Source organism: Mercurialis annua, linkage group LG7, assembly GCF_937616625.2.
Source record: "Mercurialis annua linkage group LG7, ddMerAnnu1.2, whole genome shotgun sequence".
Lineage (NCBI taxonomy): Eukaryota > Viridiplantae > Streptophyta > Magnoliopsida > Malpighiales > Euphorbiaceae > Mercurialis > Mercurialis annua.
The window spans coordinates 13,332,239-13,403,954 of record NC_065576.1 but is presented as its reverse complement, the minus strand read 5'-3'; the positions used below and the strand labels follow the sequence as shown (position 1 = coordinate 13,403,954).

Below are 71,716 nucleotides of genomic sequence, written 5' to 3'. Positions count from 1 at the left end.
GCTGGTATGGAAATGGGCCTTGTCCCCCCTCTGTTTCAGTAGTTGTATGCATATTGGAGTGTCGTGAACGTTGCTGTCAATTAATGACTCGTACGTCTTCCAACGCGTGTCGAACATTTTGACCAGCCTATCAAAAATTGCCTCAATCATTGATGTGATCGGAAGCCCCCTTATATTCTTCAGGGTCGCATTGAAACTGAAGAATATAAGAGGGGCTTCCGATCACATCAATGATTGAGGCAATTTTTGATAGGCTGGTCAAAATATTCGACACGCGTTGGAAGACGTATGAGTCATTGATTGACACCAACGTTCACTACACGTTCACTACACTCCAATATGCATCCAACTACAAAAACAGAGGGGGGACAAGGCCCGTTTCCATACCAGCCAGATATACGACCGTTCTACGATGACTTGCAAAGTGGAAACTAGGAAGAACCACTCTTGGAGAGGAGGAAATACTCATACGATAAACCTTCAGAAAAAGAAATGCACATGCGGTAAATTCCAGCAATTTAAGTTGCCCTGCTCTCATGCTATGGCCGTTTGTGCGAACGAGAAGCTGAACCCTCATGACTTGTGCATTGGCATTATCAGACCAAGTTTGCTTTACAATATTGCTGGAACACTCCATTTAAAGTATTATGTGCCCGTACATACTTGAGAGAATCCGACGAATCGCACTTCATTCCAAACCCTGAATGGCGTAGAAAAAGGGGGCATCCGGTCAACCAGCGCTATAGAAACGAGATGGATCAAAAATACAGAGAAGATTAGAGTCCTAACTGGTGTAGCAGATGTTGTAACAGGGGTCACAATGCAAATGACTGTACCAATCCAATTCAAAATGAGTAGCTTCCACATTATTGTGTAATAAATTGGAAGTAGTTATGACTGTTATTGTAATTTTTTTAAATGATAATCTTCTTATGAATGTTATTGTAAAATATTCTTCTTATGAATGTCATATTTAATTTTTCTAAAGAATGTTATTGTAATGTATTCTTATGAATGTTATTGTAATTTTTTATAATTATAAAGTTGAGTTTTTATGTCTTTGTTAGTTCAGCTATGGCTGAACGCCACGACTACTACACTCCTGGGCCACAGGTGCCAGATGTTCTTACCATGTAGACAATCACAGGTCCTCGATTATTTGGAATAACCAAGTGACATAATGTTTTATTTTTGGCACAATAGTTCAGATTTATTGTTTTTGTTACATCTAATTTTTATAAAATTGTTATTGTTTCTCAGGACGACGAGTCTTCTCTAGGGTCACGATCGAGCGCCAGAGTGACTCCGTTTCACGAGATACATTCTCGCATCAGGGAGGGGTCATTCAGACGGGCATGTCTGGTTTTATCGCGATGCGCCAGTTTTCGGTTAACTTGTGCCTGATCACTGCTCTTATTGAGAGGTGGAGTCCGGAGACACACACATTTATGTTTCCAGAGGGCGAGTGTACTATCACGTTGCAGGACGTGGCCATCCTGACAGGGCTCCCCGTGGATGTCACGCCAGTTACCGGACCTCGTATCCAGGATTGGAGCACTGTATCTGTTCCTCTTTTAGGGAGGCAGCTTGAGGTTTACCGTCCCCGTACACCTCGGTCCTCGTGGGTTACTACTGCTTGGTTGTCTGAACAGTTCGCTGAGTGGAAGGATTTGCCGAGGGGTGCTACAGAGGAGCAGATTGACCATGCAGTTCGAGCGTATCTTTAGGCTGCTTTACAGGGTCTTTGCTTTCCGGATTTAAACAGCGGCCACTTGGGCGCGAGGATCCTACCGCATCTGGCGAATTTAGGTCGTTTGCACGAGATCAGCTAGGGATCGGCAGTTCTAGCCTACTTGTACCACGAGCTATGCCTCTGCGCTAGAGCTTCGACGAACAGACACAAAATTGGGGGCGCTGTGTGGATTCTACAGCTCTGGGCTTTCGAGCGTCTTAGGCCATTGCATCCCTGTTTGGCGGACTTTAGCGTCACGGGAGGGAAGGGGGGGTTACCTTTTGTGACAGGTACATTTTTCGTCTAAAGTTATCTCTATTTGGTTTGGTCACTGTACTTGTAATATAATTTAAAAATGTCTGCAGATGGGGGGGTCCCAGACAGCGGGAGCGGGGGACACGGCGGGTTCCCAGACACTCTGTTCGTCACTTCAGACTTGTATTGGACAGGCTGCGTTACGACGATGTAAGTTTTATTATTCTTTTAATTGAACTAATTTAAGGATAAATGTTAATTAACTTTTTAGTTTACGTACGCAGATTGTGTGGCAGCCATACTCCTACGACGTTATCCAGTCCATCCCCCAGATCTACCTAACAGTGTAACATATTTGGCGTGCCCGAGTGCCACTGATCTACTTCCACATCGTCGAGTGGCACCAGCCGGACAGAGTTCTTCAGCAGTTTGGCTTACTGCAGCCTATTCCCCTAACTGCCATGTAGGATCGGCGCCTTCATAACATTCAGTATCAGGGGAACTACAACTTCGAGGAACTGCTCACTGATTATGTCCAGATTTGGAACAACAGAACGAATTACGTTGTTCAGGGCTACCAGCTCCAGCATCCACCTCACTACCATTCAGAGTATATGGAGTGGTTCCGGAGCCGCAGCCGGCGTTGGATTACCCAAGAGGGCGCAGCGGCCGGACAGAGTGTACGTACTTATTTTTTTATTAAATTTGTCTTACTAATGTATACACTAACAGTTTATTTTTTCGATTTAAACAGCGCGATACTTTCGAGATGATCGCCCTGCAAAGAGACGCGCGTGCTTCTAAGATTGGGACTACCGCACGCAGTTCCCAATTGGCTTACGGAGAGGATCGTCGTGACGTCACACTGCCCCCACAAGAGCCAACAGTTCCGTCGTACGTACTTCCTCCTCTTCCTCCCCCTGACGATCGATCTGGATCACATCAGGGTAGCGCGTAGACGGCAGCCTAGAGTCCCCCAGCCTCGCCAGAGCCCGAACGCCCCTATCCCCCCCACCGGTATACTACCACTTCGATCCTACAGCCACTTCAGACAGACGGAGGGAGTACTATGGGCCGACTCAGTATTACGGTTCTACGTCCGCTTCTGCATCACAGCCTCCATGGCCACAGGTTTCAGGTCATTTATTAGTTTATTGCTTTTCTAACCTCGTATTTAATTATATAATCTAAATATTACGTTTTCTACTTTGTGTTTCAAGGACCCCAGGTATCATCGTATCTGTTCCCGCCTTCGTCGATGCCGTTTTTTGAGCCGTCATATGGACAGACGACATATACGACTCCTCTGGGAACGCCGCCGTCTCAGTTCCACCAGGCCACACCATCATCGTCTCAGTTCCATCAGGCCACACCACCGCTGTTTGCTGCATCAAATCAGTATTACCGTCCTGCGGTTTCTACGGATGATCAGCAATTCACTCCTTTAGATCAGTGTTACCGTCCCACGCTGCCTCCGGATGATCAACTGTCGACGTCACATTCACAGCCATCTTCTACTCACCAGGCTCAGGATCCATCACAACTTCACTTTTCACTGTCAGAGTCTTGGTTGTTTAGTCTGGACCTCGGTTCAGAGGCATACGACGAGCTTTTTTCACGACCCGATATCACACCTCCATCTTTTAGACTCCTACCGCCCACACATGAGGAGACCGGTATGGCGCCACCAGGAGCAGACGTTGAGCTTTCAGCTCAAGACGAGGACGACGACGACCACAGCGAGGGCCCTCCGGTACCCAGACAGTTTCACTCAATTACAGAGAGCTCGAGGCACCGACGGGAGACTCACGGTTTGAGGATACAAAGACCTAGGAATCCTAGATATCAGGATTAGATTTTATATTTTAGTTCATTTATCGATTTTTGTATTTTAGTAGATGTATTTTTACTATATTTTGTATTTTATAATTGTTTGTTAAAATTATTATATTTTATAAGCGTTTGTTAAAATCATTAGTTAAATCAAACAAGTATTTAAATCGCTTGTTAAAGTTGTTTCTTATTATATCGTTTGATAAAGTTATTTTAAAATTGTTGTTAGCTTATAGCATTTATTAATTTTTTTTGAATAATATTTAAACTATTTCTTTTTAAGTTCAACAATGATTGGGCACTTTAGTGCCCAATCATTGCATCTCCCCAATGATTGGGGAGACAAAACTGCTTCCCAATCATTAGGGAGAAGCACGTTCCGCATTTCTAGAATGCGGAACGTGCTTAATCAGCTGATTAATATTTAATCAGCTGATTAAGTAGTTCCGCATTCTAGGAATGCGGAACACCACATGTTCCGCAATTCTAGAATGCGGAACATGTGGGTGCAGGCACTCTTTTGGAATTAATTCCAAAAGAGGCACAAGACCGGCAAATATCAAAAACCCGCTAATATGAAGGTTCTTTTCTTCTTTCAAAACCAAAAAAAAAAAATCCTTTGTCAACCGTGAGGAAAATAAATTGATGAATAAGTGAAAATTGAAGAAGATAGCCATTATTTTTCTAGAAGCTCATAAAAAAATTCACCTGAAAAAGAAAATCCAAAATGTCCATGAGCCCTTGTTAAAAGGAAGAGAGCATATGTTAGACTTGCCAGAGACTAAAATTTGCAGAGCCGCCAAAATCTGCGTATACAGTTCTAGATAACCCAAACACAAGTTATCTCCGACAGAATGGTTGGTCTGATATTCAAGTATGAGCAGACGCTGCTTCTTTATCTTCAACATAAAATGGAATGGGTTTGGTTGGAGCGGGCAAACGGCCGATGCTATCAACTTTATCTTTTAGCTTTGGTGGAGGCCTGGCTGCTTTTGGCAATAATCTGCCCTTCTTTTCAAACCACTCCGGCTTCAGCAGTGCCCGCAGACCCAGCTCGTTGTAATGCACTCGTCTCACAGTCCCACCGGCAGCTTCAACTGCTTGTTTCGCACTTACAGTCACTCTTGATACCTACAAACTTCCAGTTGTAAGCACAAGATTGCTTTACATGCAAAAAAAATTTGAGTACAATTACAAGCCTAAGAGCTTGCAAGTGAAATGTTTTATCAATTTCAACCCGATTTTGTTTTAGCAATTTGCATCAAAAGCTACTGCAGAATACGTCGAAAGGATCACAAAAACACAGCATAGTACAGAAATATAGCAAAATGTAGATCAGTAACAAAGAAGCACATACATTGTGTCTATAAGTTTGATGTAATTTTCAGAAGCACTTTCTCATATCATATACATACGATCTTTACTAGATGTGCACGTTAACCTTTTTAGTATACTCATGTTGTATTTTCAACACTTCCAATAAAAGGAAGAAAATATATCTTCTTGCCCATAAATGCATAAATGAGAAACAGGTCATGAAAGAGAGGTTTTTAAGTGTATATCGATAATATAGGACAGCTTGGGAAAACTATCCTGCGCGGGTTAACTTGCAGAAACTAATGGTTTGATAGGCTAAAATCTACGACTAAACATGAGATTTCAGATCTGAATTATGAGGAAAAAAGTAAAGAAAAGATTAAAAAGATTCTTTTAAGTTTTAAGAATCAACACCTAATAGGTTTTAAGCAATCGCACCTAAAAAAACTCCAACGCAATTGCACCTAGAGTTTGTATGAGTTGAGTCAACACAATTGAGATAGCATCATAAAGCAGAAAATTTATTATTCTCGAACTTTATATAAATAAAGCAGCAAAATATACTAGTATTTATAGATTCACAATAAACCTCAATACTACTAAAATTAATAATCCTAAACAAGGAACATTAAACTAATACTAACTAGAAAATCCTAAGCCAATTAGAACTTCTAAATAATATTTTAAATAAAATAAAAGACTCCTAAATTACTACTTGCTCATCAAAGATAGAATAGAATAGAAGTCACAGAAATACCATTTGAGTGTTAAAATTGCAAATACTAGACAAAATTCTAAGTTTCCAAATTCTTTGAGTTTTATTTGACTACTTCCTTGTCTAAACGAATCTAAGGATGAGAACAGAACTTTACCCATCAATAATATCAGAAAATTGCGACAAATTAAATCTTGTAGAAACTATACAAAGCAACATTATCGCAAAAGATAAAGAAGTATTATCGCTATTACTGTGAGTGGGTATCAACGCAGTGAAGCAGTAACTTCCATATATATATAGGACCGTCACAATGACAATAATAACATTACCCAAATCAGTAGGAAATGTGATTATATAAATTCTAGATATGAGAACACGCAAATGATAGCTTAGATTGTAGCTAGTAAAAGTGGAATTCAAAAATACAAATCTAACTGAACATAAGCAGAAATTGTCAGATGATATTTACCTCCAGATGAATAGGCCATTTAATTTGTTCAGCACCGCGTCCCATCAATCTTACTCCATTTTCTATCTGTTTTCCTATGGCTCCAGTATCCTATCACAAAATCTGCAAAGATCAACATAATCCAAAAGCCACTGTTGAAGGTGATTCATTTGAAAATTATAGAAGGATGATTGTTTACCTTGAGAGTTTTCATCGTGATCAATTCGTGCGAATCTATCTTCCCTTCATTTATGAGCTTAGCAATCTTCCCCAACCCGACTGGCTGCCAAGTACAAGCAGATATCAAAAAGCAAACCGAAAGTAGTGGAATAGATTAAAGACTACCGATAAGAAGGTTAAACAGGAAAATCTCTATTAAGTCTTCAATATAAAGAACGCATCTTTTATTTTAAGTTTTCCTAATATTGAATGAATTGAATGCTATGCTCTGTACATCTTAGCAATTTAAGGTGACTAAACTACAGTTACATACAGCCTTATTGTCTGCACTAGTGCTTTCTTCACCCTCATCCTTCTTTAAATACATTTTAGTTTTTCACACGTCTAATTCCGTACCATCTTCTTCATATATTGCATATAACATACATCAGCAGCAAGAAGCTACTCCTTTTCTTTAAATGCCGTCAAACAACCAGTGAGGTGAGCGCTCATGTATTGGCTAGTCCAGACGGAAAGCTTAGATTTCTATTCTACTATAAAATTGAAATGTAACACCAGCTAGTGAATGAAGTCGAGATGCGTGTCATACTGTCACTATGAGTATCAGGTAAGTAGATGGAGCTTGGAATTTTCTGAGCCAAAAAAGGTATTGAGAAAAAGATCCATAACCAAATTATACTATTGTCATTTTGACCATAATTGAATCAAACTACAACATTCACACTGCCACTCCCACCGTTTCCACTAATTTAAATATTTAGTTCATGCCTTGATTATTAGCCGGGATGCTACTAATATTGGATTAATGTTTAATCTGCAAAATTAAATACATTTTCCTCAAACAAAATCTTTTACATCTTAATTCTAACATCCATGTCGAAAAGATCCTTATTCAGTTCACTTTGGTTAACTACAATTAACACATTGCACCAAAACATGATAATCTAAAATAGAAGTATAACACAAAGCAGCAAACACAATTACCTGAAAAGTGAGGCTAAAAGGGTTCTTAAACCCTCTCTTCGGCATACGACGTCGCATCGGAGTCTGGCCACCTTCAAATCCAAACTTCATAGTGCCTCTAGCTTTCTGCCCTTTATGACCTCTCCCTGCAGTTTTTCCTTTGCCAGAACCAATCCCACGTCCTTTCCTTGTCTTAAGCTTTCTGGGTATTTTCTCTCGCAGATCATTTAAAGCCAACAAGCTGTAACTCCGAGTACCCATCAATCCAAACGCTTTAATTGAGCTGAATTCATTAGGGTTTTGCAGAGTAAGTGAGTGAAGAAGCTGTGAAATGGGTTTTGGGTTGATTGTAGATTGGAGAGCTGAGGTTGATGAAATAAGTGAACAAATTAATCTTCTTCTCAACATTTTTTGATTAGGGTTTTTTTTGGATTCAATTTTTCAATTTTAGATCATGTAATTCAATTCTAGGGTTTCAAGTGACAGTAGAACAACACGAGACAGGAGCATTTTACGAATAACAGTAATTTCTTTTTAAATTTTTAAAATTATTGTTTTTAATAATCCCTATTGTTTTATTTGAAAGGCCTAATGCCTCAAATAACCCCGACCTTTTAGCCTCTTTTCAATTCTACTCTGACGTTAACAACTGGTCAATTTTATCATAGTTTATATTTTCTCGTTTCAATTGTACCCTAATTTTTTAATTTTTCACAATTTTTTTTATTTAAATGATGAAATCATTTAATTAACTAAGTTTAAAGATATTCATTCAAAAAAGTACAAATAAGTCTTTTATTTTTAAAAACTAATTAAAAACCATAATCAAATTAAAACTAATTTAAATTCTTAATTAATTTAACTAAATCTAAATAAATTTTCAACATATACAATTAATATATGCTAGATATGGAGAACGTTTTTTTAATTTTTTTCCAAACAAAAAAAACGTCAATTTAATATTTCAGGGTACTATTGAAACACAAGAATGCAAAATAGGGTAAAATTAACAAATTTTCAACGTCAAGATAAGATTGAATATGGGCTAAAAGATTGGGGTTTTTTGACGCATTAGGACTATTTTAAATAAGACAAAAGGGCTGAAAAACTATCCACCTTTCATTTTTTTTTTCAATAGCACCCTGACCTTATAATTTTTTCAATAGCACCCTATTTCGTATTTTCAGTTTCAATAGCACCATAAAGCATCAAATTGAACTTTTTCATTGGGTTAATATTCAAAACATCCTTCATATATATCATAAGTTCTAAATATTCTACAATGTTTTAAATTATACATAAACGCCCTCTAATTCACAAAATAAAAAAAATGAATAAATATTTAATTAAATTAAAATTGTGGCCGAATCCGGAGACGAGCTGCTGGTCTTGCCCCATGGAAGACCAGCGGTTGCGGGTCTTCCCCTGTCACGACCCGATTTCCGCCTAGAAACTCGTGTCGAGACCGGCGCTAGAGAATGGGATGGTTGTTCCGAAACCCGTAGAAGCCAAGGAAAAACAGTAAAAACTTTTCTCGTTTTGAAAACATAAAAGGTTTCAATCTCTTTTTGCAAGTATTTGAAAACCTTTAGACAAACGTGTAATCAAAACCGTGCGATTTTATTTCTGAACTCAGGGTAGTACGTGTACGCTGCATGTATCCTAACACAACCCTGTCCGAAAACAATGACAGCGGTGCAAACCAGTTATCACATCAAGTAACCGGTTTAAGCATGTTAAGTAATTAATAACAAAACTTTTATCAAAACCAGATTTCTTATAAACAACTGGCAAAAGCCCCTTTTATAAAAACATGCTTTTGTCCCAAAATGATACTGACAGTAGTTTCACATCAGAGTTTAAGCATTTACAAATGAACTACTGTTCAGAGCTAGAACTATTCTGCAGCTCTAGAGTGACCTTTATTTAATTACAACTTCCAGAGAAAGAACCGGAAGTCTTGTCACATCAATTATCATTTACCTGTGAAAGGGAAATCAACGGGGGTCAAATATGAGTGAATTCACATAGTTACTCAAACATATTAATAAAAGCAGAAATCGCATGTAAACGCACTTTGTGCAGCCAAATAACTGATCCAAATGAAACCCTAAGAGAAACCTCATTTGGTTAACTATGGTTAATACCACAGTTCATGCTAACTTGTTTAACACAGGATGAACTGTGAACTCACGTTATCACAGTCATCTTATTTCTGTGTAAGGTTTGCTGGGCCGTAAATTGAATTACTGGCTCCCCAGAATAACCTGTTAGGTCTAGGCCGCTTTGCAAGCATCTGGCCAAAGAACCCAACTAGTATGCAATGCAATGATTTATTAATACCGGTGATCACACAGTCCTATTGTTGCCCAATAGATAGCACGTTCCAGTGGATCTATATATTGGTTTCAAATTGACTCTATGCAATGCAATTTCAAACACATTTTTAGTTGTAAATGTTTTGACATCAATATTCAAAAGTAAATATGCGAACTCACAAAACCGTTATCCACAAAACAGTTCTCGGTCACCCTCTACTCTCCTGGTCCGATGACGTGCTTGCTCGTCGGATCTAGTTAGAAAACAATTATTAAACACAATTGAAATATGAATTCTAACTCTAAAGAATAGACTATATTGACATTACTAGATATATAACATATCTAATCTATACTCATTCTTGATCTCAACTCATAGTTCTCTAACTATTAATCACTTTCATTAATAGAGAACCTAATTAAAACGTCTTTAAGTTTTAATTAATCGAAATCCCTTAATCGTCCAAGTTCTTTTTAGTCCTTATTGAACGTACCGTTCAAAATTTTCCAAACCTCGTCGATTCGGAACTCGAGGTGTGAAAGCACGTCGGAAACGCGCGCTGGTGCGAGGCCCTGTGCGCCCGCACAGGGCCCTGTGCGCCCGCACAGGGCCCTGTGCGCCCGCACAGGACACTGTGCGCCCGCACAGTGTCCCTGTGCGTCCGCACAAGTACTGTGCGGTCGCACAATCTCAAAGAGACTGTGCGTGCGCACAGTGGCTGTGCTTCACGCACAGCCACGGGAACTCCGTTCCCGGGCCGATTTCCGTCGAGCTATACCCATTTTTCGATCCAAAACGCATATACAAACACCAATCTATCCATTTTCACTATCGGAATGTAAAATCATTACGTATTCGTTCGATTCGATACGGTAACAGTTATATATTCGAATATAATCCATTTTCTATAAAACCAAATTCAAAATAACGGTTATAACTTCGATTAATAATGGATTACCGAAGAAATTTGAGTTAGAAACGAGAAATCAGATCGAAATCGTCGAACCTACCGTCGCCATCGCAATCGCCGTTCTCTGAACTCCAAAACTTAATGTTTTGTTTTTCTGTTTCAAATATAGTTTGGTTAAATTCCAAACTAGTCCTTCGGTATTCACGCGTTACTTTAACCCAAATTCTTAAATATTCGTCCGTAACTAAAACGGACAATGAACTCCGAAATTTATGAAATTTTAACCATGAATTCCATAATTCGTAATTAGAATAAAAACTTAATTTTTATTCTCACGTGACCCATATTTTATTTTTAGTAAATCATTAAAGATTTATTAGGGTTAAATTAGACCCACTTAATAAAATATCTATCTCCAAATTCTATAAAATTTTAGGGGTAACTTTCTAAAAATATTCCGTGAATATTGACTCCAAAAATATTCACACAGGACTTATAAATTATCCTATTTTAATTTATAAGCATTTCTTAATTCCCGTTATTTAAAATATAGATATCCAAATTTTATATTTTAACTTCTATGGCTATTTTATATTTCCGGAGATACTATAAATTAAATTTATTCTTAAATTTAATTTACGTTCTCCCGGTCCTATAAATTATTCCTTTCGTGGAATAATTTAATCCTTTAATTTTACGGGGTATTACATCCCCCATGGAAGACCAGCGGCGGCTGTTCTTCCTCCATGGAAGACCAGCAGATCTTGTCTTCCATGGCGGAAGACCAGATCTGCTGGTCTTCCCTAAGGAACACCAGCCAACTGGTCTTCCAAGGAAAACGAGCTGCTCGTCTTCCTCCGGAGCAGGTTCAGTTTTTTTTAAAATTAAATTATTAATATTTATTTATTTATTTATTTGGATTTATTTGAAAGGTGTTTATGTTAAGAGACTTATTTGAATTTGTCCAAGTAGAAAAAAATATAAAATGACCCTTAAATTTAATTGTTTTAAAAAGTTTAATCCTTATCATAATAAAATCATCTTTTAAAAAAAAAATAGGGTGCTATTGAAATCGAAAAAATACGAAATAGGTTGCATCATTTTTATTTTTCATAAAATACACATATGTAAAATCAGAACAATCATAAATAAAAGTAATAAAGTATCGTTTACCATGTCTAGTCAAGGTACCATCAAGTTCACATATGTCAGAATGTAGTATATCTAAAGATTCAGATTCTCTATTTACTAATTTATGTGAGTTTTTTATTATTTTCGATTGAATATAAAATTCACATTTTTCAAACTCGGTTTGGTTCATTTTAGGAATTAGTCCTAATGTGATCATGTTGTTAATTAATCTTTTATTAACATGACAAAATCTAGCATATGCCAAACATTAAAATCATAAACCATGTAAGCAGAAGCATCAACTTTATTGATAATATCAACATTCATCTTAAACATACCCTCACAAGTATTAACCCTTTCCCACAAAAATACCATTTTTGGTAATAGTGTACAAATCACCTCCAATAGTCTGAAAACACCCAGTCTTATTGAGAAGATGCAGACACCATATTCTTCCTCATCATAAGAGTGTGCACCACATCCTTCAAAATTAGTGTCTTCCCTGAAGTAAACTTAAGTTTGACACTTTCAATACCAGCAATAATCGTGGTGTGAGTATCACCCAGCAGCACTTTCTTATCATTAACAGCAATGTATATTTTAAACATAGCACGATCATGGCAAACATGGAGATTACTGCAACTGTGTCTACCCACCACCCACTTGATATACCAATAAGGTTGATTTCAGCCATCATTTCAGTTATCATAGCCGTAAAAGGGTTTTCCGGTCAAGTTAGCCTGTGGAGCAGTACTTCACCTCTTCCTACACTTGCGTGCCATATGACTTGGTTTTCCATAATTAAAACAAAAAGATAGTGCCAAGTCATTTCGGATAGGTGGTTGCTTTTTCACATTATGGTTCCTTGAAGGATTACAATTTTGGTTCAATTTATTGCGATTCACATTTAGGTTTGAATTCAAATTGCGATTCTGATTGGTAAATTTTTTGCCATTTGGTTTAAGATTCGCCGAATTGAATTTTCTAGTGTTATTGGAAACGACAAGCACCTTATCTCTCTGAAGCTGTTTTCTCGTCTCTTCCTCAATCCGAAGGAGAGTGATCAACTTTCCAGCAAACACTCCTTGGTTTTGTGCGTGAGAGAATTCTTAAAGTCCCTCCACGAAGGAGTAATTTGTCAATCAAAACAGCAATTTGAAATTGTTCGTCAAGAACCTTAACTTTTTAGATAATCTCGTGAACGATTTTCTACACCTTATGGGACTGTGCCTCGACAGATTATCGTCAGTCATCTGATATTTGAGGTAGCGACTGACAGTATAATTTTTTGTTCCAGCCTCCTCAATATCATATTTTTCTATAGCGCCTCCCAATTTTTTTTTACAGTCTTATCATTGTTGTAATAATCATATAGATCATCACAGAGTGCATTAAGAATAAATTTTTTGCACAGATAGTCATTTGTCATCCATTGTTGTAGTTCAGCATTTTGTTTCTCCTTTTCTTCATCAACGACAGGCATATCCATAGATAAAACAGTGACCACTTTTCATGGTCAGAAAAAATTCAGTCTTTTGTTTCCAATGCAAACCTTCAAACCGGAATGGTTTGTTGGTATCAACAACGCAGGTAGCGTAGCAGTGACCTCATCGGAATTCGTAGCAGCAATTGTAAAGTGATACGACTAAAAATTGTTAAAACAGTTGCTTAAACTATACTGGAAATTGATGCGGCTGAGTCGCAGACTAGGTGCTTTCTTTTAGACGTTTTGTGGCACAACTCATTGGTGCAAAGCTGACTATCAACCATGGTGTTCCTAGGATAAAACAGTCGGACAACTGTTACCGCTGCACTATAATAACAGTTCTAAAATACGTTTTTGTACTGCTCGTTCTTTACTCTGTATATTTTTTATGTATCTTTACAAATGAAAATGAGAGTAGTATTTATAGAGAAAAGATGGAAGAGCTGTTATACAAAATATTAATACAGACAAAAACGTTTTGCATATTCATTGTAGTCAAAAGGCATTGGAATTCCAGCATCCAGATCATGGAGTTCAAACTTCAATTGTTGGAATTGCAATTGCACTTGATGGAATTCCAGAGCTGTTGATGGAATTCCATCAGTTTTGGATTTCCATCAGTCATGCAAGAAAGAAACTGTTACATAATTTCATTACTTATGCGAGATTAAAATTGAAACATAATAAATGAAAATGTAATATTTCAAATTCAATATATTTCCAACACTATATAATAACTAAAACGAAACTCTCGCGATGCTTCGGTTAAAATATTATATTAATGATATTTTATGAAATATGATATCCAAAATTCATGCAAATGAAATTTTGTAAAAACAAAATTCAATGCCCTTATCACCACTTCTAGTTAATATAAATGTAAAATAAATAATTGGCTTAGTAATCTATATATATATATATATATATATATATATATATATATATATATATATATATATATATATATATATATATATATATATATATATATATATATTATATATATATATATATATATATATATATATATATATTATAGTATAAAAGTGAACCTTTTGGCTAAATATATTATTTAATCCCTAAACTTTATCACTTTATTCCATACGATTTCTAAACTAATTTTTTGTTCTATTGAGCCTATTAACTATTTTCATTGTTTTATTGAACACCTAAATTTTATCATTTTTTTTATGACCTTTCAACTAATTTCGTGTTCCATTAGACCTTTTAACTATTTTTTTGGTTATATTTAACCCGTTAACTATTCTTTTTGCCTATTGCACATTTAAATTTTTAATTTTTACCCATTTAACCTCCTAAAAAATATAACTTTTCAAACCATATTATATTTAGAATAAATGCTTAAAAACATATAAATTTATTATATTTAACCCCTTAACTATTCTTTTTGCCTATTGCAACTTTTTCAGCCATATTATATTTAGAATAAATGCTTAAAAGCATATAAATAATTTATATACAATCATAGTATAAAGGGCTTAATACATTATTTAACCCCTAAACTTTACCACTTTATTCCATACGACCTCTAAACTAATTTTTTGTTCTATTGAGTCTTTTAACTATTTCTTTCGTTGTTACACTTGAGGGTATTATATTAGTTAAATATTTTTTTCTTAATTTTAAAGAATCCATATTAGACTTCTTATTTACAGTAGACCCATCATACTCCTTGAATTAGTGCCATATGTTTTTTAAAAATTTAGCTGGAAAATTTATTTTTTTACCATATTAAATTAAATAGAAAATTTACTTCTCCAAGAAACAATGTAGCCTCCAAGGAATATTTCTTTTTTATGCAAAATTATTTAAATTCTTTTTTACTTCTTAAAGAAGCAGTGTAAGCAAATTACTTGGAGGCTATTCATCTCCTTCCCTATATATAAAAAGAAGCTTAAAGGGTTAAAAAGCACATAAAAATATTTTGAGATACAAATCGGTGAATAGAGTGAATTTAACTAAAAGACGACATGCTTTCTCAAGATATCAAATTAAATAATGTTATTTTGTTGATTGGAATTTCTAAACATTCATCACGTTTTTGGTTCGTTGGCTTTAAATTTATCGTGTGTAAAAATGCGTGAACATAAAATTGATCGTGTATAAAATCATAAAGTTGCAACCTTAATTTAATTGAACGAACTATTTTTTTATCCTCATGTTATGTTTAATTTTTATGTGACTTATTAATTTAGTTCATTTGGCGAAAAGGAAATACATTATAGGGTATTGATATTCGGCTGACAACAATGCAAAGAATAATTTGAATTAGATTCAAGATTTTGAATAGAAAAAACAAAAATAATAATTAATGATTTAATTTAAAGTGTCAAGACCATCTCTATAATAAAATAAATCCTCTTAAACAATGCATCAAATAAATTTTCTATGCAAATTTTTAATAAATTATTAATTTTTAAAATGTATCAAATTTATGAACTTTAAAATATGAATCATTGAATTTAGCTAAAAACAAGTTGACATCTTTTACTAATTTTTTTAATTATCAATTTGTTTATATTAACCTAAATCTGTAAGACATCTAAAATTTACAGTTTAAAAATTTATAACAGTACAAAACTAAAAATAATTGAATTGCACAACGCATTGATATTTAGTTAATTATTTGAAATGTTTTACTACAACATCATAAGGCTTTTAAATAATTTTTTTATATTATTAATTATTTTACTACAAAACTTGTGGACACTTAATATATTTTACAAAATTTAACTTTTATACAGTCAATATCAATTTTAATATTAAAATAAACTTAAAACGTGCGTACATTCAATTTTAAATATCAAAACGACCATGATTTTTTTAAACAATTATGTATATAATTTATATTTTTAAATTTAAATTTATATTTTAAATTAAACTGATCCACCCCGAAGCGAAGTAAGGGTACCTCACTAGTAACTAAATAAATGTAAGAGTGGTTATATTAATTTGAATGATTATACTAAAAAAATGATAGTGATATATATTTCGAGTTTTGTCCATCATCTTTACTTTGTTATAATGATGACTTTCTATGCATTCAGTTGTTCTTTTTAAATAAACAAGCAATATATTATACAATAGCGATATCATACTGATTCCTGCATTTTTATGCCGCTTGGTGAAATTGGTTCTTTCCTTTCTAGAAGCACACTGCTATGGGTTTATATACAAGAGTGTCTACTAGACCAAGGAAATTTCAATTTTGTGTCTGTTGGATATTTAGTTCTAAATTTGTTTCTGGTCCCACCCATTCCGCAATGTATCATTCTTTTGCTGCATTCCGCAATGTAGCATTGCGGAATGCAGCTTATATAAGGTGGGAATCACAATAAACAAAAATAAATAGAATATTATTTAAAGCGTTTTTTTATATTTCGGTTTTGTTATATTTCAGAGTTTTTAGCAGAGTTGTAATATTTTACGAAGTGTTATATTTTGGAGCTAAACGGGCCTATATTTACATAATGGTGGTAATATTTTTTAGAGGACTACAAAAGGTGCGTCCATCTAAATTTTTTAGTTATTTTATATTTAAATAATTTTATTATTAGTAAAATGTTAGGAATTATTATAGTGTAGAACAAAGTTAGAATTTTAATTATTTATTATAGTTTTAAAAAAATGTTTGTGCTAATTATTTTTAAAAACTATAAATGATTAGCTTCATTTAATTTTTTCGGTAATTATAGTTTTAAATTATTTTATTGTTAATTAAATGCAGGGTACTATATTTATTGAAATACTATAGTTTAGGAAAATGCTAAATTCTTAGTATAAATGATTAGTTCATTTAATATTACTAAGGATACTATATTAAAAAAATTAGTATTTTAAAAGTATGTTACAAAATTAGTAGAAATTAATAACCTGTAATTTGAATTGGTAGAAATGCTATAAATTTGAGAATCGCATTTTTAGAATAACGGAGATATATTTTTTTTCACTGTACCTCTAGCAATGACGACCGTAAACATATCTTTTCTGATATGGTGCAATGGCCGTATGGTAAGCTTCCCGTGTGGAGTAGAATACACTACAAGAAATACTAGAACTAGCAGAAAATATTTTTACTGCTAAAAGTGCTAAAATTGTTACTGTTGACATATTAATAAAACGTTGGCTTAAGTAATTGGTAACAAAATTTGCTGTAAAATGTTGATATAACTTAACTAATGGCAGCAACTTTATAAATTAATGCTGCAAAATGTTTATTAGCAGCAAAAAAAAAATTAGCTGCAAAAGAATTTGTTGCCAAATACAGAATTCCTTATAGTGATACCAGGGGATTCCTCGAGTGAAAATTACAAAAATCTACTTCCGGCTTCCAACAATTGAAAGGGGTCTAATACGCTCCTACTCGTTGTTTACCGTGGAGAACAATGAGCACCTATTTGGAATTCTAAACGAGGCTCTGAGGTTCCCGACTCCAAATGTTTTGGGATTGTACGTGGAGAACAATGAGCACCTATTTGGAATTCTAAACGAGGCTCTGAGGTTCCCGACTCCAAATGTTTTGGGATTGTACGTGGAGTACCGGATTGTGGTTCGTAATGACATTTCACTGGATCAGTTGATTTTAAGTGATTCTAGCGGGTCGAAGAAGAGTAGTGACGAAGTGGAAGAAGAGGATTTCTATAGGAGCGACGAAGAGGATGTCAGGAACATCGGCATCGGCGAATACTATTCATAGTACTAGTCGCAACTTTCTAAGCACGTTGGACGTGTAGATTTACGAGAAAATACACGGTATCGGTCGCAACTCCTAAGCATCAGAGTCTGCCCACCTTCAAAGCCAAACTTCATAGCGCCTCTAGCTTTCTGCCCTTTATGACCTGTCCCAACATTTTTTCCTTTTCCAGAAAGAACCAATCCCACGTCCTTTCCTTGTTGTCTTAAGCTTTCTAGGTATTTTCTCTCTTAAATCATTTAACGCCAACAAGCTGTAATTTCGAGTACCCATCAACCCAAACGCTTTATTTGAGCTGAATTCATTAGGGTTTTGCAGATTAAGTGAGTGAAGAAGCTGTGAAATAGGTTTCAGGTTGATTGTAGATTGGAGAGTTGAGGTTGATGAAATAATTAAAGAAATTAATCTTCTTCTCAACATTTTTTGATTAGGGTTAGTTTTTATTTCATGTAATTCAACTCTAGGGTTTCAAGCAACAGTAGTATAACAACAAGAGACATGAACACTCTACGAATAACCGTATTTTCTTCTAATTGTTTTTAGTTTTTATAAAATTATTGTTTTAATCCTTATTATTTTACTTTAAATAATATATTATTACACTTACAGATGTAATTCTGATTTCACTTATATTGTATCCATATTACTCCAAATCATTTAATTGAACAAAAGATCGATTTACCCCTCCTACTTGACATGAAAAACCAAAATGGATAAATATATAAAGGCTAACGGCCTGAAAAAACCTCCACCTTTTAGCCATTTTTCGTTTGCTTTTTAGCGTTGTAAAATCACCGATTTCACCCAAATCTGCATCTTTTATTTTCAATTGCACCCTCAAATATTAAATTGAGCTCTTTTCACTTAAAAAAGTTCAAATCAACGATGTGTATTTTAACATATAGTCTAAGTAGCGCTTATTGTTGTATTTAAAACAAAAAATTATTTTTCTCAAAAAATTTGAAATCCAATAATAAGTTTTTATTCAATACAAATAAATATTATTATGTTATAAATATTTTATTTTAATTTAATTATAACACTAAGCACTATATAGAATATATGTTAAAATGTGAAGTATTGAAAAAGAAATCAATTTGATGTTTAAGGGTGCAATTAAAACTAAAAGGTGTGAATTTTGATATTTGAGGATGCAATTAAAAGTGAAAGGTACGGATTTAGGTGAAATCGGCGAGTTTACAAATGTCAGGGTGTAAATAAAAAGAGGCTAAAAGGTGAAGGTTTTTTCAAACCTTTAGCCACATATAAATATTAAAATTATAAATGATAATAGTATTTTATCAAGTATAAATCTAAAAAATAGTGATAGAAGTTTTATTTTTAAGTTATAATTTTTGTATTATGAATATATATATATAAATATATATATATAATCTTAGTTAGAAAATTTTGATTTACGCCGAAAATGCCTAATTTGGACATTTTACTTTCAGAAATTTATACGAAATTCCTTAGGATTATTGATTTGGCCGTGAAAATATATGTTTTTATCCGCCGCATTGGAATTATGTGCATATCTATTTTGACATAAATATCCTTTTGATCTTATTCGTATATATTTATTTATAAATGTCATAATAATTATCCACTTTTCTATATAAATAAAAATGCATAATAATTATGTTGAAACTTCAACGGATTACATTTCGCACGTTGAATTATCATGCGACTCTTAATTTCAATGTAATCTTAGCCTATTCTTGTATTATCTAAATACCAATTAAGATTTACTTTAGATTTAACACGAGTCACGGCGAGTTTCCGACGATTCACACGTCATATTTTAATAACTGACGTCATAAAAGTACGAAGTATTATATGTCATGTTTTTCGTGTTTAATTTTCTAATTGTCCCAAATTTCTTACAATGTAGACGGTTTCATATACGATTTAATGAAGATTGATAAATTCAAAAAAAAAAGAATAAAGAAGTAAATAGCGAACATATTATAATAATAAAGTAAAATCCCTTATTTATAATATAAAATGGGGCATAATTAATTTGATAGCATAGCTTCTTTAAATTGAACTTGAGACAATCATGTTGAAGAAATTTAAGCTCATCAGTCGAGACAATCATGTTTTAAGAAGCTAAGCTCATTAGATTCTTTGTAGGAGGATGGAGGATACACCTGAAACCAACAAGTTGCCTTCATTTTTCTAATTTCTTTACAACATTCTTTTCGCACCAACCAACCATCATTAGATTTAATTGCCTGTGAAATAGTTTCAGTGCACCGCTGAATTTTGGTCAGAGGTTCCCAACACTTAGGGTAGAGTTTTGTCTTCTCTGCTTGGATAAGACCTGCCATTGCTACGACAATAAATAAAATTGCAACTTTTTTTGATGTTGATACTGCCATGGTATTTGACAAAATTTTGGAAACTTTTTTGTTTTTATTGCATATTGTTTTTACAAAACAAATGACAGGTCTATTTATTATAATTATATCAATTTTTTATTTTTTATTTATAATTTATAATTAATATTAAATTAGTTAAAAAAATTGTGAAAGTAAATATAATATATTCAGTTATTAAAATTTTTTTTTTCATACTGAATTTATTCTTCTTTTGGTTTTATAATAAACATAATTAAATAATTAACTTAATTTTATTAATAATATCTTTAAAAATAATAAGATAGAAATTTAAATAATAATATATTGACTTAATATAGTATTTTAATTTTATAGTTCAATCAAACTAAAAGATAGGCATTCCTACTAATTTGGAGACAATTTAGTTATTTTTTGCATATTAAAAACTAAATTGGAGATAATTTAGCTATCTATTCTAATTAGGACTTTAATTACAATAGTGATTAATTAAATAACCAATTAGTTAATGACTATAAAACCTTTATTTATTAGTAAACTGAAAAGGATTATTCAGTAAATTTGTCTGTCCCCTCCACATCCGTACTTTTATATATAGTATAGATTTATTTGATGAAAGGTTCTATTTATAGTTATTTCATTGATATTTGTATTACTCTAGCTACCATATTTAGCTACTGAAAAGTAGGAATATTGAATCCTCATATAGAAATTTAGAATTTTATATATACTATTTTTAAACTGTTTAAGTTTTAGAATCGAACAATTGGTTTGTGTTGTTTATTAAATGTTTTTTTATCACTTGTTTCGGTGTTTATGACTTTATAAAATCGTCAATTTTACTTTATTTTAATTTTAACTTTCAATAGCACCTTAAATTTAAAAAATTAGACGATTTTATTACCATGATGATGAAAATATTCAAACAAAAAAAAATTAAGGGTTATATAATTTTTTTTACTTGGGCAAATTTAAATAGGATGTCACGGCCCAAATTCGTGGGACAAGACCGACGCTAAGGAATGGGAGTACTGCCTCCAAAACCCGTAGCATGACTAAAAATCACTAAAACGTTTTCGATAAACAAACATCAAACATATCACAAAAGATGCATACATAGCTAGGGTAAAGGTAATGTAGTACCAAAACCCATTGCAAGACTTATGGAAAACATACAAACACATAACCTGTAAGAAAACCACTGATCGGGGGTAACCGAGGCTCCAACCTAATTCTATCAGTTCATAATATTCAACATTTAAATAATAAATGTTAGGCCATCTCCGAGTCTCCAACATGGCATAAATAATAAAACCAAAGTTATCAATAATATGCCCAAGCAATAATAAATCCAGTCGGACCAATCCGACAACAAGCTATAATAATAAAAAGTTATAGTTACTACTACGGTCTAAGAAAAGAAATCGGTTTGACAGCTTTATTAAAATAAAATAAAAATTCCGAGGAAAATAAAGAAATCAGACATAAGCTGACTCGCTCAAAATCATAAACATGGAATTTTTTTTGGAAAAACAACGGGTCAGATATACTGAGATGAGTTCATACCACTATTTACATTTATTAAGTGGAAAACCTTTAAAAGAGTTAAAACATTTTATATAAGCATTAAGAATGATAGTTGGAACCCTAAACCACAAATACTCTAATAATAATCAAAAGGCCTACACCGAGTTACCACCGACAACACTTAATCCATATCCAGAGTTCCGAGAGCTGAGCTACACCGAGTTACTCTCCGGGTTCCGAGAGCTATGCTCACACCGAGTTATCCCAATTCACAACATACCTTTACCCATATCAATGTTGGTACGCACGCATTCCTAATGGTGCTCATTAGGTAGCATGTTCCAACTAGAAGAGATAATGATAAAAACAGTTCGAAATATATGTATACAGTATATATATAGCAAAATAACAATATATGTAATAAAGCAGTAAATAGTAAGTACAAACTCACTGTTTGCTAATCCATGTGATAACCTGGCAAGCAATCTAATCCTAGTTCGTCTCCGAAACACGAAAGGTCGACGAGTGTAATATCCCGTATTTTTAAATTAATTTTTTTATTATAATTTTTGCATTCCATCAAATTTTAGATAATTTATTGTTATTATTATAATATATTTTTATTAAATCTTATTTTACTCTTTCGTGATTTGTTTCAGACTTGATTTGTATTATATAATTAAAAAAAAAGATAAAACGAATAAATCAAATTTTGCATGTAACCCATGCATTCCTTTTATTATTCACACATATGACCCATTTAATTTTGTAGTTGGACAAATGAGGAGCCCATCATGCTTGGCTTTGTATTTTCATATTTGATCAGATTCAAATTTTTGTAACAATAGAATTTTCACGTTTTTCTCTTTTCATTCCTTAAATATTTAAGATACATTTTAAAACCTATTTTTTTACCCCAATTCTATCACCACACTTCATACAATCCCTAGCCACCATCTCCTCCGTTTTTCCTCTGAGAAATTCACTCCCAAATCCTCCTCCAAACTCAGCTGTTCATCGGTAAATTTCTTGAGCCTTATTTCAGTTTTGGCTAAAAACGACATCACCATATTTTGTTCCGTTCTTAATCGTTATAGCATTATTTTCAGTTCCGTTTCGTCTTAGACGGAGTAGACTCACGCCTCTACAAATCCCATCTTTAGTTTCTCCAAACGGTATGTTATTAATCTTGTTTCAATCGCCGTCGTCTCATCGCTTTAGATTGTTATTAACTATGAATGTTTCAATTGGTTGCTGCCTAATTTCCTTTTTTTCTTTTAACTAAGAGTTTGATTGCTTAAGTGATGTTAGTCTCTTAATTTTGGGTAGTAAATCGTTTAAGCTCTTAGTTAAGATTCCTGCCCTTCGTTTTCCTTGGTTCTCTGTTATTCGTTTTTGAGTTTCTATCGAAACCATTAATTGTTGATCTTATTCATGCTTGTTAGGGAACTCAGCGTGGTCATTAGATTTGTTAGGATAATGAAGATTTATTGAGTTGGCTTGGAATTTGTTGTCTGGGTTGCTAAGGAAATCACGATGCAATGATAAATGGTTAGCTTAAGTTTTGGTTCTGTTACAGCAAATATTAAGTTGGATTTGTATGTTCATGATGATGATAACGTGGCGATGAATGATTGGATACTTTTGAATTGTTTTGGCTAAATGATGACTTTGTTCACTGAATTCTTATGTTTTAAATCTATTGATTCCTAAGCTTATCTTTCAACTGTTTTAATTGATTTTTGATTTTAATTTACGAAATTGGTTTCGACTTATTAATTAGTGATTTAAGTAATATTATTATTTATAATTTAAAATTACTTTGGGCATTAATATTTTTAAATTTAAATTCATATTAACTTTATTATAGTTTATATATGATTTTATTATTTGACTACATGGAATGGGAATTGAGGATTTCATTTAATTTGAAATTTTGTCAAATTAATTATATTATTTCTAAGGCATAAAAATAATATTTGAATATTTAAAAATTAAATTAATAATTATTATCAATTATTATTTAATTGTTAAATTGATATTTTTGGGTTAGAATGCCTTTGGAATTAAATTTATAATTTAGCTTTATTTGTTATTTAATTAATTGAGATAATTTCCGGTAATATTTAATTACTTGAGTTTCAAGCTATTGAGTTCTATTTTGATATTAATTAATATTTTTATTTAATATTAATTATAAACTGTGGTTTATAAATTCTGGAATATCAGTTGGGTCGGTTTGGACTTGGGTCACCGACATGTGGGTTTAGCTTGGTAGTTTTGAAACTCGGCTAACCCACTATTTGAGGAATTGATTTTATTTATCAATTAAATATTATTTTAATAATATTCTCGGATTGGATTTAAGTGCGAACTCAATAGTCTTGAATTAATTACGGCATTATAATTTATTTGAGAATTGTGTTTCTCTGTGATTTATCTGGTTATTTAATTGTGCTAGTCCTACATGGTGTCTAGTGATCTTAGAGTTAGGGGTCGTACGGATTTTAACCTATTTATTATTTTAGACCCGTCGATTGCTCGTGCTTCGGAGTCTACGCAGGGTTAGCTGTTTGCCAAGATCACGTGGATAAGCAAGCAGTGAGTTTGTAGTGCTATTTACCGCTTTATTAAGTACCGCATCGTATTTTAATATTATAAATGTTTGTGAACTATTTTTACGGATTATGGATCTGGATTGAAACGAGCTACTCGATAGGCTTGTATCGAGACTGTGTGCACCAGTGAGTACTCTGGGAAACGGCAGACTAAAGTCTTGCTTACGCTGGTATATATTTATGACGAGGATTTGTTCCAGTCCACTCTGGATTTATCAGTATGCTATGTCATACTTACGCTGGGATCATTTCAATACTGTTTTCCATAATCATATTATATTAGTATAAAAATATTTTGATTTAAGGGTTTTAAACTTAATAAATGTAAATAGTATTGCGAACTCATCTCAGTATATCTGACCCCGTTGTTTTCCCAAATTTTCCAGGTTTATGATTTTAAAGCTGGTCCACTCCGATTCTTTTGATTCCTCGGAGGTTTTTATGTTATTAAACTAGTTTCTATTTTCGAACTCTTAGACCGCAGTAGAACTAGTTTATTTATTACATTTGATTATTACACTTTGGGATTGTCGATATATTCGATTATTTATATTGGCATGATTACTCTGGATTACGATATTGTTATATATAAGGCATGATGTTGAACATTTAAGATATTTAAGTTATTTATATTAGAACTGTAATATAAATTGCTAGACCTAGGTTGGAGTCTCGGTTGCCCCCGAGCAATTTCTGCAGGTTTAAATATTTATTTGATTTCCGCGAGGCTTGCTACGGGTTTTGGTACAACCATACCCATACCCTAGCGCCGGTCACGATTCATGAAATTGGATCGTGACAACGAGTCTAAACAATATAAATGATTATTAAAATGGACCATAACTCTAGAGAGTACTAGACACCACATTGTACTAGCATAAATAACAAGTTAAGATAAAGCTACACAGAGTAAACACAAAACTCAGATAATTAATAAAACGTAAACAAACCAAGTCTATTGAGTTACCGCTTTAAAATCCATTTAGAAAATATTATTTAAATAGATATTAAATAATGGGTGACGCTATTTCCAGAGTTAAAATTACTAGGGAAAGAGCAGTTTTTTAAATTTAACAGATTTACCCCTAATCAAATCTGAATCTATTCTTTCCTTCCTATTCTATTTTCCTCCAAAAATACCTAACTAATTAAATTAGAGTGGTTCTATCTTTTCTTGCAAATATTTTTCAAATCACTCTCTGTCTCTGCTACCCATTTCTTAAAATTGATTGATTTTTTCCATAGAAATTTAAGTCTGCCGAAATCATTAATCCAAATTGCCCATCACGAGTCTGGTGTTAACAACTTGTTTCCAATTCATTCTATGTTTCCATATATTTATGAAACATTGAATAAACTTTAATAATTCTAGAAAACCACGAAATGATTGAACACAAAACTAACAAAAAACGCAACACAAAACTAATAAAAAACGCAACACCAAAATAAAAGAATGTCTCAGATTTAGAGATGGATAGCATATAAACAGAGGCTCAAAAAAGGTTGCAGAAAAGAAATGTTAATTATTCTATTTAAATTAGTTAGGTTATTTTTGAAGAAGAAGAAAAAAATTAAAGAAAAACAAGTTGACTCATATTAAAATAAGGATGATATTGTCAAATTAAAAAATATTGCTCTTTCCCTAGTAATTTTAGCTCTGGAAATATCGCCACCCTAAATAATAACCCAATTCAATTTCTAAATAGTGGGTTAGCCGAGTTACCGATAACTACCAAGCTAACCTCACATGTCGGTCGACCCAAATTTAACCCAACTCAAAATCCATCGGAAGAAGACTGCACGATCGTGCACCAGTGTGCTGCACGCTCGTGCAGTGTGATGTACGGTCGTGCAGCTTCAGAGTTGCACGTTCGTGCAGCCTAGCTGCACGTTCATGCAACTCTGAAGCTGCACGCTTGTGCAGCCCACTGGCTGTACGACGTGCAGCCTCGGGGTCACTCCCCGGACTGATTTGCACGTGCTCGAATCCATTTTTCCGCTCCAAATACTAACACGCAATTCAAACAATCCAATTTCACAATTTCAACGTTAAAACGATACGAATTTAATTGATTCGATACGGTCAACGTTATAACTTTAATTATATTACTAGTAACCGAATTCAAATTAACGGTTGTGTCACGACCCAATTTCATGGATCGCGTCCGGCGCTAGGGTATGGGTATGGTCGTACCAAAACCCGTAGCAAGCCTCGCGGATAATCTTAAATACAATTAAACCTGCAAGAGAAACCACTGCTCGGGGGCAACCGAGACTCCACCCTAAGTCTAGCAGTTTATATAATACTTATATAATAACTTAAATGTCTAAAATGATCGGCTAGAATCCGAGACTTAAATCATGCCTTATATAAATCAAATCCAATGTATAACATGCCAACAACGATAATAAATAGTCGGGCCACTCCGACAAACCAAAGTATAAGATAATCATAAATGACGTACTAGTTCTACCGCGGTCTAAGAATATAAAACAGTTGACTAGCTTATTAAACAAAAGAACCTCCGAAGGAATCAAGAAATCGGAGATCGACCAACTCTCTCAAATCATTAGCCTGGAAAAATTGGGAAAACAACGGGGTCAGATATACTGAGATGAGTTCATAATGCTATTTACATTTATTAAGTTTAAAACCCTTAAAACAAATCCTTTTATACTAATATATATTCGATTATGGAAAACAGTATTGAAATGAAATCCCAAAGTATTTAACCCAAAGTAGATGGGAACAAATCCTCATCGATTCCCAAAGTAGGTCAGACATTAGTCAGCCAATCCCAAAGTACTTACCGGTGCACACAGTCTCGATACAAGCCTATCGAGTAGCTCGTTTCAATCCAGATCCATAATCCTTAAAACAGTTCACAAACATTTGATATACTAAAATAATGTGCGGTACTTAATAAAGCGGTAAATAACACTACAAACTCACTGCTTGCTTATCCACGTGATAATCTTGGCAAACAGCTAAACCTGCGTAGACTCCGAAGCACGAGCAGTCGACGGGTCTAAAACAAGGTATAAGTTAAAATCACATCAACCCCTAACTCTAAGAATACTAGACACCACATAGGACTAGTATCTCAAACAACAACCAAGGTACAAGCCAAAGTAAATGCCACAACATAACATTCATACATATACAATCTCATTTCCAAAGTAATTCCAAAGTATAACAACAAGTTAAGCATAATTGAGTTCCCCTTTAAAAACATAATCCGGAAGCTTAAATAACTTGAAGATCTTAAAATCAAGTGAAATCCCAAAGTAGTGAATTAGCCTTCAAGCTTAATCTCACATGTCGGATGACCCAAGTCTATCCCGACCCAAAGATACCAAAGTAAACCAAAGTATGAATCCGGAACCTTTAAATCAAAACATTGCTCATTGAAAACATGGAACTCAATCATAGCTTAACAACAACAATTCATTTATAAATCAATCTCGAAACTAGCCACAAATGGCCATATCACCCAAAGTAGACACCAATGTGTCAAGATCACAATATTGAGTTTTAAAAGAATCCTATTATGCATTTACATCAATTAATTCAGATCTGAAATAGGCAATTCATGTCAACCCTTTTCGTGGCACAACTTTGCCATTTTTACGCGTAATTGTCAAATGATGAAACCAACGATTCTTAAGCATAGTAAACTTGTTATACACTTCCAAAGCACCTTAGAATCACTTATGGGCAGCCACTTAGGTTTTGAACAACGATCAAGTCAAAACAAGTTGAATACATGCATTACGAATCCAACAACCAAACCTTAAATCTATCAAACAAGCCAAACAATCATCAAGTTGAATTCATTAACCTACAACAGCCCTAAGTATGGATTTCCAGCAATATAACATCACCTAAAAACAGTAATTAATCATGCCAAGATCAACCCAAAGACCTAGCATTCAATCCTAACAATTTACATTGTAAGTCTAGGGTATAACTCAATCGCAACAGACACTAGAGTCATCCTAACATTACAATTCAGATTCAACATCATAAAGACAGTAGGTAATTCATAATAACAACACACCAACGAATCTAGAACACGATAAATACGATATGGCGTAAGAATGGTACATACCCGATGTGAGACAATGGAATGAATCAAAGAACAAAAGAGATCACTAGAGGTGATATTCAATTACCCAAGTCGCTGGAAATCAGAGATAAACAAGTAAGGAATCGATTACAAAGCAAGGAACATGAATAAACCACGAACGGAGTGTGAGAATTACTTACCAATTGCTAAAAATTGAGAGGAATGGAACCAAGGATCAATCTCAGAGTGTTTTTATGATTAGGGTTCGGCTAGGGTTTGTAAAAAGTGAATGAAAGCGTTCTAAATCAGATAAGGGGTCTATTTATAGACCCCGAGCCGAAACTGACAGGTAGGACGCGATGGAGGGCGCGTCGCGAGGCGCGACGGCCCATCGCGCCCTAAAACAACATTTTAAAGGGAGGGCGCGACGCGAGGCGCGCCCGCCTCGCGTCGCGCCCTCCAACACGCCTAGCAGAAGGCGCGATGCGAGGCGCGGCGGCCTCGTCGCGCCTTCCGTCGCGCCTTGGAGAAAAACAGAAGGCGCGATGCGAGGCGCGCCGGCCTCGTAGCGCCTTCCGTCGCGCCTTCACTCTGAGGCCCGGATTGGGCCTGAAATAAGGCCCCGAACTCACGGACCCGCTTCCAAACTCCAACATGCACTTGCACGGGGCTAACGGACAACCAAAACGATCAATATGGCGACGGAAAATCAAATAAAAACATGGGATATTACAGGTTGTTACCTCAAATACGTGCGGATTATCGAATAAATCGGAGTCGAAATGCGAAAATCGGATGAAAAATAGCTTGACCTAATTTTGCGCATTATATGCGCGCCTCTGCTTGCTAAGAAAACAGATGTTTCATTTGAAATTAAAACAAATGGATTGGTTTGTCCCAAATTCATTCAGCTAACATGTATATATAGAAATGGCAGAAACAAATGGATTGGTTATCCCAAATTCATTCAGCTAACATGTATATATAGAAATGGAGAAAGTGATATTTAGTACTAGCTCAATCATACATTTTAACGCAACTTTTTAATTAGTCGTTTTTGGTATAAAACCCAACTTGTAGTAATCCGGAAGTCGAATGTCGATCCCACGAGGACAAAAGGTTTAAAGTGAACAAGATATTACTTTGATTTTCAATTCAGAAAGCAAACAAACAATTGGATTGGTAATTATCAATATAAAGAACTAAATTAAACTAATAACCAACAACGCAAATTGCAATGAACAAACTAAATTAATAACGATTGTAAACAATAAAATAAAACGTCTAGGGGTCGGAACTAGACCTAAATGTTCAAGACTACGTGATATACAAATTTGGTATGAACGAGGACCGAATCGCTTCTAAAGCGCTACTCCCGCTCTCTCGAGCCTCAAAGAGCAAAAAAAACCGCATTTAATCACGTAACAACATCTAGTTCACTCTCGTGATCCTAAACATGGAAGTCAACAAAATGCAATTAATCAATCGATTCTAAGGTCGCCTATTCTCTAATCCGCTCTCGTGGCATCAAATCCTAGGCTCCTAATCTTGTTGATACATTCAACTAGCCACCTCTCGGTGTACTAAGCAAACTAACAACAAACCTAGGGTAGCTAATCCTAGGTGGGCATTAAGCATCAAGACTAGCACAAGTTACATAACCAAATAAGCATAACTCATAAAGCTAAAACATTCAAGATCTCATTCCAACCCCCAAACATGGGGGATTTAGCTACTCATGGATAAAACAACAACAACACTAATTAAATGAGCAATAAACATCAACAAGTAAATATTAGTTACCCTTGTAGCACTAGTAAGCAAGAACATGAAATAGACAATATAAATCTTCAATAATAAAACTTCAATCTCTATTAAAAAGCTTCAAACATTCAACAATGGAGGAATCTTCAATCCCAAAGATGATTACTAGTCTAAAAGAAGGAAAGTAAGAGAATATTCAAAAGCTCATAAATGTTGCCTACCCTAAAATGAGATAAAGTGGTGTTTATAGGTGTTACAAAAGAGGAAACAAAAGACACCCACTAAAAGAGTGTTGGGCCAAAAATGAAAGAGAGCCTTGAGTCTTGTCCTTGTCCTGAGATTCAAAATCTGAGCCATCTCCCTTACGGCTCGATCGAGCCATTCATTTAGGAGGGAGGGCTCGATCGAGCCGGTGCTCTTGAGAAATCCCTGGACTCATTTCTTCAAGGGGCTCGATCGAGCCCCTCTTATTAAGTGAAGGGCTCGATCGAGCCCTTCTTATTTTTAGCCATATCTTGCTCGTTTCTTCGCTTTTCGACTCGCTTATTTTCCGATACTTGAATTCTTCCTTCTTTATGCCTAAAACACTTCGCATTGCTCCGCTTTCCCTGGAACGATAACACATACAATAAGCGCACAAACACGGGGGAAAAACTTATCAAAGTGTAACAAAAGCATGCAAAATTGACTCTTAAAGATAGGTGTAATTTGCACCTATCAGTCGTCTGTAGCTCAAACGGGGACTAATTCCAATCCGTGAAACTTTATCCAAAAATCCAATAAAATATGAAACGAATAAAAATATAATTTTTATTCGTATCCGACTTATATTTTATTTTTAATAAATCTCGGAAGATTTATTGGGTCCAAATCAGTCCCACTTGACTAAAATCTCTATGTCCAAATTTCATGACAATTTGACGGTAGCTTTGTCAAATTATTTCGCAAATATTAACAACAAAATTATTCTCTCGGGACTTAAGAATTATTTTATTCGAATTTGTACTAACTAATAACCTTTAATTAGTTTATAAATAAAACTAATTAAATTAAAAGTTTAGGGATTAAAATGAATATTTTTCATTTCTTTCCCATCACTCCTAACCGCTTCTCATCCTTTTTTTTAATATTATATATATATATATATAGGGTTAATTACATATAAAATCACCACCTTTACACGAATTTTCATAAATAACACGACCTTTAAAACGTGTCAATTCAGGGCATCACCTTTCATTTCTTTTCAAAAACAACATGGGCACGTTTTTTGATAAAATTTTGCTGACTTGGACACCCGATGAGAGTGCCACGTGTCACGCCACGTCAACAAAAATGCCACTAAAAATGTGTCCGTGTTATTTTTGAAAAGAAATGAAAGGTGGTGCCCTGAATTGCCACGTTTTAAAGGTTGTGTTATTTTTGCAATTTCGTGTAAAGGTGGTGATTTTATATGTAATTAACCCATATGTATATATATATATATATACACACACACACACACACACACACACACACACACACACACACACACACACACACACACACACACATTAACTTATATCACTTACTTAAACATCGAAACTTCCGAGTTTCGACATTTTAATTTCGAGATTGTGTCTGAAACATTAAACTCTCCGTTTAGAGATGTATGTTGATATATTAATTATCAATATATTGTTATATACGACGCCCATTCGTATTCTTTATTCTATTAGTCCCGTTCATATCCTTTTAATTAAATTTAAATTCCCGATTTAAATTTTAAACTCTTATTATTACGATATACCCTTAGGGATACTTATAAATTAAATTTACACTTAAATTTAATTTACGTATTTCCGGCTAATTAAATCTTGACGAGTGGCTTATAAAAATACGGGATATTACTTTAAAACAAGGAGTACAAGATGTATGTGATACGATGAAAATGAATACAGGAAGTGTAGTAGAAGATGATCAAGAAGTATGATAGAAACAAGACTAAAGGATAAGGAAAGAGTTTCGCAAGATTATAGTACCGACACTAGTAATCCTAGTGGATATTTAGGAATAAGAAATTGAAAGAAGATCATAGGAAATATACCTACGATATAGATGGAATAAAGCATTGTGAATGATATAGAAAGATGAACCTGAAGCTACATGATAGCAATAAGAAATGGTTTGGAAACCAAGAACCAAACCAAGATCAAATGTTGAAAAAAGAAGTAGATGGAGAATAGTTAGATTATGATGATGGATGCTAAAGGCATATTGATGATCGACAGATAAACAAGGTATGAAGATGCTAAAAGAGCAAGACGGATATAGACAAGACGAAATAGAAGAAAATAAGAGATGAACATTAAACCTAAGGGTTAGTACTAAAGTTAATATTGAATTCCCAAAGGACGAATCACAATTAAGCAAAAAATGAGTAGTTCAATAAGAGAAGGAAAAGGTAATATCAAAAAAGATTGATGTGGAAGATTGTAAGATGCGAATACGATGGCAATAAGGACTCAAATGTAGTAATGATCAAAAGGTCAGTGTATCTGAAAGATTGCAAAGGATATAGACGATTGCCATAGGAAATGGCAAGGATCTCCGCAAAGGTAAGGAAACAAACATGAATAGATAGAAGAGCATGGGTTAACAAACCCAAAAATAAAATATGAACGAGAAAAGTAATTGTAATGGAAATAGTGATAATGTCAAAGGCATCACACGGCGGAAGAAGCTAAAAGGATCGAGAAACCTTATTAGAAATGAGTAGACGGAATGCATCGAATAGATCGGAAGATATATAAAGTATGAATGGTATGATTGAACATAGGACAAGTAACAACACCACCAAAGAACGTTCTGGTGTGTATAAACAATTGGAAAAGGATTAAAGATCTTCACTTAAGTAAGTGAGCAAGAGAGTATAAGCATAATAAGCTTATCGAAGTACTAGTTATACGTTTTCTTATTAATATAAGAATTGAAGGACAAGTATAACGATTTCATTTGGTTGTAAACCAAACTTATGAAACAGATAAGTTGGAAGTGAAAAGAGACGAGAAGTTCAAACAAAAGTACATCGCACCTTAAGGAGTGAGAAGTAAGTCAACGGATATACGATGAATAAAGGAGTATACGCAGTTGAAAGCATAAGAAATAGATCGAGCAAGTCCCTATAAGAAAAGTATAAACCATATAAGAATTCATCATGAGATTTCATCTCATGGATGACCGTTGATAAACGAAGATAGTAAAGGAGGAAGGTATAAGATAGGATATAAGAAGATTCGAGGACGACTTTTTATAAGGGGAAAGAATGTAATACCCCGTACTTTTAGAAGTATGGCACTATACTTGGTACATCGCCACGAAGCATAATCGTGAGGATTAAAATTAAGAACGTCAGATTGAGTTCAAATAATAAGAATTTAGACCAAAGTGAGTCTATTGGAATTATCTTAAAATAATAATTTAAGTGAGAAATTATTATTCGATAAATTGGATTTGAGCGGGACTAAAACATAGGAAAATCAAGTAAAATAAATAATTTGGTAAGTCCTAAGTTAATAATTTTCACGTCAAGGTCCTTGAAATATTAATATTAATAATTTATCGTCAAAGTTTCGTAAATTTACAAAACCGTTTTAAAATTAGACGCGGCGATTAATTAAAAATTTAAGTTAAAGTACAATTTAACTCTTTGAGTTAAAATGGAATTATAACCAAGTGATGACATCAACAACTTCATTAAGAAGGAGTTGATGCCATCTTCATCACTTGATGAAATGAAAATCAAAACACTCCAAACTTCACCATTTTTCTCTCTTGGCCAACCCTAGCACCATTAACTTAGGTTCACTGTTTCTCGACGGAATTCAATAATTTTTGTTGCTAAACGATCACGAGTCGATGGGTAAGTAAGGTAAGCCAATTATTTGTGATTTAATTGGTTGAATTTGGTAGTTATTTGATAACAAAAGTTGGGTTTGTAGTTATGGTATTGACTTCAAGTGTTTGATTCTTGTGAGGTTGTAAGCTATGGTTGTTGGAGCTATAATTTTGGAATTCCGACCATTGTTCTTGAAAATTATGGCTCGGCTAAGAAGTCAATTCATCAAACTCAAGGTAAGACTCTTTAAATTGGAAATTGGTGATGAGTTTGATTGGTTTTGTTGAGGTTTGCTTGAATATGTAAACTGCTTTGGATATGATTGAAAAGTGAAGTTTGAGCGATGATTTCAACGTTTTGCGGTCAGTTTTCTTACCAAAAAATTGGTCGGATGTCAAGAGGGAGTGTCAGTGTAGATGACGGCGAGCTTGGTTCTGCTACGGTGAACAGAACCAGTCTGCTCCGGTGAGAAGAACATGCGCTCTCACCGGAGCAGGCGCTGCTCTGCTGGGCAGACCATGGGGGCTGTTTCAACAGTCTCTAGCCGCTCGTAGACTCGTCAATTTTTGTTCGTACCTTAACAAAAGCTATAGACGGGGTGTCTGAGAGTTCGAATGCATAATTTAATTAGCCATTGGACTTTTTTAAGTGTGTGTGTGTGTGTGTGTGATTTATTAGTTCATAGTTGACTAGTTAGTCACTTTAAAAATTTAACTAAAATGTTAAATTTTAAGGATAAAAGGGCAAGTTAAATAAATTGGATTGTCGAAATAGTAACGTGTTGATAATCAAAGTTAAAAAGGATATAAACTTCGTAAAAGATGGATTAAAAATGGACTAGATATATTTTGAGTTAATCAAACACTGTTTCAAAAGTAGTGTTTGAGCTAAGTTTGAATGCGATTTTAGAAATCGTTTTAGGCATTTTCCTTGTCGAAAATTATGCGTTTGGCGTGAGTGTGTGTCGGACTAAACCCCGACCAACTCAGTTCTTCTCCAAGGGGAAGAATTTTCCCTGCACCACAAGTCAAAATGGACTTGCTGGGCAATTTTAAGGACTGTCTGTAGTCCCCAAAACTGCTTAGGAAGGGCTGGTTGGGTACGATTTCCGATCCCCTACGCGTATCGAATTAAGTTCAAATCTAAACGGAAATTGTGTACAATATCGCATAAATTAAATATGGACAATTTAATCAAGGTTTTAATAATTTAAATTAATTGATTTTGAAGTCTGGAAATGGATGAAAAAACATGAGTTAAAAAGAAAAGGTTAGGAGCTAACTTTAAGGGCGATTTTGGAGAGTATAGAAATATCGAATGAAGTTCGAGTCTAAATGAATGTCATAGATGATTTTAGACTATGGAAATGTCCAATTTATTTAGTGGGCGGGTTGTTTTTAACAAGCGGTTTCAATAGCTGAAGTTGGCTAAAACGTAGTTTTGGATATAAGTTAATTATAGCTAGAATTTTATTAATTTGTGCTAAAACGTAGCTTTGCTTATTTTCGAAGTTTATGGATAGCAAGTCGTGAGTTGCACATTACTTTTGAGTATTATTACTATTTTACGATATTATAGGCATAAGTATTAAACTGCATCGCATATTATATTATTTTGTCGTATGTATGAATTTTGTGTATAAAATTATCGAATATATAGTTTTCAAAAATTAGTATATGATCTGGGGGAACGAGCTACCTATTGGACGTCAATAGGTTGTGTGATCACCAGTGTCTGAGTAAGTCATAAACTTAGTTTTGATAGAAGCTTTGCAAAGTACTCTTCTCGTTTGGTTAGATACTAGGTTGAACTCGGTGGAATTATCTCGGGACCTGTATCTAGAGTTAACTCGGTGGAACTATCCTGGAACTCATCTCGATCGATCGTTTGGTTATAAGTAATGGTACTAGTTTAACTCGGTCGAACTATCACGGGACTGTACCACTTGGTACAGGTTAAATTCGATCGAATTATCTCAGGACCTTACCAAAAGGATTTGAGAAATCTTATTCGCTCGTTATAATTAGGAATTCTAGCCTAGTCTAGGTGTGTTTTGAGATTAGGATTTTGATCGGATCAAATGCTTGGAATATATATATATATATATATATATATATATATATATATATATATGTTCATATATACATGTTTTGTTTTTAAAATGCAATGTTATTTTTGAGTAGTACCATTAGTAATGTGTACACTCACTCAGCATAGTCTGACCCAGTTGATGCTTACCCCTTTCAGATGATTAGTGTCGGATTAGATAAATATTCTCTTTTGTGCCGGAAGTTCTTTGGCTTGCACAAAGTACGATTTCCTTGAGTGCAGCCGTAGACTAGTATAGCAGGGTTTTATATGTCAAGTATATGTCTATATCTGCTATTGGTTTATGTCTTATGTTAGGCTACACCGTGTTGAATGATCGTTGTGACGCTGTTTATGTTAACAACAGCTTTGTGTATGGCTCAATAGATGGGCTAGTACGTACGAGTTACGAAAGTTGCACGCCCACTATTATCGTATCGTTATTGTATCGTATTGTTTCACAAACGTGCCTTAAGTGTTACATGTTTGTATGATTACGTTGTTCATGTTTTCGCAAAAAATTTATAATGATTCTAGGCTTGCTACGGGTTTTGAAACTACCACTCCCATTCTCTAGCGCCGGTCTCAACTCTGAAATTGGGTCGTGACAAATAATGGGTGTACTGTTGTCCATGTATGCATTCACTTGTTCTTTTTAAACAAGCGATATATTATCACAAAAAAAAATACTGTATTTAGTAACAATAATTTTACAGTTAATTTTCTTTTTTGCAGCTAAAAAATATTTTGCAACAATATATTTGAAAGTTGCTGCTATTAGTTAGTTATAAGCAGTATTTTACATCAAATTTTATTATCAATTACTTAAGACATTTTTTTATTAACAATAATTTGCCACGATTCTTTTTTGTTGCTATATACTAATAGTAACAACTTTAGCACAATTAGCAGCAAAAATATTTTTATGTCGCCCGGTGAAATTAGTTCTTTCTTTTCCTGGAGGACACTACTATGTTGCACAGAAACCTTGGAAAAGGTGCGTTTTCCTGTTCCAAAAATATGTCTATTTCTGAAACTCTTCAGAATTGTTTTGGCGCCGTTCCTTTAAACTATAAAAGTTAGATACACGTTTTCTAATGAAAAATCCTTTTACTAAAAAATATCTTGAAGAATTACCTATAATCTTTTTTAGAGTTGCTTATAAATTAAAATAAACATATATGTAATTATTCACGAATAAATTTTGTTTTTCACATTAATCACAAAACTCCTCTTCCTTTCAAATAAAAAAATTCTAATTACATTTATATTTAAATGAGTTATTTTTTATGAAGTAATAGTAGTTTATATGTATGAAGGTTTATTTTCTATAAGTAATTTTAATATATATATATATATATATATATATATATATATATATATATATATATATATATATATATATATAGGATTAATTACATATAAAATCACCACCTTTACACGAATTTTCAAAAATAACACGACCTTTAAAACGTGTCAATTCAAGGCATCACCTTTCATTTCTTTTCAAAAACAACATGGACACGTTTTTTGATAAAATTTTGCTGACTTGGACACCCGATTAGAGTGTCATGTGTCACGCCACGTCAGCAAAAATGCCACTAAAAATGTGCCCGTGTTATTTTTGAAAAGAAATGAAAGATGATGACCTGAATTGACACGTTTTAAACGTCGTGTTATTTTTGCAATTTCGTGTAAAGGTGGTGATTTTATATGTAATTAACCCATATATATATATATATACATAAATATTTAAAAATATATCTCTTTTCTCTCATATTTCCATTTCCTTTGCTGAATTCAACTTAATCCTTTGATTACTTTTATTAGATGCTTAATGCTAATAAGTCGTCACCAAAATGTTTTACTAATGCTAAAAAGAGATTATGGGCCTTTGGTAATTCTCCTGCAAATCAATGGTGAAAGTTCCTTTAACATCTTGAATTTTTGTGCCGACAAATAACAAATACTCATCAACTCTTAGTTTCATGGAAAAGAAGTGAATTAATTATTTCTACTAAAGTAGGTCCATATCCAAACTAATATGTGGATAGAAGAGCATTAGGCAGTCCACAAGTAGAGACTGACTATTGATCTTTCAACTACCAAAATTTTGGCTAACTTATTTTCTTGTGAAACTCTTGGAAAAAAAAAACTCAAATTGCTTGCAAATATGGCAGAAGCTTTTCTTCAAGTTGTGCTTGATAACTTGAACTCAATGATCCAGAAGGAGCTTGGACTGCTATGGGGCGTCGACAAAGAGATGGAGAAGCTTTCTAGTATTCTCTCAACTGTCCAGTCTGTTCTTGAGGATGCTGAGGAGAAACAAGTACGAGATCAAGCAATCCGAAACTGGTTGGGGAAGCTCAAAGATGCAGCTTATGATGCAGATGATGTCTTGGATGAGTTTGCAACAGAAACCTCTCGACAGCAATGGAAAAGCCAACGATCTGCAGTCAGATTCTTTGGCTTAAAGAATATCATGTTTCGTCATAGGATTGGCAACAGAATGAAAGATGTTGTGCAACGGTTAGATGAGATTGCTGAAGAGCGGACAAAGTTTCATCTGCGAGAGATTACATTTTCAGAACGAAAAGTTGAAGTCATTGAAAACCGCCAAACTGGCTCCATCATAACTCAACCTGTGGTTTTTGGAAGGGAAGAAGATACAGAAAAGATTGTTCAGTATTTGATATGTGATGCAGTTGCTTCGGATCTTTCCATTTATCCCATTGTCGGAATGGGAGGACTTGGAAAGACAACATTTGCTCAATTGGTATTCAATGATGAAAGGGTCAGAAACCATTTCGAGTTAAGGATTTGGGTTTGTGTCTCCGAGGATTTTGATGTGAAGAGAGTGATCAAAGCTATTATAGAATCCGCAACTGGAAATGCTTGTGAAGACCTGGATTTGGATCCCCTGCAGAGACGACTTCAAGGGACTCTCAGCACGAAAAGATATTTGATTGTGTTAGATGATGTATGGAACGATGATCAAGAGAAATGGGACAGACTGAAATACGTACTGACTTGTGGCTCAGAAGGATCTTCAATTGTTGTCACTACTCGACTTGATAAGGTCGCATCTATTGTAGGAACAGTCCCTGCATACCGTTTATCAGGATTATCAGAAGATGATTGCTGGTCTTTGTTCAAGGAGCGTGCGTTTGGGGTCGACACAGCACCTGAACGTCCAAACCTCGTAGTCATTGGGAAGGAGATAGTGAAGAAGTGTGGAGGTGTCCCTCTAGCCGTAAAGGCTTTAGGAAGCTTGATGCGCTTTAAAAAGGAAGAAACTCAATGGCTTCATGTCAAGGAAAGTGAACTGTGGAATTTACCACAAGATGAAAATTCCATCTTGCCGACGTTGAGATTGAGTTATTTCAACTTACCAATGAAGTTAAGACAATGTTTCGCTTATTGTGCTATATTTCCAAAGGATTCTGAAATTGACAAGGAAATCTTAATTCACCTGTGGATGGCTAACGGCTTCATTTCTTCTGATGGAAATTTGGAGATGGAAGATATTGGTAACGAGATATGCAACGAGCTGCATTTGAGATCTCTTTTCCAAGATGTCAAGAAAGATGAATTAGGAAACATTCAGAAATTCGGAATGCATGATCTAGTTCATGATCTTGCGCAATCCGTTGCAGGAGGCGAATGCCATGTTTCGGGGCCTGGGGGATTAACTAGTTCATCAAGGAGAATTCGTCATTTAGGTGTCCCTTATTCTAAGCAGTCATTCACATTTCCCGATGACCTATATAAGATTGAATCGCTGCGTACACTTCATCTGCAAAAAATAATTCCATTTTACAGAGACAATGCCTTCTTCAAGTTTTCATGTGATATTTCAAAGTTCCGATATTTACGAGCATTTATTGCATCAGATTCTGGACTAACAAAGCTTTCATCTTCTATCTTGTGTATGAAGCATCTTAGATATTTAGACCTTTCACATACGAAAATCAAAGTCCTTCCAGAATCCATTTGTAGCTTATGGAATTTGCAGATATTGAAACTAGATTGGTGTTTAAATCTCCAGAGACTACCTAATCGAATACGGCTCCTGCGTAACCTTCGACATCTTTTCTTCGATGGTTCGGTATCCTACCTTCCACCTAAAATTGGGGAATTGAGTAGTCTACAAACTTTGACTGCATTCATTGTGGGGAGAAAAAGAGGATGCTATCTTTCTGAACTAAAAAGACTAAATCTGAAGGGTGAATTGCGTATCAAGCACCTTGAGAGAGTAGGCAATCCAGTTGAAGCCAAAGAAGCAAATCTGAATGAGAAAGAAAATCTCAATCGCTTGCGCTTAATCTGGGACCATAACAATGGATCCGAGTCATCAGAACATGCTGAGAAGGTACTGGAATTTCTTGAACCTCATCCAAATCTTCAATTTTTACAAATACGAGGATATGCAGGTGTCGTTTTTCCACATTGGATGCATGAGTCTGTTCTTTATAATCTAACTTCATTTGCGCTGAGCGACTGCAAGAATTGCATACAACTCCCTCCACTGTCAAAACTACCTTTCTTGAGCAATTTATGGTTGGAAAAAATGAATAGTGTGCAGTATTTGGATGATGAAAACCAATGGGGACCGACAAGATTTCCGTCATTAAAATCCCTTTGTGTTACTGATTGTCCGGAACTGCTAAGATTGACTCGAGATGAAAGAAGAGAGCAAGTCCTACATCTTAACAGATTACACGTTGACAATTGTCCCCGATTGTCATTGCCGTGCCTAGTATCACTTAAAGACCTTTATATAAGAGGATGCACAGAAACCTTATTTAAATCCATTTCAAATCTCAGTAGTCTTGATTCTCTTTGTGTATCAGAAAACAGTGACTTGACATCTTTCCCGGTCGGGATGCTGCAAAAACTTACTGCTCTTGGAGTTCTGAGCTTACAGAGAATTCCCAATTTAAAAGTTTTGCCTGATGACTTAGTTGGTGTCAATTCGTTGGCAACACTACTTGTTAAAGGCTGTCATGAGCTTGAATGTTTACCAGAGAAAGGCCTTCGAAACCTAAACTCTCTTCGGATTATAGAAATCGCCGACTGTAGAAAATTCAAATCGTTATCAGAAGGGATCCGGCACCTCACTTCACTTGAGTCCTTGGTTATCAAAAATTGTCCAGAGTTGGCTGCTTTACCAGAAGAGATTAAACACTTGGTATCTCTTAGAAATTTATCTCTATATAATCAACCCAACTTGGCATCTCTGCCACACTCATTTGGCAACCTCACCTCTCTGAGTTCATTAGAAATTTATGATTGCGCAAAGCTCACATATCTACCTGTAGGTATTAAGAACCTCGCCAACTTAAACTTATTGAGGATTGTAAAATGCCCTGAACTAGTGAAACGATGTGAGAAGCCGACGGGAGAGGACTGGTTTAAAATATCACACATTCCAAGCATATATTTAGATAACACAACTATGAGCGTTGCAGACTGCAGGGTATGTCAAAGATCCTACAAGTTTGATATATGTCTATTGTTGAAGTTAAGACACTCTTCTAATTTTGGTGTTTCTTTTTCAGGTACTTTGTTTTCAAAATCTTAGCACACAAAGAAGTCAGATTATTGATCAAATGCCATGCTTGCTTAGCTAGAAGCGCTAGATTAAAAGAAAATAAATTTACACTATAAATGGCCTTCCGCCTTAGAGGTACATAGCTGATCCGAATTCATCCAATGGATTTTATTATTTCCCTATTTGGTATTTTAGTGATAGATCTCGATGAGGATACATAAATTGACAGGGGATAATATTTTTTGTTTTTTGTATAAACATGTAAGGATACATGTAACTGTACATTAGAGTTTCCTGCTATAATTATTATTATTCGGAGAGATTAATGTTTTAATTGAGAATACATCATATAAATACATACATAAAATTGAAGCTAAACTACAGATAAACAACAATATAAGCAAAATTTAAAAAGATTGTATGACTAAAATATGTGTAAAATTGTGAGTTTGTAAGAGGATTATAATTTTTTTTATCAATCTCTTTCCGATCTCTCTAATATGAAGATATTGCCTTTGTCATCCCTTCCTATCCTCATGTTATCATCAACAAATCTATGTTAATCAAATCAAGGATTAAACTCATCAATTTCCATTAAAATTTCAAATTTGGCTGTAATAAACAATCATTCAGCCACGTGACGGACTTGATTACAATTGAAATAAAATTCTCGAATCAAGTTATAATTGATAAAATTAAAGATTTTAGTTACTTTTAATAAAAACGGTAAATATTTAAATTGTTTGATTATTAGGCACATATAAATGACGAAAGGATACGTAATGTCGAGCCAACCCTGTGGATTGAAGATGCCGAGCAACAGATCGTAGTTCTTCCGAAACATGTTCATCAACTGTTGATGTTGTTTTTGGCAAAGATTAGAAAGTATGAATTTGCAGGTTCATCAAACATTGTACATAATTTCAGAATCCTGTTAAGTGAGTTGTGTCTGAATTTAGCATACCTGATCAGGAGTGATGTATGAATTCTCATAATTTATTTCAACTCTCTGTGACAAAGAAGCAAATGTAGTTCAATGAAAATCTAAAACTTGTGTTGCTAAATTGAATTAAAAGTATAAGTGATACTGACATTTTATGTTTCAATTTAGTACTACAACTTTGCACTAAAATGGTGCCTTAACTTTAAACTTTAATTTAAGTTAAAGTTTTTCAATTTTTTTAGATTAAAGTGAGTCAATTTGGTAACCTTATATAAGGTTCTATATCAGACTAATATGGCGATCGACGTGGCAGCATATTCTAAGAAAATACTTCATTTAGTTGCTATATCCGATTGGAAAGTTAACGTGGTACCATCATCTAATTTTTTTTAAAAAAACTGATACCGCTTTAACACGAATGTTGGTACCAAACTGAAACATAAAACAACAAAATTTAGTACCATTCAGTCTTTTAAACCCTACCAAATTAGCATAAATAGCAGGAATAAGAATGCAAAAATAATGTAGAAAAGGACTCAACTGATTTAGATGAAATGCTGAAAGATGCCTGAATTGTAAGGTGTCCATTGAACAAATTCAATCCTCTAACATTGAACTTTATCACATTAACTGCTTTGCCCTCCATTTTTGCACCATCAAATGTCCAAACTTAGTCATTTATTTCACTAATTGTCACAAATTTGCCAATAAATACTTAAGAACTAAACTATAAATTAATGTTGGTATAAGAGAAAAGAATATTATACCTTAGCAACATCAATATTCTGATACAAATCTCCCAAACTGATAAAATCTCTGAGTCCAAGCTTTGTTCTTTTCGATCCTAATATAGTAATTGTAGTGTACACAAGTTTCCAGCAACCACCCACCTTCCATTTTTAGCAATAAAATAACTGTAAACCAACTAATTTTGGTTAAACACAGCACATTTATAACCAAACACTTACCTTATCTAGATTTAAAGTAGGCTCTGGGTTGGGATTTTGAGACTCTAAAAGCTCCACTAGACCATGAATCTCAGATTTCTTTTCAGATTTCACTCCAAAAATCCCTCTGTTACTTCCTTATATCATAGTTTAAATCAAACCAAGTTCAGTACTTCATTGAATATTAATGCAATGAATGAAATAATGTATTTATTTACCTTGGAGTGACGCGTAAAGCTGCTGTTTTATCTGCGAAAGTGTGGCGTCGTCTTCTTCGACTAAACCGGAGGTTTGTTCTGCAACTTTAGCGATATGAAACGCGACGGCATGTCTTGCATTGTTGTTCCATGGATGTGCTACTGACCGGTAAGCTGTTTTAGAAACGTTTCGGATTCTGGGTGTTGTAGGAACTAAGTGAGAAGATGGGTAGACCAGTTTGATAGCCATGAAAATGATGCAGTTTTTTGTTTAAGCTATAAAGATGTTGTAATAACTATTAGTCATGGCCAGGAAACTGGGATAAAGATTTGTTTTGGCTATGAGGTTTGCATTGTTTGACTCTATTTGTTTAAAAATATATTGGCAGAAACAACAGAAGTTAATGGTAAGATAAGATGATGTAATGAATCATGTGGTGGAGAGTTCCCATGAATTGATAAGAAAAACAATTGTGTTCCATGTCTACATTATTGTCACAGCTATATCATGACTTGGCATTCCAGAATAAAATATTTATCCAATTATCATCCGCCATGTCACATACAAATACATTTGTTTAAAGGCATAGCTAAATATATAACCTAAACTTACAATCATATTTGGATATAAATTGAAGTTTAGAAACCAAAATGAAACTAGAGACAAAATTTGATACCATATAGGCTAATAACCCAAAATTTGCATTTTAGTATAATGTTTTATATGCCAGTATCAAGAATCAAAAACAAGCAGAACTTTTTGAAACCGATAAAAAGTTAAACAAAAACAAAAAAAACAAAGTTAACTTGTACAATTTAGAAAATCATTAGCTTCAAAACACATATTAATCCCATTCAGATTAAAATGAGTATTTAAGTATATTTTTATATAAACAAGGAAACGGAATACTATTTCGGTTTTGACAATTCGAGTATGTTTTTGTCATTTGTAGTTATAACCTTCCAAATGCACGAGAGTTGGAATAAAGTGTCTGCAGAACTGCTATTTAAGCAGCAGATGATGATTTTTCCGCCTGTTGCTGTTGTTCCCACTGTTGAGGGGTGACGGCTTTCTTGATTGAAAGAGCATGAATCTGTTTCATTTCCTCCTCCAAAGCACCATTTACCAGTCGATGCCTCTCCAGCAACCTCTTCCCTTCAAATTGTTCTGAAACGATCTCAATTGCAAAACTTGCACCACATCTGACATTGACAACCAATGAAATCTCATCAGCACGTATACAGAGAAGAAAAAACTGAATGAAACATTAATTGTATTTCAAATATCAGTAGGCATCAAGGAACTGACCCTCCAGATGTATCAGTTACTTCCTGATAAAAAAAAACATAAGAATCAGTTGATGGAAGACATAAATTACAAGCTTAAATACAAACATATACGATGCAAGCCTATAAGGTTGTCAAGCATGCATATGTGATCACTTGCAAGTTGTAATCAAACTTCTCCTACTTCACCTAGTCATAACCAAAATCACGTTCCTCCGGAAAGAAGATAATAAAAGGTACGACATTATGCTTATAGTGTGATAAACTTAAGTTTAATTTGCAAAAAAATTGTTTGGCAAGATTTAAGTTCAATTCTATAGAAACTAAAGTTACTTTGTGCTACTTTATGCATGAAACTCGGATGTTAAGAGCGAAGCTATATATCCTCCTTCCATGTAATGAAATAATCAACAAACCCATAATATAAAATGAGATGTATTATTCCTATACTAGTAGAGTTATCATTGCATTGAGGCCACATCATCAGTTGTGAAGTGATTTTGGTAGTTGGCAACAATCCTAAGAACAAATTGTCAAATACATAAAAATGAAGCTAGTAATGATACATTTGGTCATAGTTGGTGAGTATTTCGATTATCCTCCTAAGAAACCGAAAATAAAAACATATTACATTGTTGCTATCCATCGATACCGCATTTGTGTCACATTCTGTCCCAATACCTTAGAGCTCATCTCACTTCAATTCTTATATTTTTTTTGTTGCATCAACTTTATCCTAATACTATTATCTGTTTAAAATTAATTGTATCCCAACAGTAAGAATACATTCTCCCATTTGTAGGGCTGTCTCTCTCTCATCTCTCTCTCTAAGAATACAAAAGCACAAAAAATGAATAACTACAAACGATAAGGCCTTTTAGAACTCCTTACTTTGATGCTATCAGAATAATTTCAGTAACCGACACAAGCCTACAGAGACTTTCAATCCTACCTCATTATTCACAAGGAGCTCCTAGATCTTCTTGCTGCCTATTATCATGGAATCAAATCTCGTACAGAAATAGTAATAGATTCAATGAAACACTAACCAATAATCAGAAAGAAATAGCAGACGTGTAAGTTACGGATTATATAAAAAAAACATATCAAGATAACTATGAAGAAGGAGACATGCCTACATTGTCAATAACATTACAATTACTGGTCTGTTTGCATATATCATCTATATGTTGTAGAGCTAATACCTTCGTCGTTATGTTTTGGTTGCAAGTGCAGAAAGACCTCAGACATCCAAAGAAAGACGCTTTAAGGCCATGTTTAGTTCGCACAATACAATACATATGGAAGCTATTTTTGAGGAAAGGAATGCTTTTTTTTTTGAGAGAACACTTATTCTACAAAAATTATAAAATTTTAATTCGTAGAATAACTATATTTATAAAATTTAAACCAAAGCAAGAAATATCTAATTCATATGGAATACTTATTTTATTTCTTATCGATTCTATGAACGAAACACGGCCTAAATGGAGTGAAGGTGTGCAGATATCTCTTCAAGTAACTATAACCCAATAACATCCTTCTATTCTTAAATCTTCTTACAAGGATAAAACACAAAAATCATCAGATTCATCTCATGTAATTTATAATGACAACTTTCCATAAATTACATCTCCCGTTAATTCTACTAGGCATTCACAAGCTTGCGATTCTAAGCAAATATTCAGTTCCAAAACTCTATTTTCATGACAACAAAGTAGAATCCATTAAAAGTTGATAGAAATCTCACTATGACACACCAACAAAAGCAATTAATCTTCGAATAGACATGGTTTTGCGAAGCATGCCTAAGGGAAACAGCACGAGCCAAGACAACTCAATCTAATAACTATCAATCTCGAATCAGCTTCGGTTTACTGAACTGAACAACCAATCACTAACCTCTCTCCAAATCAATGCATAGATTTAACCTAAGTAGATGGTTTTTCGGAAGCGGCTTTAAAACATAAATTTCACATACAAAAACAAGAAATTATGAATCTTTTCAATCCAGCCTGCTTCAAAAGCACAAGAATTAACATGTTCTACCTCCAATAAAATTATGTTTTTTATGAACATGAGGAACAATTTATAAAAACAAGGCTAAAAAAAAATCAAATTACAGAATAATCAAATACCCATTACAAAGAAACTAATAAAAATTAAAACAAAATAGAACTTACGAGATGAGAAGGGCTCAACTTGGAGTTCAAAGTAGATTCCACCTGCTCCTTCGTCACACCCATCTTCTTCTCTCCACTGCCTTCCCAACTCGGTTCTAAGTTGCAAAAAGTTAGCCGCAGAAAATTTGTTATGTGTGTGTTTCTTGCCTACTGCCAAAAGGTGCTTATAAGCCCCTAAGCTTATGAAACTCTCACATTTATTTAGTGTATGAGCAAAAGAATCAAATCCCCCCTTAACTTGGCACAAAATATTAAATAAGTTATTCTTGTGGCTTTTGGTATAAACAAACCCAAAACTTAAGTCTTCGTGTTTTAAAAAAGTCACCTAAGCAAGTGAGATGCACTCTCCTTAAAAAAATGAAAAAGGTTTAGAAACACCTTTAATGTTTTATTTTTGGAGCATGAGTGTGTTCTGGTGCTCTCTTACGTTACCCAAGAATGTTTTAGCTGCTATTGATGACATTTGCAGGAAGTTTTTGTGGCATGGGTCCAACTCTATTAAAAATAAGGGGTTAGTTAACAGGAACGATATTTGCTCCAATAAGAACTAGTGAGGGTTGGGTATAAAGTATATTGTGTTGTGGAATGTTGCAGTTATATCCAAGCACATCTGGGGTATTATCTCTCAGATACCCTATATATATTAGGACACTTGGGTTAATGATAACAGAATTAAAATACTTATTTTTAGGGTGTTACTAAACTGAATGATTGTTTCTAGAGCTAGAGACAGATGCTTAATGTCAAAAATAGGGTTGTTAACCTGTTTGATTATAAACTTGGCAATGGTAGAAACTTCTTATTCTGACATGATCACTGGTTAGATTGTAAATCAGTTATTGAGAGATTCCTTGATGTGTCCATCAAAAATTCTGAAGTGCCTAGAAACTCTAAATTTAGTCAATTATGGAGGAATAATTCTTGGAGGCTGCCTATGTCTACTGATGAGCATACTGTTGAAGCTTGAGATTTTATTAGGAATAATGCCTCCATTGATCTGAATGTTGAGGACAAAATCACTTAGAAAGCTAGAGTAAATGGGAAGTTCTATATCTCCAGTGCTTTTTAGTCTTTAAGTCCTGAGAAAGTTAAAGTTGTCTGGGCCAACCTTATATGGTTCTCTGGGCACATACCCAGAAATTCTTTTGTTACCTGCATTGCTTTGAAAGGGAAAATGATGACTAAGGACAAGCTCCTGAGTTGGAATGTTGTGCAGAATGATACCTGCAGCTTGTGTAATTTGAATTCTGAATCTATCCAACACCTTTTCTTTGAATGTCCCATTTCAACTGAGATATGGAAGAAAGTCCTGAGTTGGCTGAAAATTAACAGACAATTTTTTATCTGGGAGAGAGAAGTCAGCTAGTTTACTAGAAGGACTAAAGGCAGATCAGTTAGAGCCAAGAAGAGGAAACTGTGTTTTTCTACTGCTGTGTATACCATCTGGAGAATCAGAAATGAAGCAACTTTTAACCACAACATCCTGAAGTGAAAGTTTAAGGATCCAAAAAATTCAAATAGAAGATGAGGGACCTAATAAATAAAAATTATATAGTTTAAAAACTCCAAAATAAATTTAACCTTCTATTTTTATTTTTAAAATAATTATACTTTATTTTATTATTTAACATGTATTTATATGAAACTAATTAACAATAATGTCAAGTTTGGTAAGACTTCTAACCCAAAAATTTAAAATAGTATAAAATTGACATTATTTTAAATTTTCTATAGTATTGTTGCTCCAAAGCCATTATCCTGTATCTTTCGCACTAAAAAAATATTCTCTATATATTCTTTTTTACACATTCAATATTATTACATTTAAATTATTTACTATTTTATACCTATATTTATACTTTTGAACACATACATTCTCATCTATAAATATATTTAATATTAATTATATAATATTAAAATAATAAACTAATACTTTTTAATAATATCATATTATTTAATAGTTAATTACAAATTAAAAATACAAAAATTAAGAATTAAAATTAAAAAAATTAAACATTAAACATTAAAAATTTAAAAAACCCATGACTAGACATGCCATGTATAAAATGTAATAACAAAGATTTTATTATAAATTAATAAACACTATTAATGGTAAATTAAAATTATATTTAATTAATTAAGTATTTTAGCGGTCAATTTTTTCTTTTTGAAAAGTGACCGATTTAAAGAAAGAAAAGTTTCTTTAGGTCGTGTTTATGATCTATTTTAAATAATCAATTATAAATAAAACAAAGGATAATATAATTTAAAGTGTCATCTAAAATTCTAAATAATGTTTTTAATTTTTGGATGTGTAAATTTTGAATTTTTAAAAATGGCTATTCAATTAAAAATATAAGAAACTGAAGCAAAATCAAATATTAAATTTTTTTCATTCCATCTTCTTAGGCTTGACTATAGTCCAAAAACTGTCGGTTCTTGTTTGGAATTGGCCGCTTTCAGCGCAGAGTTCTACCTGCTTCAAAAAATGAAATAAAAAAAATTATTTTTTAAGGTTTGATATTTTAAAAAATCTCGACCTTTTAGCCTCTTTCAATTTCACCGCGACGTTTTTAACTCGCCAATTGTACCCAAATTCACACCTTTCACTCTTAATAGTATCTATAAGTATTAAATTGATATTTTTTTATTGAGAAAAGGTTCAAACAAGTAACTCATTTTTAATTTTTCAAATGGAGAAGAGTTCAAATAAGTCATTTATAAGAGTTTTTTTTAATGCAAAAGAGTTCAATTCATAAAATTGGATATGATTAAAAACTAAAGATGCGGATTTAGACATAATTGGAGATTTTATAATGTTGGAGTGAAATTAAAAAAGAAGTAAAAAGTCAAGGCATTTTTGAAACAGTGTGCCTTTTTTTTAATCTCAAAGTTTGAATTAAATTGATGTCCATAAGCCTTAAGGCTTGAATATGCAGTCGACCCTCTAATAATTAATACACATGATAGATCAAAAATTTATTAATTATTAAAATTATTAATTCATTGAATAGTATAAAAAAAACTATAAAATATATAAAAGATATTTTAAAGCATCTATATTAATAGAGCTAATATTAATATTATATTATAAAAAAAACTAACTAAATACATTTTATAATCACTTAATTTAAAAGAAATAAAGTTATATTCGATTTAGAAAATATCAATTTAATATTGAACCAAAAAATAATTATCAAAAATTTGTATTCATAAAGTACTAATAATTTTTAATATATTTTTATACTAGACATGCTTCACTTACTTTGACTTCTTTATCTAATGATTTCCCTTGAAATTTCTCAAAATAATAAAAAAGTCATAATTTGATAATATTTTAACTTTCACTTTATGAATTAAGGTTAGTATTGTCTCAAATAAATCATCAATTGTTATATATTTTTTTGAAAAAATCTCTCTAATAATTAATATTCATATAGAATATATTTTAAATTTTATTAATTATTAAATAATAGAATTATTAATTATCTGACGTGAAACGAAGTTGTTTCTCTCAATTTTCTATTAATTATTAGAATTTTTAATTTATTAAACATTAACTATTAGAGGGTCGACTGTATAACATGTTCAAGCTGTAATTATAGCTTATAAGTAATATGAGATATTTCATAATTATGTCAATAAAGTTTAATTCCACAATATAAAAAGATAGATTAAACATCAAACATAAATATACGATAAGTCATTCTAACACTCGTATATGTATGGTTCATGGTCTAAATGATCGATTTTTATTTTATTTAAAGACCATAGGCTTAAATAAATAGTCATCATAATACTCAAAAGATGCATCTAATATATTTTTAAAAAATATTAAATTTTTACGGTTTCAAACTGGACCCGTCGGTTCGAAATCGGAACCGACAAATTCGGTTTCCAAAAATATTGAATCGGCCTGAAATCGACCTTCCACCGGTTGCAGTTCGAGTTTGACTGGACATGTTCACGAGTTGAACCGGCCCATGGTCAGGCTACATTTTCTAAATATGAAATTGTCATAATTAAGTGCACATTGAGCACCTGAAATTATCTTCATACCATGAATAGTATCACCATCTCTTGACATCCTCTTAATTTTCCTCAAAGTTATTTCACGAAATTTTCTCTTAGTTTAGAATGCATCATTCTTACAAGAAATATGGGTTTAGGCATGCTCAGTTTTTCGTATTCGGTCATTTTTTCGCCAATCTTCCACCGAAAATGGACTCACATGCATCAAGAATATAGAGAATAAGTAACCATCAACGAAAAGCAATAATAAAAAAGGGGCTAAACAGAGTAGCAACGGTTGTGACGTCGGTTCTAGGGTTTCCGAGCTTATTTCGGAGCGTTTATGAAGACTTTAATTCGAGTGAATCATATGGGTAAAATTTTGGCTCAACATTGCTCTGATCTGTACCTTTTAAATGTAAACTGAAGCTGACAGCAGACACGCTTGTGCCACACGCACCAACGGCAATAGTATCAATGGGTCCGCTCTAGAAAAGCATTATTATATTATATTTAGATATTTTAATTTATGGCAAATATTTTTTATATAAAATATGTATGCTAATTATATGGTATGTGAGATAAACATTATCAAATAAAAATATAATTTTTAATGATGTAATTGAAGTGGATAATTGTACTGGAGATCTCAATAAAAAGTAATCAAACCTCCTAGAAGTATCAAATCATAAATCATTATCTTAATGGTTTATAATTAGAAGAAAGTTATCCAATAATGCATTAGGGTTTGACAACATTTGTCAAGAAAAACGTGACAGGGTATCTATGCCAATGCAAAGGTTAGGCATATCCAAGTGTGAAATATGTGAAAGGCTATTATGCCAATTTATGCAATGGTTAGGCATATACAAGTGTGAAATGGTGACATCCAAAAGGCAAAATGGGGGCTATGTGGGCCTAAATTTAACCAAATTTAGCAAGCAAGACAAAAGCCAACTTGCCACCACAACATGTCTATCTTCTCATTTCAAATTTTTCATTTTCAATTTTTACCCTCAACCCCAATAATACAAAAAAATAATAATATGCTAAATATTGAAAATACTCTATTTTTGTAAATTTATTTGTTTATGATCCAAATTTTTAAAGCTATCAATTTTAATTTATTTTTTAAATTTTATTTTAATTATAGACATTTATTTAAATTAAAATTAAAATAAATAAATTTTTCCTCCATATTTAAAATTCTTCATAATAAAAAAGCGAAAATAAAATAAAGCAATGTAAAAGACAAATTTAAATTTCTTTTCACTTTCATTTAATTAATTAATTACAATTTAAATAAAAATAAAAAAATTGAAATTAACGATTTTAAAAATTTATACTATAATAAAAAAAAAGATATTTTGAGATGATTTAAGCTAATTTTCTATTTATATCTCTAATAGCCACTAAAGTCAATTTTTCTCTTCAAATTTTTAAATTTTCAAAACCCCTTAAAATTTATATACGACCAACCAAAGGAATCCAATCTTGACAATCAAACCAATAAAATTCCGACATGTCAAAAAAATCAGCTGTATTTTACACCTTACCAACTTTATCCCATTAAAAATAAAACCCTAATTTCACCTTACCCCTCTTTATATTTAACTTAACCCAATAATATCTTCTACTATTAGTAAACTTTTTTGAAACAACCTAAAACCTAAAACCCTTTTGCCCCCCAATAAAAGGCCCCAATTTTTTACCCAAACCCTAGTAAAAATTCACCTTAAAATTTTCATTTTTCCTCTCCGCTGTAACTTTTTTTATCCTTTGCCATGGAAACACCAAACTTAGCGGTAAATACAAGCGGTGCTGCCGCTGGAGCCGCCAACGGCAACCGTCGGAGTGAGGAGAGTGATGAGATGGTTAAAGTTGATGAGGGTGTGTTGGGTAATAGATGGCCCAGACAAGAAACTTTAGCTTTGCTGAAGATACGGTCTGAAATGGATGTTGCATTTCGAGAAGCTGCTGTTAAAGCTCCGCTTTGGGAGGATGTTTCGAGGTCTGTTTTTTGTTTGTAATTTTAGATGTATTAATATTGAGTAAAATTGTTGAACAGTAACACGGACAGTTCACTCAATCAATGTTTCAGACACGGAACTTCAATTTTAATATAGGAAATTTTAAACTAACACTGTTTTGTAGTGTCCAAGTGTCCATTTCCCGTGCCCGTGTGCAAGTGTCTGTTTTCCCGTGTCCGTGCAACCTAGATTGCAGTTTTTTTTGTTTGTAGATAATTAATTGTGATAAGTAATTGTTGTTTGAAGAATATAGCTACTACCCAGTTTAGAATAAGCACCAAGTTGAGTCCTGCTATTTTTGTTTTGTTTGCTATAATCAGCTAACTGGCAAGTGGATTTTTGTAGATGTTTATGTTTGTTTTTATATTTTAGGCAGAAGGTACAAAAAAACCCTCGACTTTTTTTCAAAAGTACAAATCAGCCATTTTACTTTTTTGGGACACAATTAAACCCTCGTGTTTTTAAAATTGAATAATTAAACCCTTATTGTTTTAAAATCGAACAAATAAACCCTTTTAGTTTATTTTTGGGTCACTTACCCCCTCAAATTTTCGGTAAATATTTTAAACGTTAAAATTATTTTTGAACTTTTTTCCTATATGATTATGAGAGACATGTCAGCCATTAACGAGTGTTTCTAATGATGCTGGATGAAAGGGGTTTTTTGTTCGATTTGAAAACAAAGAGGGCTTAATTATACCCTAAAAGAGTAAAAGGGCTGATTTGTACTTTTGTGAAAACTACGAGGGCTTTTTTGTACCTTTGGCCTATATTTTATTATGTTAGTTGTTGATAATTGGTTAACACGACTTATTGAATTTTGAATTGATTGTACGATGGTGTGGTTTGCTTTCAGGAAATTAAACGAGTTTGGCTATAATAGGAGTGCGAAGAAATGTAAAGAGAAGTTTGAGAATATTTATAAGTACCATAGAAGAACGAAAGAAGGGAAATCCGGTAAGGGGAATGGAAAATCTTATAGGTTTTTTGATCAATTAGAAGCTTTAGATAATCATCCCGTGTTTCTTTCGTCTTCTTCACCGGATAAAGTGCACTCTTCTATCGGTGTTGCCGCAGTTAACCCCATAAGTTATATTGAAAATGTAATGCCAAGTTCCATGCAGAGCCCTGGTGTTAATTTTGTTGATAGTCCTTCCACATCGAGCACCTCTAGTTCAGGTGAAGAGTCCGACGGAACACGAAAGAAGAAAAGGAAATTAACAGAATTTTTTGGGAGGTTGATGAAGCAAGTAATTGAAAAGCAAGAGAATTTGCAGAAGAAGCTCCTAGAGGCAATAGATAAATGTGAACAAGATAGGCTGGCAAGAGAAGAAGCATGGAAAATTCAAGAATTGGATAGGATTAAGAGAGAACGCGAGCTTTTAGTTCAAGAAAGATCAATTGCAGCTGCGAAAGATGCCGCTGTACTTTCATTCTTACAGAAGTTCTCGGATCAAGCTAGCCCGGTGCAGTTCCCTGATATTCAACTACCTCTGGTGCAACTGCCCCATAACAACATAGTTTCTTCAAACCAAGTAGCTACAATAGAAAAAGTAGTGAAGTCACAAGCTCCTATAGAGAAAGAAGTGAAGGCATGGGAAAATAATATAATGGACGATTATGCTCATATGGCGGGCTCATCAAGATGGCCTAAAGAAGAAATCGAAGCATTGATTAGGCTAAGGGCTAACCTTGATACGCAATATCAAGACAATGGGTCGAAAGGGCCATTATGGGAGGAGATATCAGCCTCAATGAAAAAGATGGGATATAATAGGAATGCGAAGAGGTGCAAGGAGAAATGGGAGAATATGAACAAATACTTCAAGAGAGTAAAAGAGAACAATAAGAAAAGGCCCGGGGACTCGAAGACTTGTCCTTATTATCACCTGCTCGATGCTCTATATAGTCAGAAGACGGGAAAAGTTGATAATTCAGTTAAATCCGGTAATGAATTAAAGCCTGAAGAACTTCTAATGCATATGATGGGTCAGCAACAGGAATCTGTAACAACAGAGGATGGGGAAAGTTTAAATGTCGATCAGAATCAAGAAGTTGATCGACAAAACAATAATACAGATGGATATCGAGTTGTTGTGAATGATCCTTCTTCAGTTGCAATGACGGAGAGATTAAACAAGATGGTGTAATTATTGTTTGAATGAGCTAAATGCGGTATGCATTATTCCGAGATGGGGATGTAGCTATTGCAGAGACTTCTCGACAAAGTCGTGAACATATTCAGTTTGATGAACAACCTGCAAGCGTATGATTGAACATGGTAACTAGGTATATAGATAAGATGATTTTATTTGTTTAAATTATGTATCACAGATAGAGTGAAAGTAGCAGAATTAGAATAAGATATGTAACATATGATATACATTTTGTTGTTCTTGTGAGTATACATACACGTGTGAAAAATTGGGAGGTGCTTTGGTTTTTTTTCTTTCCTAAATTAGTATTGAGTGGCGTTATAGTTTCATATGGACAAAATCTTAATTTTGCTGCATATGGGTAATATGATTGACTTGTGTTTATGGGTATGTTGACTTGTGTTTGTGGGTATTACGCACTGAAGAAGCTTCACTTTTTCAATAATGTTCATGTTTATCAACTATGCCTAAGCAGGAATATAGTGATTGTTTGAGCTCATAAAACAAAAATATTGTTACTATTTGGGCAGAAGTTCAGCATTGGAAAATACCACCATATAGTTTTTTGGAACTACTGTATAAATGGATTTTTTTTAATAAGATCCAAGGGCTATTTTTAGGGCGGGTTCTCAGTTAAATTCGGGATGATACGCCTATGGATAATTTCTAAATTTTTCTCCGTTTCTTATCGGAAACTGGAAAGTGTACATATTTATAAAAGTATCCTAAAAATCACTTTATTTATCTATACTATATATAAAAGCACGGATGGGGTGGGGGGGGGGGGGGACAGGCAAATTTACTGAATAATCCTTTTTAGTTTACTACTAAATAAAAGTTTTATGGTCATTAACTAATTAGTTATTTAATTAATCACTATTGTAATTAAAATCCTAATTAAAATAAGTAGCTAAACTATCTCCAATCTAATTTTTAGTATGTAAACAATAACTAAATTGTCTCCAAATTAGTAGGAATACCTATCTTTTAGTTTGATTAAACTACAAAATTAAAATACTGTATTTGGTCAATATATTATAATTTAAATTTCTATCTTATTATTTTTAAAGATATTATTAATAAAATTAAGTTAATTATTTAAATATGGTTATTATAAAATCAAAAGAAGAATAAATTCAGTATGGAAAAAATTTAATAACCGAATATATTAAATTTATTTTTACAAAAAGTCTTAACTAATTTAATATTAATTAATATAAAATTTATATAATTATAATAAATTTACTAATATGTTCATTTAGAAGTCACGTTACGAGCCACGTGCATAGCACGTAATGCGAAACTAGTAAAAACAAAAACACGTATTTAGTCAAAAAAATTCAGTTTTATCTAAAAGTTTAAGAACTTTATATAATTATGTACTTTTTTTATTATAAAAAATACATTTTGATACATGTTTGATACATTATCAATACATCTCTCATACATTATCTGATGCAGTATATAAAGACTGAAAATCTATTTTGTATTTTTTAAACTTTTTAGGTATTAAATGCAGTTTTTTTTTGAAATTACGTATTTCTGTAATTTTCCCCTTTTTTGGATTTATTTTGTAATTTTCCCTCGAAAAAGACTTAAATGACAACTTGCTTCCTCGCAGTTGAAGGTTTAGTTTAGTAGCCAAGCCCTTTCTTATTGAATGGGATTAGGAGCTCGATCCCCAATTATTTCAAATGATTATATGCCTGTTTGAAAAATGCATAGTAAAAATTTGTTTCCTCAACTTGCAAGCAATGAGCATATAAATCAATTTTATGTCAAATCAGCATTAAAATTAGTGACTTTTATCAATTAACCTCATTTTTGCAACTATCACAATGAGTTTATCTAACCCGATAATATTTATTTTATAAAGAAATAAAAGTTATAATAGTTTGTAACGTTAATTATCCATTTATAAAGGATTATGTTGCGTTTATTAAAGTTTATTCCTCATGTGAAGAATAGACTTACGAATCCTCCGGTGGTAAATTCGTCTCTTGGAATTCACGTATTGTGGTTTGAATGATAGTCGGGGATTGGTTGGAGATACGTCTCGCCAGCACGACATTTGTATTTGATATTATGATTGATATATAAATATGAATATTGTGGACTAGGATTCCAATTAATATTTATAACGGCAAACTATATTTTCAAATGTTTTAAATAGTTTTATCTTATTAATTGTTTAAAATAATTATAAACTCATCCAATATTATCCGACCCTGTTGTTTTTCCACTTTCAAGATTATCTTTTGTGGATGTTGTGTCCTTCCAAATTCTACTCTTCATAAGTTATATTATTTTTCTATGTAGGGTCAAACATTTATGAACTCTAGACCGCATTAGTTATTGTTAGTACTGCTAGCTGTAGTAGCTATATTAGAATTGTGTTTTATTATTCGGGTATGTCCAAAAGTATTGTGATATGTATTGTGATATGTTACCCTTACTTGGACAAGGTGAATTATGCTTATGAATGATTTGGAGTCTCATGCCGAACATTGATATAGTTTACTATTGTTGATATGTATGTTGTTGGAGTTTCGGTTTCTCATGAGCATTGATTACTATTATTATGTATGTTGTTTTGGATGATCCGTTTAGACTTGTTACAGATTTCGGAGCAAAACACTTTAATTCCTTAAAGCCGGTCACGATCTATGTTTTTGAGTAGTGACGAATGCAACGAAGCATGATGACAGCCTCTCTTAAGCTGACACATGAAAATCCTAGACAAATTCATGCTACCTAGGCAGTAGAAATTTTTTATTCATCTCGTTATTTTCTGCTTTCTCTTTTCATTTGATTTTTCGGTCTTATATTTTGTATATCCTTGTTTATTTTTTTTAGGGTTAATTCCACAAAAAATCACTGAAAAATTTTCCGGCGGTGGTCGGGTGGTGATGGTTGGGTCGGTTAATCAAATGGTTTAGATTGGGTTGATTTATTTTATTTTTGTCTTTTTCTAAATTAAATTAGGGGTATTTTGGGTGTTTGAAATTTTTAAGGTATTTTGCTGACGTGGCGTCGTCATAATTTTTTTTTTAAATGACAGTTGACTGAAAAAGACGGCGCCAGGGGTATTTTCGTCATATTTGGGGTTTAGGGGGTTTAGATGGCGCCGCCATAAAGATCAGGGGGTTTACTGATCGTTTTTTTAGATCAGGGGGTTTGTCGTAAGGTACCCCTAAAGTCAGGGGCCATGGGTGATTATTAGCTTAAAAATACATTAAAATGATAGATTTGAAAGAAAAAAATGAAAGATCATGAATTTATATAATTTTTAAAGGTCGTGATTAAAATAAAATTTTACATAAGGATCATGATATTTTATGAAATTAACCTTTTTTTATGTCTCTGTTAAAATACAAGACTAAATATCAATTCAAAAATCATTGGAAATCAATAATTATAATTTCAAAAGAGTAGACTGGCCGTGTTTTGCCTGATTTAACTTTAAAAAATGCATGCTAACTCTCGTTAATCTCCGCTAACAACTAACTTAAAATAGGTCTATCTCTGATTAAAAAGAAAGATAAGAAAAACAATAAATTTAAAGTATTAAAAAAATGCTATTTTTATATAGAAATTGATAAATGTTATTTCTATCATTTCAATATTTATTGTTTCCTCTGTTCCGTTATAAAAGGACATATTTCATTTCTATAGTCCTATTTTATAAGTACGTTTTTATGATTTTAGTGCCATTTTATAGAAAAATTTATCTTTTATTCCTTTTTTCTTTTTAAAATTGAACCAATGATCACTTCAACATCTTAATTTGGCATGAAAAATCAAAAAAATCATTTACAAACAAAGCGGACCAATTCTATCCAGAAATTGGTGTTTTCTTTTAGAGAAATAACGGGATCGGTGGTTGATGTGGAGCAGTGGTTGAGGGAAGCGGGTTGAACGGAGAAACAAATGACAACTAGGTTTATATTAGGATTAATTCGTTTCTTATGTTAGGTTTAGATTAGATTAATTAAAATATAATTTTTTTTAATTAATTATGATTAATTGAGGTTAATTAAGTAAAATTAAGAAACTCACTTTTATGTATATGCCAGAGGGGTGGAATTGATATAAAAAACAATTTTTGAGTTTTTTTTTATCCATTTTACTTGAAAATAATTTTTTTAATTTTTTATACCAAGTTGAATAGGTGAAAGTGATCCTTTCTTTTAAAATTAATGAACTACAAGAACAACAGATCAATTTGCCCCTTAACTTGGTACAAAAATATCAAACGAGTCATTTTGTAAGTTTTTGGTACAATTAAACCCGCAACTTAATAAAATCGGATCATTTCAACCCGCAACTTAGCAAAACCGATCAATTTTATCCTTCTAACACCAAAAAGGAGAGTGAATTTTCTAATTAAAAAAATAATTCTAAGTTATCTTAATTAACACTAATTAAAATGTTAAATTAAAATATTAATTAAAAAAATGAGCAAATTACTATGAAACCCCTCATATTTGACATAATTCACACTTTAGTCCCTCTTATTTGAAAACTAAACTATGTTGCCCCTCACTTTTACTTCCGTCAATATTTTAGTCAATCCATCCATTTTTAGTGTTAGTCAATGAAGTTAAAGGATTTATGGGTTAATTAATTATCAAATCTGAGGGACGAAATCGTTGACAAAAACAAAAGTGAGGGTTGAAATCGTTGAGGAAAACAAAAATGGGGGACCGTATAGTTTAGTTGACTTCGTTGACTAACATCCAAAATGGATGGAAGGACTAAATCGTTGACAAAAGCAAAAGTGAGGGGCTATATAGTTCAATTTTCAAACATGAGAAACTAAACTGTGAATTATGTCAAATGTGAGGGGTGTCATAATAATTTGCTCTAAAAAATTGACCCTTTTCTTTTTCTTCCCTTCGACTTTCCACTTCCATCGCCGCCACCGTCCGTCCAAAACTGCGCGTCAGATCTGTTCCTCCAAAATAAGGAGTGGAGCTCCTCATTTTTCCAAAAAGTCATTTGTATCAAATTTTGGGTTTTTAGGTTTCATCTCTACCCAACACAAGAATATAATTGACAATTTAATAAATTAAAAATGAAAATATTAAAAACAATTAAATGAAGGATTATATCATACGTCTAATTAGTGTATAATTATAAATTGAAAGATTATTTTAATTTTTTTTTAAGTGAAAAGAGACAATTTTAGTACTAGTTGGTATGAAACATAAAAACACAAAATGGGTTTAAATGGCTGTTTTTTAAGGTCAGTGTATAAACGAATAAAACGTTCAAGGTGAGGATTTTCTAAATAATTAAGTATATATATGAAAAAAAAAAGAAATAGTACAATTTATTTGTTCACTCACCAGCACTGTAGCCGTTGATGCTGATGAAAACAAACAGCAACCCCTGGAGATCTGAGCCACATAAAATAGTTAACCATTTCATTTTAGTTTTTACATCACTCACTTTCACTTACTTACTTCAGCTTCTGCATCCCCACAACAATGGCAGACTACGATTCAAATCATCAGCATCCACAACAAATTCCAAGAGAAACAGTTCTCCAAGCCCTAAACACAATCATCCAACTCCACTTCGAGAAAACCCTCGAGAAAAAAAGAGCCATCGACCTCCAAAAAAAGGACCTCCACAAGCTATTCCTCCTCTTCTTCATCTTCCTCGCGCTCGTCTTCATGGCGGAAACGCAGCCCAATCGCCTCCAATGCCGCCATTGCTGGGCCCCCATTGTTCTCCTATCTCTAGCCCACCTCATCTTCTACGTATCCGTGGCTCAGACGCTCCGGTGCATCAATGGTTTTAAGTATCAGAGACGGTGTCATAAGCTTACGCTCGGTTTAGCTACGGAGAAGCTGAGGGAGTTGAAGATGAGGCTGGTGAGCGGCGAGTATGGCGGTGGTGAGGATGAGGGGGAGCTGGAGATTCATTATCAAGAACCGCCAGAGAGTTATTTTGGTAAGTTTAAGAGGAACTGGGCTTTGCATTTTGGTTTCTTGATCTTTATTTATGGCTTCATGGTTTCTTCTTCTGTTGTTATTCTTTGCTATTAGGTTAATTTGTTTAGGTTCTGTTTTAATTTTTTTAAATTGGGTTCTTGGTTTTTTTTAGCATTAGGATTGTGATCTATTTTGTATAAATAAATCCTAATATAAAATAGATCATAGACATCAATTATGCTACTCCACTACTTAGCTCGGTGATCGACAATTATCATACGGACTTTTACGGGTTGTAATGTGGCCAAGGGTCGGGATAGGTTTAAGTTGATAAAGAAATCTTGATTTAGGTTTATTTCCAGTCTTGAATATTTTGTGTACCAATTTGGGAGAAATGGGAAATGATTGAAATAAGAAAGGAAAATGGTAAATTATAAATACTGAAATGTCTAACTGAGAAATTTCTTTGGAAATTTGTTGGATTTCAAACTCCTAAGATTACATTTTTATTATTATTTGTTAGGATTTCGATTTGGAATTAAGTTGATCAGATACAGATGATTTTCTTCTCTTTTTCTGTTCGATATGCTTTGAATGAATGAAAATTGAGCAAAGGATCAACATGGTCCTTCAATTATTTAATTACTCACTTTCATCTATTTTAATCAATCACGAGTAAGACTATTTATTTATAGATCGGTTGCAGATAATATGGACAAATTTAGAGATCAAAATAACTCAATTTTTTTAATTGATTTAAAATTTGAGAGTGTTATCCTTAATTGGTCAAAATAGTTAAAACTGAGTTACTTAATATTAAGTCTCCGAGTTTAAGGATTAAATTGACTCTTCGCTCTAAAATTTTGAATACTTTTTGTGCAATTTTCTTTTTGACTGCTTTAGGTGTATGAAAATAAACTGAAAATCTAGCTTTTAAGCAGTCTGATGATGGCAGTTTGTGTTGTAGAAGGGGACAAGAATTAAATATTTAAAGTTTGAATAAAAAGGATCCGTTGAATGGACGCGAGACCAAACAACTGTATCTTATAATTACTCATTCTGAAAATTGGAGCAGAGCTTTTATAGGGACGATACAATTAATAATTTAATATTAAATAACGGCATTCTTTTGGAGTTTATTGTGTAAACTTCGCACATTGAAACTTGTATGATGCTTTTATAATACCATTTCACCATTTTTTTTTGTATGGTAAATCCATCCGGTTTCCAGAATTTCGCCCTGACTAATCAGATCCAATCCGCGTCACGCACCTGACATAGTGAGTGAATTTACTCGTGAGGATTTTCTGTATTCAAAAGACTCAAACCCTAGATCTTTCTTAAACGATACCAAACCATTTACCACTTGGACCAAACCCCCATTGGTTGATATCACCATTTTAAACTATACAACTTAATAATACTTGCTCAATTGATTAAATTTTTTTAACCTCCAATTTTTATAAATTTTCTCTAAAATTTATAAATTTATTAATTTGGACACGATATTAAAATACCAATTCAAACATATCTTATTTATAAAATTTGAATGAAGATGATGTCTTTACTAGCATAATTGACGTCTATGATCTATTTTGTATAAATATAACATTCATCTTTTTAAGGATAATTACTAATACTCTCATTTCTCAAATTTGATAAATCAATATTATATAACTGAAATCTGATTATATAAAAGGGTGTTAGTTAAAGAAAATCAAAATGTGAGAAAAAATAGTTATATTTTAAGATTCATGGTGGAAACAATAACTCGGTTATACTCGCGGGAGTAATAATAAATTAACTCCTTTTTTTTATCAAATGCCAAAAGATGTTTAAAGAGTAATAGCAAAAAAAAAAACAACAATAATATCACAATACCCTTAAATTTTATCATGTCAATATTAAATAAGCATCTTGATTTTACAAATCATTAATCTATAGTGGTTTACTTTACAAATAGTAAAAAAACAATTTATAAATGTTATCACAAACTAAATAAAATTAACTAAGTAACTTTTTAATCCTAATAGAAGCTTATACTTTAATTTATTTTTACGGTACGGCACAGATGGAGTGAATAACTTGTCAAATCCAAACATTTAACCCATCTAGAGGTTCCTGTACTTTATGCTTTTTTTTCATAAATCCTTATACTTCATTTTTGTATTATTTGGTCACTCTACTTATCTATTTTCGCTTTTCAGGTCCTTTTTGAGTTTTTTTCCAGTTTCTCTACTTACAATTTTTTTTCCTCCAGTCACACAAAAGGACTGAAAAAACTTAAAAAGAACCTGAAAAATAAAAAATAGGTAAGTGGAGGGACCAGATAATATAAAAATAAAACATAAAGACCTCCGGAAAAAGAGAGTATAAAATACAGGGACCTCTAGATGGATTTGACCCGAAGGGGAATTGAATTCATAATCTTCCAGGTAACAATGGGTAATTAATAGACTTCACTATTCCGGTCCTTATACTAGTTTTTACCATATTAGAAGCCAAAAGAAGCAAGAAAATTAATTCTTTGTACAACAGCAGCACAATGTTACAGGGGTTCCACATGCCAACATTTATAAGCATACCATAATACCTATGTGTTAAGTGCACAATGACATAATAAACATGTAAATTCACAACCACCACATTCTTCTATTGAGGATGGGACCAACATTTTTCAATAGAATGGATGTTTTTCTAATACAATCTCCAACATAATCAACATTGTATAAATTATAATGCCATCATTACAGGTTTAACCGAGTCGAATCAACTCGCTAATTACTCGGTATTGCTTCGAAAAATGTTTAAAATCGACTCGATAATAATAGAATCAAACTCGAGTTTGAGCACCAAAATATATGACTCAACTGGCTCACGAACCTAATTGAGTTTTAAATAATTAACTTCTATTATCTTTATAACTATATATTTACAATAATAATACTCATATTTATAAATAATTGAATCGAGTGTTCTCGATTCTCAATTATTCTATTGAGCTCGAATTTAGCCGTATTTTGACTCGATTATACCCCTACCACCATGATCAATAGTTTATATGAATCCATGTTGAATCATAATAGACCTAAATCCAAAACCGACCCGTTCATCCCAAGTGGATAAAACACCATCAACCCAAGTCCACTTATTTTTCATATGTGAAAAATATAAAGAATCACAAACAATACAGTAATACTTTTAAAAAATAATATCCTTTACCATAAAACACAAATCCAACAATTTTTAGAATGCATAACTATACCTATCAGATTGAAGCCGGTGAATTCTCAAAGCTAAACTTTTTGTGACCTTTTCGAATGAAGCAGATCATACGAGAGTTGGAAAATCTTAAGTCACGGTCTCCTAGATTAATGCAGTTAGATTGGCACTTATGCAGCAATTTATATTTCCTCACTATGGCGGCAGTGAATTAGTTGTGCAGAATATGCAGCTATTAAAAATGGAACTAGTAAACCTCTTTTATATTATTGTGATGCCCAATGACGAAGAAATTGAAATCGAAATCTGCTTTAACACAGTATAATACCTACTGTTCCAAATCAGGAAAGCGCATCGCACAATGATTTGTATGCATCAACGCAAAGTTTGAATTTTTCTCCAGCCATTGCCTGCATAAATACATAAATGGGTCAAAAATTTGAAGGAAATCAGAAAAGTCGGTCCCCTTTTTCTCGTCCTTCGTATTGACACACATACACAAATAAAGGGTGGGGGGGATTTGTCAAACTGCATAACTGATCAACATCATAACCAACTGTTTTAAAATGGTTAAATAAGGGTTAATTGAGATAAAACCAGCATGATAGTCCTCAGTAAGAAGTACATGGATAACTACAAGGTAGCACGGACACTTCATTCAATCTATGTGTCCCGTTACGGACACGAAACTTTATTTTTTACATAGAAAACCTTAAAATAACACCGTTTCACCGTGTCCGAGTGTCTCCTTTCCCCGTGCCCGTGTCCGTGCTACCTAGGTTAATCATTTAATCATAAAAAGACAGGTCTAAATGAAAATACAGAATACAATGGGTGAAGACCAGCCATTAATCAACTAACCTGAGAAGGTCCTTGATGCCTATCAGGATGCCATTTTAATGCTGACATGCGAAAACTGCAAAATTTGTTCAAAATTTTCAGACTGCTAGAACAACAGTAAGTTCATAGAACTTAAGTTTCTTAGAATCACAAAATCAAAATGCACCCTTATATTTTGAAGGAAAATGAAAACTATAAATGAAGATTTTACGCGTTTTTAACATCTTCAATCTTTAAAGGACCATTTGCAGGCAAACCAAGGATCCTTCTGTCATGACACGATCCTATAGAACAAGGCTCGTCGTCAGACTCGGTGTCACTTCTAGAATTCCACTTTTTATTGCGATGATGTGTCTGGTTTGAATGCTCTTCTCTCCACTCGAATCCAAATGTTGACCTTTGGAAAGAAGAAGCATTGAAAGACCAAGTATACCATCTGTTCCCAAATGTTGCTTGAAACATTGTCTCTGGGTCATCATCCTCAGAAAAACTCTCTTTTCTAGACTTGGCTGAACATGTCATAAACAAGAGACTCGGTCAAATTAAACAAATACACGTGAAGATAAGCAAATACAAATTTGTGTGCTTAAAGGAAAAACGATAATCTATTATCCTGGTTTCAACTCTCATTGTCTTCAAAAATATAGACCGTAGATATTTTAGAGCCATCTTGCGAATCACAAAAGGTGTTTGCTAATGTGGATGAAAAATCTAAAGTGCAATCATGTCCTCTTGACGATAATAAAATAAACACAAAAGTAAAAGCAAGAGATAAAATCTCACATCTGCTTTTCTTGTGGTTAAATTTCCCAATGTTTTGAGCAGAATGCTTTTGTTGCCTTTTCTTGTTGGCAGTATGTGGTTGCTCCGGGATAGATGCCCATAGTCTGTCGTCATCCTGCATACAAGTGTAAAGCAAGGCATGTAATGTATCGCAACTCGGGTAAACCATAACTTTTGACCAGACAGTGGAGCATAAAGTCAACATAAATTAAACGAGGCACATAAAATTTCGAAAAGAAGCATAATGGAAAAAGCACGATAATGCATCGAACCAATGGACATATTCGACGCATCAGAGTGTCTAAGCAATTTTATAGCTGATTTAACAAATCCATTAAATTGTAAATGCTGGATCCATTTAAAATCACCAACTTGAAACAATGGGTTGGTTCCATTCAAATACCTCATAGCTAATTTTAACAGCATTTATAAGAAATCACAAGTTGCAGTCTAGACTCCAAGTCAAGAAAATAGTTGGTAAACAGCTTGAAACAGCCCAAATCTATTGAACCGAAATTTATCATGTTGCAGGAAAGTATGGTTATTCCTAAATAATGAATATACTTCTATGCTGCCAGTTACATTTGATAGTATATTATTTAATCATGGAATAATATAGCAAACAGCTGAACATATAATGCACTGCAGAATATTCAAAGAATATTGCCTCCTGTCAAATAAGCAATGTTTACATCATTATTGAACTAATTCTTTATGGTTGCATCATATGATTGCATACCAATACTATAGGTCAGTCATTTATAATTGTTGAAAGTGGAATTATCCCACATTGATTGTGCGTGTGAATGGATATGTGTTTATATATCGGTTGGACCTCTCCACTTAACACCAATTGGTTTTAATATGGTATCTAACATGGTATCAGAGCCTTGTCCATTCACACAATTTGAAATTTGGATTGTTTGAATTTGGCCTAGCCCACAAGATGTGTGACGGGAGAATGGTTGCTAGTCCCGGTCACGCTACGCATGAGGGGGAGTGTCGAAAGTGGGATTATCTCATATTGATTGTGTATACGAGTGTATGTGTGTTTACATATCAGTTGGGCCTCTCCACTTTTTATGATGGAATCTAACAATAACTATTCAGCAAACTTAAGTTAGATGTAAAACCAGAAAAATAGTTTTCTAAACCTGTAGGATATATTACTGGAATACATTGACCATAGAAGCAAACCATGAACAAAAATGATCGAGTTGAATTTTTTCCATAACCCACATATAAATGAAATAATATAACAGCACAACAAAAAACCTTTTAACAGTCGAGTATTGCATCAAGTAAAAAGCATCGAAAAACTTCATTTCAAAAGCCTGCAGTAAAATTCACCTGGAGTGAAGCTCTGGTGGCTCCACTTCGGAAGAGTAGGTCTCTCAAAGCTCTCTTTGTATCAGCACGTCTTTCACGTATTGCATATCTTGCATAATTCTGAAATAAAATTTTAGCGTCAGTAATATTTATTTAAAAACAGCAAACAAAAGTGGACTACTGAAGAACTGAGGGAACTCCTTAAACCATCCATCAAAAGGATTCAAGAGATACTAAGGTTAAAAAGAAAAGGGCACAGGTTAATATTGATATTTTATACTAGTTAAGCTGGCAGGGCTCCCAATTGATTAGTGCGAAAAGCAAGTTTATTTTACATCTCAAATTCCCAAATACCAAATTACAAAATGATTTCAATCCCAAAAGTTCATGGAAAAGAAGAAAAGCTAATACCTTCGCTGGCTGTTGAAATCCATTTGTATGCTGCAAAAATGATGATCTATTGTCAATCTTTCCAATGAAAAAGGAAATAGATGCTTGCCAATCAAACAAAAATATAAAGCAAAAACAGTAACAATAACAATAATATTAACTATGCTGAACAACCAAAACTGTCTAAGATTTCAAAGCTGAACCAAGTACAAGAACTCTGTACAGAAAAAAGGTTAACTAGAGTTATTTCACCGATGTAGCAGGAAATTAGAGCTACGAAATTGGAATATTATAGACGAGCCATTTTTTTACAGCTTAACCAATGTAATACTGGTAACGAAAGGGGGAAAAGCATATGAAGTGAAATAAACAAAGAGGTAAATCCAAGAGAAACAAAATAATAAAATTCTGCAAATACTAAAGAAAGACAGTTGCAATCTCTAAAAGACACCACAGAATATGAAATGGAAACAGATGAAGGTTATGCCACTCTAGTAAACCGTTATATCAAATGGCCAGTAAATTCTACATTTACAGAAGGCATAAATCTCAGAAATGGAACCAAGAGTAGTACTAATGGCTAGAGACTAGCCACCAAAATGCAAATAACACATAACAGTCAACGGCCCTTGCACCCAGACAGCAAGTACATTATAAATTCTTTTCCATTTCTAGCGCCATGAGGAAATTCTGAGTGTGCACTCTTTTCATTTTACAGAATCATGGGTACTTCTGAATTTTCTAACTTTTCTATAATTATCTGTCAGGATATCAAGTTTCAATATTATTTGTATTATATTTCAAGATCATTTTTTATTGGCGTATGAAAAAACATTACTAATAGCTTTTTCACGACAGAAACTGCCAATGAGAACCTACACAATCCCTCTGTATATTATCAACCCAATAACTTGAGCAGCCAGAATGCACTAAAAAGATGAAAGACATCTCCTTGTTTTCTTATAACCAGGGGAAGGCTGTCGGTGGACCTATAAACAAAATCTGGCAAATCAAAGAAGATATTCACCAGCTCCTCTACCCAACTCCAGAACCCATTTTACCCAAAATGTAGTAACAAAATCCACATTCATATGATCGTAAACTTTCTCTACTTATGGTTTGTAATTAATACCCAAAGTCTCCTACTTAGGTCTTGCATCTAGAGAAGCTAACAGTAGCCTCCAGTTCCATAAGAATGCAGAGAAACAAAACGCCCATACAATAAATGTTATCACATACAGAGGTTGATCATGGTACGAATAACATAAAATGAAAGAAAGTGAACTAAAACTAATAATACAGTACTTTAGTGCACTAATTTCCAATCATAAATTTGATGATTCGGTCAATATGGAGAAACGATATTAACAAAAGTAACTACCAATATATATGTAAATATATGTGTTTGAATGATTTTGTAATTGATGGAATTGTCAATAATTGCCAATCTGCATTTGTCCCTAATAGAAATATTGCTGATAATGTCATGCTAGCTCATGAAATTGTCAGAAACTATCATAGAGGTGTAGATAAATCTTGTGCAATTAAAGTTGATTTTAAGAAGGCATATGACTCTCTGGATTGGGATTTCATTGAGGAGGTGCTGTTAGGTTTCTATTTCCCCAGAAGCTTTATTGATACTGTTATGTGCTGTGTCAGAACTCCTATGTATTCAGTGATGATCAATGGTGAAAGTAATGGCTACTTTGCTGGTGGGAAAGGGCTCAGACAAGGAGATCCAATGTCTCCATTGTTATTTGTCCTGTGTATGGAATATTTTACTAGGAGTATGATTAAAAATACTAAGGATGGATCAGGGTTTAAGTTTCATAAAGGATGTGGTAATTTGAAGCTTTGTCAGTTGTCCTTTGCTGATGACCTTTTCCTTTTCTGTAAGGGGGATAAAGAGTCAGTTAGCATCATAGACAGGGGTTTGAAGGATTTTGCTAGTTGCTCTGGTCTTGTCCCTAACCATCAAAAGAGTTCTGTCTTTTTTAATGGCTCAACAGATTCTGAAAAAGCTGAAACTCTAGAGATCCTTGGTTTCCAGGAAGGAGAATTACCTATCACTTACTTGGGTGTCCCTCTTATTTCAACTAGGCTCTCTAAGGATATGTGTGTGTCCTTAATCCACAGGTTGACCTCTAAAGTATCTCATTGGACTTCTAAATGCCCGTCTTATGCTGGAAGACTTCAGCTTGTGAATTCTGTCCTCTTAAGTATGCACATTTATTGGTGCTCAATCTTCATCTTACCTAAGTCTGTCATCAAAGGAGTTGAAAGTATCTGTAGGAATTTTCTGTGGCATGGCTCAGATATTCAGAAAAAAGGAGGGCTCATGTGTTGGGATAGAGTCTGTGACAAGAAGCAGTATGGTGGTCTGAATGTCAAGTCAGTTTATAATTGGAATGTTGCTGCAGTTTGTAAGCATGTTTGGAGCCTTGTCTCTCTAAAACCCTCTATTTGGGCCAGTTGGGTGAATGACAATAAACTTAGGAAGTTAAGTTTCTGGGGGATTGTCAAAACCTATGATGGATCCTGGTGTTGGAGGAATCTGCTAAAAGTCAGACAGGTCATAGCACCTTACTTAGAATATAATCTTGGAGATGGGAAAACTTTTTCATTTTGGTATGATCCATGGGCTAATGGTATGTCTTTAAAAGACAGATTTCCTAATGTTGTGATCGAAGACTCTGATATTCCAAAAGCTTCTAAAGTCAGTGAGGTTTGGAGAAGGAATGGTTGGCACCTTCCTGACCCTTTAGATGATAACACTATGGCTGCCTGGGATTATATAGTTATGAACCACTCAGTGAGAAATGGGGTGAAGGACTCTGTAAGGTGGAATGCCACCTCAAATGGCAATTTTTCTATAAATAGTATGTGGAAGAAGATGACTCCAGTTAAGGAAAAGGTTCCCTGGTATAGTCTTGTCTGGTTTTCTGGAAACATTCCTAGGCATGCTTTTATTTTATGGCTTGCCCTGTCAAATAGACTTCAAACCAGAGATAAATTGGCTAAATGGAAAGTAGTTGATTCAGAGATCTGCTGCTTTTGCAATGCAGAAACAGAAAATGTTGATCATCTGTTTTTTGATTGCTTGTTCTCTAGAGAAGTTTGGAACAAAGCCCTCTGCTATTTGGGCATGAATAGAAACATTTTGAATTGGAGAAGAGAGGTGAGTATGTTCTGCAGAAGAACTTATGGCAGGAACAAAAAAGCCAGGCTTAGGAAGCTGGTTTTTGCTGCTGCAGTGTATCATATTTGGAGGGCCAGAAACAACTTAATCTTCAATCAGAAGGTGGAATCCAGTGGCCATATTTTCCAGAAAGTTAAAGCAGATGCTGCGATAAGGTGTTGGGATAATAGGAAGTTGCAGATGAGCAATTGAGGCTTCTTGTTTTTGTTTTCTGCTTTGTCTAGATTAGCAGTGTTTTATTTGTTTCAGTATTATTAGCCCTGGTCTGTTGTAGGGCTTGAGATTGCCTTAGGGCTGTTGTTGGGTGTATCTCTACTTTGCAATAATATAATTGCTTCTTTGGTGATTGACCAAAAAAAAAAAAAAGATTTTAGTATCATTTCATCTATGATC

General features: G+C 33.4%; 7 protein-coding genes and 1 long non-coding RNA gene across 11 annotated transcripts in view; 4 read left to right on the top strand and 4 right to left on the bottom strand.

The window, feature by feature from the left end:
• Window positions 1-4,438: 4,438 nt before the first annotated feature.
• On the bottom strand, window positions 4,439-7,979 carry LOC126656840 (uncharacterized). Its single transcript, XM_050351464.2, has 4 exons — window positions 7,468-7,979; window positions 6,503-6,586; window positions 6,325-6,414; window positions 4,439-4,951 (listed from the first exon to the last, which is right to left on the bottom strand). The coding sequence occupies exons 1-4, from the start codon at window positions 7,852-7,854 to the stop codon at window positions 4,691-4,693; spliced, it is 822 nt and encodes a 273-aa protein (XP_050207421.2). The 5' UTR covers window positions 7,855-7,979; the 3' UTR covers window positions 4,439-4,690.
• Window positions 7,980-22,874: 14,895 nt separating this feature from the next.
• Window positions 22,875-25,280, top strand: LOC126657759 (uncharacterized). The gene is made up of 3 exons (XR_008791084.1): window positions 22,875-23,068; window positions 24,422-24,494; window positions 24,898-25,280. It is a non-coding gene; the product is annotated as an uncharacterized LOC126657759 (long non-coding RNA).
• A 13,070-nt stretch (window positions 25,281-38,350) lies between these two features.
• Window positions 38,351-42,928, top strand: LOC126654746 (putative disease resistance protein RGA3). The gene is made up of 3 exons (XM_056103691.1): window positions 38,351-41,789; window positions 41,872-41,999; window positions 42,619-42,928. The coding sequence occupies exons 1-2, from the start codon at window positions 38,484-38,486 to the stop codon at window positions 41,941-41,943; spliced, it is 3,378 nt and encodes a 1,125-aa protein (XP_055959666.1). The 5' UTR covers window positions 38,351-38,483; the 3' UTR covers window positions 41,944-41,999; window positions 42,619-42,928.
• On the bottom strand, window positions 42,155-44,528 carry LOC126654747 (fibrillin-5, chloroplastic). 3 transcript variants are annotated; one of them, XM_050348713.2, is made up of 7 exons: window positions 43,973-44,489; window positions 43,776-43,891; window positions 43,575-43,697; window positions 43,349-43,447; window positions 42,829-42,873; window positions 42,644-42,717; window positions 42,155-42,418 (listed from the first exon to the last, which is right to left on the bottom strand). In XM_050348713.2, exons 1-7 carry the CDS (start codon window positions 44,199-44,201, stop codon window positions 42,340-42,342), a joined length of 765 nt encoding a protein of 254 aa, XP_050204670.1. In that variant the 5' UTR covers window positions 44,202-44,489; the 3' UTR covers window positions 42,155-42,339. The 3 variants fall into 3 exon arrangements, with proteins under 3 accessions (XP_050204670.1, XP_050204669.1, XP_055959667.1); XM_050348712.2 differs by lacking the exon at window positions 42,155-42,418 and having other exon boundaries at window positions 42,424-42,717; window positions 43,973-44,517; XM_056103692.1 differs by lacking the exons at window positions 42,155-42,418; window positions 43,349-43,447 and having other exon boundaries at window positions 42,424-42,717; window positions 43,973-44,528.
• Window positions 44,529-44,778: 250 nt separating this feature from the next.
• On the bottom strand, window positions 44,779-47,578 carry LOC126654748 (protein BOLA2). The gene is made up of 3 exons (XM_050348714.2): window positions 47,422-47,578; window positions 45,261-45,283; window positions 44,779-45,154 (listed from the first exon to the last, which is right to left on the bottom strand). The coding sequence occupies exons 1-3, from the start codon at window positions 47,482-47,484 to the stop codon at window positions 44,959-44,961; spliced, it is 282 nt and encodes a 93-aa protein (XP_050204671.1). The 5' UTR covers window positions 47,485-47,578; the 3' UTR covers window positions 44,779-44,958.
• A 5,411-nt stretch (window positions 47,579-52,989) lies between these two features.
• Window positions 52,990-55,905, top strand: LOC126657480 (trihelix transcription factor DF1-like). Its single transcript, XM_050352173.2, has 2 exons — window positions 52,990-53,443; window positions 54,319-55,905. The coding sequence occupies exons 1-2, from the start codon at window positions 53,217-53,219 to the stop codon at window positions 55,610-55,612; spliced, it is 1,521 nt and encodes a 506-aa protein (XP_050208130.1). The 5' UTR covers window positions 52,990-53,216; the 3' UTR covers window positions 55,613-55,905.
• Window positions 55,906-60,979: 5,074 nt separating this feature from the next.
• Window positions 60,980-62,000, top strand: LOC126656087 (uncharacterized). Its single transcript, XM_050350561.2, has one exon. It carries the CDS (start codon window positions 61,111-61,113, stop codon window positions 61,672-61,674), a length of 564 nt encoding a protein of 187 aa, XP_050206518.1. The 5' UTR covers window positions 60,980-61,110; the 3' UTR covers window positions 61,675-62,000.
• A 681-nt stretch (window positions 62,001-62,681) lies between these two features.
• Window positions 62,682-71,716, bottom strand: part of LOC126657648 (uncharacterized) — a 10,108-nt gene continuing 1,073 nt past the window's right edge. The window contains exons 2-8 of one of the 2 annotated variants that reach the window (XM_050352361.2): window positions 68,146-68,175; window positions 67,756-67,854; window positions 66,406-66,520; window positions 65,834-66,131; window positions 65,644-65,698; window positions 65,111-65,192; window positions 62,682-62,832 (exon numbers count right to left, since the gene is read on the bottom strand). In XM_050352361.2, coding sequence (XP_050208318.1) covers window positions 65,124-65,192; window positions 65,644-65,698; window positions 65,834-66,131; window positions 66,406-66,520; window positions 67,756-67,854; window positions 68,146-68,175 — 666 coding nt within the window. In that variant the 3' untranslated portion in view covers window positions 62,682-62,832; window positions 65,111-65,123. Of the gene's footprint in view, window positions 62,833-65,009; window positions 65,193-65,643; window positions 65,699-65,833; window positions 66,132-66,405; window positions 66,521-67,755; window positions 67,855-68,145; window positions 68,176-71,716 lie in introns of those variants that run through there. The other variant, XM_050352360.2, reaches the window with a different exon arrangement.

Coding starts and splice junctions, on each gene's coding strand:
- LOC126654748 (XM_050348714.2), bottom strand. CDS start 47,484: ATGGGTGTGACGAAGGAGCAGGTGGAATCTACTTTGAACTCCAAGTTG. Junction 45,284..47,421: donor AGTTGAGCCCTTCTCATCTC/GTAAGTTCTATT, acceptor TTTTTTTATCAG/GAAGTAACTGATACATCTGG. Junction 45,155..45,260: donor GTAACTGATACATCTGGAGG/GTCAGTTCCTTG, acceptor TGTCAATGTCAG/ATGTGGTGCAAGTTTTGCAA.
- LOC126654746 (XM_056103691.1), top strand. CDS start 38,484: ATGGCAGAAGCTTTTCTTCAAGTTGTGCTTGATAACTTGAACTCAATG. Junction 41,790..41,871: donor TGAGCGTTGCAGACTGCAGG/GTATGTCAAAGA, acceptor TTTCTTTTTCAG/GTACTTTGTTTTCAAAATCT.
- LOC126657480 (XM_050352173.2), top strand. CDS start 53,217: ATGGAAACACCAAACTTAGCGGTAAATACAAGCGGTGCTGCCGCTGGA. Junction 53,444..54,318: donor CTTTGGGAGGATGTTTCGAG/GTCTGTTTTTTG, acceptor GTTTGCTTTCAG/GAAATTAAACGAGTTTGGCT.
- LOC126656087 (XM_050350561.2), top strand. CDS start 61,111: ATGGCAGACTACGATTCAAATCATCAGCATCCACAACAAATTCCAAGA.
- LOC126656840 (XM_050351464.2), bottom strand. CDS start 7,854: ATGTTGAGAAGAAGATTAATTTGTTCACTTATTTCATCAACCTCAGCT. Junction 6,587..7,467: donor CTTTTAGCCTCACTTTTCAG/GTAATTGTGTTT, acceptor TGTACTTGGCAG/CCAGTCGGGTTGGGGAAGAT. Junction 6,415..6,502: donor TCACGATGAAAACTCTCAAG/GTAAACAATCAT, acceptor ATTTTGTGATAG/GATACTGGAGCCATAGGAAA.
- LOC126654747 (XM_050348712.2), bottom strand. CDS start 44,201: ATGGCTATCAAACTGGTCTACCCATCTTCTCACTTAGTTCCTACAACA. Junction 43,892..43,972: donor GCTTTACGCGTCACTCCAAG/GTAAATAAATAC, acceptor CTATGATATAAG/GAAGTAACAGAGGGATTTTT. Junction 42,718..42,828: donor CATACATCACTCCTGATCAG/GTATGCTAAATT, acceptor CAACATCAACAG/TTGATGAACATGTTTCGGAA.